Source organism: Aquarana catesbeiana, linkage group LG02, assembly GCF_042186555.1.
Source record: "Aquarana catesbeiana isolate 2022-GZ linkage group LG02, ASM4218655v1, whole genome shotgun sequence".
Lineage (NCBI taxonomy): Eukaryota > Metazoa > Chordata > Amphibia > Anura > Ranidae > Aquarana > Aquarana catesbeiana.
The window spans coordinates 341,558,777-341,630,865 of record NC_133325.1 but is presented as its reverse complement, the minus strand read 5'-3'; the positions used below and the strand labels follow the sequence as shown (position 1 = coordinate 341,630,865).

Sequence of the window (72,089 nt, the reverse complement as noted above, 5' to 3'; positions counted from 1 at the left end):
GCAAATTTCAGTGTTTTTGATTTGATTACATTATTGAATCTTTTTTATTATTATTATATTATTATTTGTTATAATTATTTATAGTTATTTATTATATTATAATTTTTTATTTCGTTTTTCAAACTTTATCATACCCAGGATGTCTACTAGACTCTTGTTTGGACAGATTTAAGTGAATTATTCCTAAGAATTACAGGCCTATAATATAAACCGCCAAATTTCTGTGCAAAATAATTTTACCGCTTTCAGCACCTAAAATCTGAAATAATCATACCGCCAGGGTGGTTAACTGACCTTTACCCATTAGTCTCAACATGAACTAGGGAATCTTCCTCCCAGAGCGCTTGAACGTAGCTCCCTGTTCAGGCACCAGAAGTGATAGGGACACCTCCTTCTCTTTCCTGCCACCCTCCCATTTTTTAATGATGATTTTACACTACTATTCGGTTTACATTGTATTCTCTCAATCACACTCAACTTATGCACTTTTGTAGAGATACTATAGCACAACTGGATTCAATAAAAAACAAAAGTATTTCTTTTGTTGCTTTAGAACAATACTGATGACTTCTAATGCCCTGTACACACGATAGGATTTTCCAATGGAAAATGTGTGATAGGACCTTGTTGTCGGAAATTCCGACCGTGTGTGGGCTCCATCACACATTCTCCATATGAATTTCCGACACACAAAGTTTGAGAGCTTGCTATAAAATTTTCCGGCAACAAATTCCGTTGTCGGAAATTCCGATCGTGTGCACACAAATCTGACACACAAAGCGCCACGCATGCTCAGAATAAATTAAGAAACTAAAGCTATTGGCTACTGCCCCGTTTATAGTCCCGACGTACGCGTTTTACGTCACCGCGTTCAGAACGATCGGATTTTCCGACAACTTTGTGTGACCGTGTGTATGCAAGACAAGTTTAAGCCAACATCCGTCGGAAAAAATCCATGGATTTTGTTGTCGGAATGTCCGATCAATGAATGACCGTGTGTTCAGGGCATAAATGTATTAACTTGAACACAACATTCAGCAGACCCCTAAAAGCTGTAACAAAATTATTAATTGGTTCCTATTCCATCTTCCTCCAGGACAGTAGAACTCCTATCCATATCATATCCATATCTCCTACCAATCACATGGTGGTCCTAGCTATGTCATCTACACCTGCATTACTATTTAGACTGTTTCTGCAAAGCGATTATTTGTATGTTTGTATGTAGTTAGGCTCAGTCATCACCTCCCGCCACTTCCTTCTAAAGCAGTCATGATTGGATGACGAAGCTGATATATTGCGCAATGAGCTTCTTTTTGTTCCTTTGAGCTACTTTTGGAGGAAAGGTGTTCATTTGTGGAGAAAGATAGAGATGAAAGTTTGCATGGAGACAAAGCCCTTTTAAAGGGCAAAGCGCATATTGACCTAATTCTCAATAAGTCAATATCTGAGGTAAGCAGCCTGCTTAAAAGGTGGAAGAAACACTCTGTGGTGGTGATTCATTTAGAATATTCACTGATGCACGTTTCAGTTTTTATAGACTCAAATTGCGGTGGAAGAAAAAGGAGGTGGACTATTAATATATATATCTATATATATCTAGATATATCTATATCTAGATATATATAGATATATATATTATATATATATACACACACACACACACACACACACACACACACACACACACACACACACACACACACACACACACACAGTGCCTTGAAAAAGTATTCATACCCCTTGAAATTTTCCACTTTGTCATGTTACAACCATAAACATAAATGTATTTTATTGGGATTTTATGTGATAAACCAACACAAGGTGGCACATAATTCTGAAGTAGATGGAAAATTATAAATGTTTTTCTATTTTTTTTCTACAAATAAATATCTAAAAAGTGTGGCGTGCATTTTTGTATTCAGCCCCCCAGAGTCAGTACTTTGTAGAACCACTTTTTGCTGCAATTACAGCTTGCATGTGTCTTTGGGTATGTCTCTACAAGCTTTGCACATCTAGAGAGTGAAAGTTTTGCCCATTATTCTTTGCAAAATAGCTCAAGCTCTGTCAGAATGGATGGAGAGCGTCTGTGAACAGTAATTTTTAAGTCATGCCACAGGTACTCAATTGGACTTAGGTCTGGACTTTGACTGGGCCATTCTAACATATCTTATATGCTTTGATCTAAACTATTCCATTGTATCTCTGGCTGTATGTTTAGGGTCCTTGTCCTGATGGAAGGTGACCTCCGCCCCAGTCTCAAGTCTTTTGCAGACTCTAACAGGTTTTCTTCTAAGATTGACCTGTATTTGGCTCCATCTATCTTCCCATCAACTCTGACCAGCTTCCCTGTCCCTGCTGGAGAAAAGCATCCCCACAACATGATGCGCCATCACCATGTTTTACGGTGGGGATGTTATGTTCAGGGTGATGTGTAGTGTTAGTTTTCCGCCACACATAGTGTTTTGCTTTTAGGCCAAAAAGTTCATTTTTGGTCTCATCTGACCAGAGCACCTTCTTCCACATGTTTGCTGTGTACCCCACATGGCTTCTCGCAAACTGCAAACAGGACTTCTTATAGCTTTCTTTCAACAATGGCTTTCTTCTTGCCACTCTTCCGTAATGGGCAGATTTGTGGAGTGCACGACTAATAGTTGTTTTGTGGACAGATTCTCCCATCTGAGCTGTGGATCTCTGCAGCTCCTCCAGAGTTACCATGGGCCTCTTGGCTGCTTCTCTGATTAATGCTCTCCTTGCCCGGCCTGTCAGTTTAGGTGGACGGCCAGGTCTTGGTAGGTTTGCAGTTGTGCCATACTCTTTCCATTTTCGGATGCTGGATTGAACAGTGCTCCGTGAGGTGTTCAAAGCTTGGGATATTTTTTAGAACCTAACCCTGCTTTAAACTTCTCCACAACTTTATCCCTGACCTGTGTGCTGTGTTCCTTGGCCTTCATGATGCTGTTTGTTAACTATGGTTCCCTAACAAACCTCTGAGGGCTTTACAGAACAACTGTATCTATACTAAGATTAAATTACACACAGGTGTACTTTATTTACTAATTATGTGACTTCTGAAGGCAATTGCTTCCTGTAGATTTTAGTTAAGGGGTATCAGAGTAAAAGGGGCTGAATACATATACACGTCACACTTTTCAGCTATTTATTTGTAAAATATTGGGAAAACCCTTTATAATTTTCCTTTCACTTCACAATCATGTGTCACTGTGTGTTGGTCTATCACATAAAATCCCAATAAAATACATTTATGTTTTTGGGTGTAACATGACAAAATGTAGAAAATTTCAAGGGGTATGTATACTTTTTCAAGGCACTGTATATCTATATATATATATATAGATATAGGTTATATATGTAGATAGATAGATAGATAGATAGATAGATAGATAGATAGATAGATAGATAGATAGATAGATAGATTTTGTTCACTATTAAAATTTAAATAAGGAACTTTGAATAAGGAACTTTGAAGCAAAATAAGGGTCAGTGCCCCTCTACAGCCTCACCATTGCCATCAATGCAGTCTGATCAATGCCCATCTGCAGCCTCACAAGTGCAATCAATGCAGCCTCATCCGTCCACATAAATGCAGCCTCACCATTGCCATCAATGCAGCAGCCTCACCATTGCCATCAATGCAGCAGCCTCACCATTGCCTTTGACGCAGCAGCCTCACCATTGCCATCAGTGCAGCCTGATCGATGCCCATCTGCAGCCTAGAGGGGACAGGGAGGGGGGCGGCACAAACGCCGACAGATTACATACAATGATAATCTCCTAATCTCCTAGACAGAACAGTGGTCCAATGGCAACCAGGGAGACGGGACTTCCTATTACAGAGGCCGCCAAGTAAACAGGAGATTCTCACTGTATGTAATCTGATGGCGATTGTCCCGCCCCCCTCCCCGTCCCCTCTGAGGCAGCTAAAATTGAAGTATCGGCGTATAACATGCACACGCTATTTGCACCCAACTTTCAGGATGAAAAAGTGCATGTTATATGCCAATAGATACAGTAATTATTCATGCATTTGAAAGTGATTTATATGCTATGTATTTGGTTTCGTTTTGTTTGATTGCGTGGAGTTTTGTTTCTTTTTATTGCGATTTTTGGTGTAGGAACACATGACAACAGCTGCAACAATCATTTATATTATTTAATACTTATTAAATTTGGTTTGGTTTGGATCACAATTTGCGCGGTAGCACGGGAGACTCTGGTATAGTAAAATGATCATTTCCACACCACAATTAAATTCCTTAAACATGACAGAGAAATATATCCTTCAATCATAGAACATGAACCCCTAATGCAATACTACGATGGGAGGATTGGGATTAAAAAAATACCATAAGCACCCCTTACAAGTCAAGTTGGTAATTGGAGAGTTCAGGCGTGAAACAGGTGCATATTACAGAGGCTGACAGCTAAAGAAAAATAGAAGCTGCTCAGAGAAATAAGCTGCAGAGTCCAGGTCAGCTTGCCACCTACCCTCTCCATAGGCACCAACATGCAGATTTGCTTGATATGCATTTGTTTATTTGTATGATTGTTAATAATTATCTGGTGTGCTCTGATTACCGATAATTATTGATTTCAGTCAGCCTAGAGATAAGAAGATCTCATGGAAAAAAAAAAAGAAGATCAAATGGCTGTCCCCATGTACAAATTATTACAAGCCTAAGGCACTGCCCCACATTGAAAGTTCAGATTAGCTTGTTTTCTTTCATGTGTATGAAAAAAAGGTGAAAACCTAAACTTTGATTTCAGTTTAACAAAGTAGTATTCCTTCTTTTGCTAATATACCAATTCAGTTCTCTGGAGAATTCAATGAGGCATGACTATACAATGACAGTAACAGCCCTGGCGAAGGACAGACCAAGACCTTCAGCAGAGGGATATCTCTTTGGTGTAACAGAGAGATATATGTATATAAAAAGATATACTGAGAGACAGAAACAGAGAGATATACTGCAAAATTGGTTTTGTGCAGAGGGAATTTTTGTTATATTAATAATTCTAAAAACTGCAGTTTAATAGAAAATAGAGTTCACAAATATTCCAGGACAGGTTATTTAAGACTAATACGATGTTAGTACACATACTTTGATAAAAACAGAAAATAAAAGATAATGAAACATCTGCACTAATAAAAAAATAAAAAATACAAGACAAAAAAAAAGATAGTATCTGATAGAAAACAAACAAAAGAAAGCTCTGTTGCTCTTCATTGATAACAATGAAATGTACAAATCTTTGCAGGAAACTGTAACGCCTATAAGGTGTAGTGTATATGGGGGTTTGTGCTTTGCTTCTGTCATTGTGTTTGTGAACCTGAATCTGCAATGCAGGGTATAAATGTTGAATTGAATTATATGGAGAAGTGTCAACTTGCATTAATTGCTTCTTTACCACACATTAATCTTATTCCTCCATACATGGCAAACACATAGTAAGCACATCTCAGGACACATCTGACTTGCTTTTGAGTTTTATGTCTGTGTACAAAAACACCATCACTATACAGAAGAAGTCGTGGTGCACATAGTCTAATAGCAACTGATTAGATCTCAGCGTGCAGGAAGGGGGTAACCTCTCCTCTCAGTGAGGCCGTCCTCACAGAAAGTGACCTGCTCATCCTCCCCTTTTGGCAGAACCATATGTATCCATATGTATTGGGTGGGTAGAGTGCAGTGGTGGATGCTGGTGTACATTAGGGCAGGAAGATGGGTAGGAGTTCACTAGTGGAACTGTGCCTGGTTCCCCCACATGGGCTTCCCCTGCTTTGAGTTTAAGGACACCTTATATGCAGCACAAGCCTAAGGGAATAGGGAATTGAAATGGTACTAGAAGACGTGGAGTTTTTGGACTGATACCAGAAGTGCATTCATTAATTCACCAATGTTTGGAAACTGCATTACTTTATTGCTGAGTAAAAAAAGAATTGGGCTTCTGGCTGGAGATGTTTTACTTCAAGGGGATACCTGAATACCTGAGGGGAAGTGGGCCCTTTATATAGTTAGGCCACAGGTGGCGAGACAAATGCAACTCGCAATATGCTACAGTGGGGAATGTGGACATGATCCTGAGTATAAGCCACACAGTGTAAACCTGGTCATATTGAGAGTTGGTAGAGGCTTGTGGAAAGATGTCTACCCTCCTGACGGTGAGTAGAGGATCCCACAAATAGAACACATAGTTCTCAGGTGACCTGAGGCCCCTTGTCACACAGGCCCCAGGTGCGCAGCGAGATCATCAGAACCAAAGACTGCAACCATGTGTGGAATACAAGGCCTTGTGAAGGAAGGTGTAAGTCCTGATCATACAAGGGGTCAGTGCTGGACTGAACCAGGGAATGATGATGTGGAGTTTTGAATCTATCATATGTACATGCAGTAGTAGACAACATGGGTCTGCGTGGGCTTTGGGGAAGTTACTGTACCAAGGCAACCCTTGGAAAGCTCTATACTCCTGTAAGCCCTAGCAGAGCAGCACATTTATGGGATATCTAGGGGGCAGTCTACAAGCTGCCAGAAGCCCTTTTTATATTCAATACAGGACTTAAATCTATTGTTCCACTATGGCAGAACACTGTCATCTGCTCAATAACTCCATGACACTTAAATAGAGTGTTACGGTCTGTAGATGACAGCTGGATCTTTCTGAACACAATTTCCGTTTATTATTAGTATGCTTTTATAATTGTGGTTTATGGTAACGTTAGACTTCCTCTTCTATGTTTCCCCTTTATTATTCACAGATTTGCTCTACTGGCTTGTGTTGTATAATAAACTGTGCACACAGTGTGAATTTTGAACCCCATCAATCCTCTGGACTCAAAAGTATTATGCTATATACCAGTGTTTCTTAAAACGTTTTTGTCTTGCCGCCCACCAAAAAGATCTAAAAATTATCATGGCACACCACTTCATTGTAGTTCGTAAATTTCTTAGCTTATTTATTTTGTTGAGCCACAAGATTTTTTGAAGTGTTCCTTTGGTTTGTCCTTTACAGCTGGATGTTTTATTTCCAAGTGTCTCTTCAATTTACTGAGAACAAGCATCTCGATTGACAAAACTGCGTTGCAGATCAGACAGAATGGCAATTGTTCATCTTCAGATCCCGAAACGATGAAACCATACTAGATGTAATCTTCTTTGTACTTTCGCTTGGTTCCTTGTATTTCATTTAACAGTTTCTCTTTCCAGACTTGATTAAGTATATCTTCATCACTAAACAATGAACAAACTTTATTTATAAGCATCAAAGTTGGAATGGAACGGTCTCTATTATTATAATATAATTAGAGCGATTTAGTTCTTCGGAGATCTCGCACAAGTCTTGTGTCATGAAAGGAACCAATGAATGACAGACTGACAGAGATTACATTTTTATATATGTTACTTTTTTAACTTTTGCGACATTGATTTTTTTAATTATTTCTTACAAGATCCAAAACATTTTTTTATAGGCAATACATATCTCTATACTATTCATATTTTCAGCTATCCAGAGATTATCAAGCCAAAATGTTGCCTGTATTTGGTGAAGCAAAGTCACTAGAAAATAATTGAATGGTTGTGCTCTCGCTTCTTATTTCATTATACAAGGTAAGTATAAGCTGAGGCACCTTTGCTGAGGTGCAGCAAACCAGAACAGAGTCCTGAGGAGTGTGATTTAATTGCAAGGAAACTACAAAATGCCTGTAGCCAGTAGCTTATACAGTGCTGAGAAGACAGATAGGGGTTGATTTACTAAAACTGGAGAGTGCAAAATCTGGTGCAGCTCTGCAAAGAAAGCAGCTTCCAAGTTTTTTTTGTCAAAGCGTTATTGAATCTGGTTAACATGCACAGCTGCACCAAATTTTGTACTCTCCAATTTTAGTAAATTGACCCCATGGAGGCTGATTTTCTTAAAGGATTTGAGATAGTTCATCCTATGCATTTTGTGAAGAATCTCTTCAATTATTCAATCATGGTAGATGAAATTCCGTGTTTACTTATTTTATCACCAGATGATTTGATAACTGAGGTGAATATTCACATCATTGATTTTGTGAACAAATTCTTTAGTAAATTAGCCCCATTTACTCCATTTTCAACTTTGTATACAGTATGTGACAGATGCGGTGTCAGCACTTGGTCACCCTTACCCACTTGTGAAAAATTTCTGCCCAAACTCACACCACGCTGTTACCGATACACAACAATGCCGTTCTCAGCCTCACCCTGCACTAAGATTTTTCAGTGAGAGCGATTGTCACTTGGTTTATATTTATCACACTACCGTCAGACAGGGTTCAGCCTATCAATCATTCACAACAGTAACGTTAACACTTAAAACAGACATCTGTAACACACAATGTCACCACAGACAGGTATATTCAGAGATTTACACTATAATACACTACACTATAATAGCTCTCTTCAAAGAGACAGGGGTTTTGTGTTAGTGCAATAGAGACAATCTTAACACAATCAGTATTTTTTGCTAGAAAATTACTTAGAACCCCCAAACATTATATCATTTTTTTAGCAGAGACCCTAGAGAATAAAATGGGAGTCATTGCAACATTTTATGTCACACTGTATCCGCGCAGCGGTCTTTCAAATGCAATTTTTTGGAAAAAAATACATTTTAATGAATTAAGAAAAAAAAAAGTAAAGTTAGCCCAATTTTTTTGTATAATGTGGAAGATGATGTTGCACCGAGTAAATAGATACCTAACATGCTTTAAAATTGCTCACACTCGTGGAATGGCAACAAACGACAGTACTTAAATATCTCCATAGGCGGCCTTTTAAAAAAATGTAACGGTTACCTGTTTAGAGTTACATAGGAGGTCTTGTGCGAATACTTTCGATTTTTGAAAACAGCGCCATGGGTTCCCGAGTAAACGGAAGTAATGTCATGACATAGCTTCTGGGTTATCATAGCGGAGACCCAATCAAAGCCGATTCCGGCTTTGTTCGGGTCTCCGGCCAGCCAGTGGATGTGCCAGCTGGTCGTTCGGGTCTCCCAGTGGGACAGGAGAGCCCAGGTGAGCGGCAGATGGCGGGAGGGGGCTACTTAGCCGCATCAGTTTTTATTACAAGAGAGCCAACCACCTGCTCTAAAAAACAGTTCCCGGGGAGATGCCTGTAGCTGCAGGCATCACCCCGGTACAACCACTTGAAACCAAATGACGTACATGTACGTGATTTGGCGGCAAGTGGTTAAAAGAAGGTAAAATGCAGCAGCAAAACCAAAAGGTTTTAACAATTAAAATACTTAACTGTCCTGGTTCTGTGCGTTCAGCAGAGTTCAATCAATGAGCATAACATAGGTCAGTGGCTCTTATAGATTTTAGCTGATGTTTCTTGTTTGATGTTAAAAGAGAGCTCAAGACTGCTAATTCAGCCCCTCTTTTCTGTTCCATGAGGAGGGTGTTGACAGAAACTATCTGACCAATCAAGAGGTCTGAGTGTAGCGGCCCTCTCACAGATACAGTTTTCTATAGCTATTAATATCTTTAAATACCTACAGGTGACCATCTGGTAACTTGTATATTATTGTCCAGCTTGAAATTACTTTTTGCACGAATACAAATATGATGGGTATTGAATGGATATTTCACCTAGGAGAGCTATTGGGCCTCCTAGGATGGTGGTGTTTTGGGCTTAAAAGGCTGCTATTTAACTGATACAGATAAATATGTCTTCATTCTGGTTGTACTATTATCAGGTCAGGAATTCTGAAATACACTGAAGTTTGGATTCTTTGCTATTAACAACCAGACGGAAATACATATTCGGCTGTTCTACAAGCTGAGCTTTTTACAACAGGTGATAAATCTAATACTTTTCGCAAAGAGGGACGTCATTTAAGCTTATAGTTACTCAAGCCTGAATGCTTAAAAGTTTTATGATAGCCACGGAAATGAGACGTGTATTGTGTTAGATTCTGCTAATCCTGTCAAAGTACTAATAAGGGCGTGTGGAATGTAGCTAAACATTTGTTAATTATACAAGATGCCTTCCTGGGATCATGTAAAGGGAATCACTGCTGTTATGTGTCTCCTACTGTTATACAATGTCATGGCTGCCCAGTGCACATTATCATCACACAGTATATTTGAAGCTTTTTACATAAAAGTTGACTCTGTCATTTAACGTATTATAAGAATAAAATGTTTTCCATACCATTGGAAGATAATGAAATATGTAATGTGTGAAAAAAGGCCTGGCCTTTCACAGCTAGTAACTGACTGTGCCACCTTTGCTGCCATAAGCAGAGTTTAAAGCAGGGTTTCTCAACCTTTTACCTTGGAGGAACCCTTGCTAAAAAGCTTGATATCCCAGGGAACCCCTGAGATAATTTTAACATCTACAGCTCAAAGAACACTGGTGTGATCAGCAAGCTGTTGATATAACAAAAATTATTTTTAGAAATAACATGAAATAATAGAATAAGTATTAAATCATACCTATTTAAAGTGAAACTTATGCTTGCTTTTTTCTGCACAAATGCTCAATTATGGATTGAACTTGGGATAAGCAGTGTACAGAGGGGCAGCAGGGTGAGGTACAGGTGGTCAATAGGGAAGAATACAAGGGTTTAGCTAGGCAGAGCCCAAGGGTTTTAGCAGGGAAGAGTACATGGGCATCAGCACAACAAAGTATAGGGGTCAACAGGGAAGAGTACAGGGGTCAGCAGGGCAGAGTACAGGGGGTCAGCACATTACATGGGAGCAGGGTACACAACATTGGAGCAGGTCACTTAGCATGGGAGTGGCGTACATTATGTTTGGGTGGGACACATTACCTGGGGGAAGGGCACATTACAGTAGCGGTGTCTTTCTCATGCAGAGCGACACAGGGAAGCAGCTGTGATGGTCCTGGTTGTGGCACGCTGTTCCCCACCAGTCCTCCTCTCTATCCCATTGTGAGGTCACATACAAACACCTGGGATAGACAGGAGCTGAGGCGGGGTCGTTGGGGTCGCAATGTCAGATATATCCCCCCGGGGACCTGTCATGGAACCCTGGGGTTCTACAGAACCCCAGTTGAAAAATCTTAAAGGACAAGTAAACTTTCCCCTCACTTCCTTGACTTCAGAAAAAAGCCCCACAGACTTCTATGCAGGACACTTAGGAAATGACACCATAGATGTCTTTGGAGGTCTACTGCATATGCACACACACTGGAAAGAGGAGGCTGGAAAAAAAAAATTAAAAGTCAGCAGCTACAAATACTGTAGCTGCTGACGTGTAATATATGGACACTTACCTATCCAGGGAGCCCTCTATGTCAGCACCCCAGCCGATTTTCGGATCAGCTGTCAGGTGCTGCCGCCGCCATTCGTCGTGACGGAAAACAACAGTGAAGCCTTTCCGGCTTCACAGTTGGTTCCCTATTGCACACACAGAAGCACGCTGCACTTTCTAACTGGCCTGGCGGTGGAGGAAGGAGGCGAACTTCTGAGGGACGGTGCCGAGGCGCTGTCTCCTGGAGGTGGGGAAGGGTACCTGTCAAAAACAGGTACCCGCCCCCCCCCCTGAAAGGTGCAAAATGTGGCACCGGAGGGGGGGGGGGGCAGTTAAGTGGAGGTTCCACTTTTGGGTGGAACTCCACTTTAGGTTATAATGTCTGATCTTGATACATAATATTAAGAACAAGCAGTAATCTGAAATAGTAGGGGGATAGCACAAGACACTTGATCTAGATAAGCAGAAAGTATAAATCCAGTCCTGAGTAGCTACTGTCAATCTGCATCCTTTATACTACATTTTACTATATTCTCTATGACAATTGCACTGAGCGCATAGGAGAAAGAGCACATGACAGGGTGGGCTGAAGAAAGGTTATGAATGGGAGGGGAATGGTTTAAGGATATGATGTTGGGAGCAAAGAGTAGGCGGTTATAACTTAGGGAAACCTAAAGGAGGAACAGACAGCGAGGTGAGCAATCTGACCCACCATCTTGACGGAAGTATGGTTATGGCTTTCCCAATCAGCGGGTAAGACCACCTGAGACTGTAACTCAAGATCTAGCGGACCAATGGACAACTAACCAGGTATACCCGGAAACGGATCCTCACAGCTGCAGGAGCAGTGTGACCACATGCAAACAGAGGTGTACCAGAGTCTCAGGGTCTAAGGAGCCACACGGTCTTCACCAGAGCCACTGGAGGTGTGGATGTTGTGCTGCGAGGCAGCTCCCAGGTTGCGGCTCTCTGGGACACCTGTGTGACCAAATAGAACTCTGGAAGGACACGGGTTACACACAGACACTATACTGACAGAGACACACACAGCAACAGGAAATGAAGGGATTTACTGACAGAAATCAAAAGGGATATAACTGCACAGCCAGAGGGAAACACTGTGAACAAAAACAGGATAAAAAAACACACAGAAAAAGGGAATACTCAGAAACAGCGAATGCCAGAGGAATGGGTGGGTCCAGCTTCAGCGTGGAGACATGTTGCTCAAACACTAAGCCACAGGTGCAAAGGCTTAATATCTAGTTGCAGGGTGGATTGACAGGAACCTGAGAAGCTGGAACAGGGGGTAAAACCCGGCGCCAGATCAATGCACATGGAACCATGACAATGACTATGTTTAGAACGGGTGGTTTAACCTTAATGGTCACAAATATGTATGACTATGTGGTGTTCATGAAGGATCTAATTACTAAGGTTTATTCCAAGTGAATAATGGTGTAAAATGACTGGGGTGTACCCACCGAGCTGGTGGTGAATGGCTGGTGGCCGCTACGGGTTTACAATGGAACATGACAGTGGGGGGCACTGTCAAGGATCAAGGTTTATTTGTTGTATTAGAATTCTTGTATGTTTTTGAAAAATTGGTATCTAAATTAAATTATTGTTATTATCTTGTTATTTAATAAAAGCTGTGGCCATAATACTCCAACAAAAATCTTATGTAACATATCGTGTTTAATTTATTTGCTTTTGATGTTTAATTTCACTATACACATAATGTATCATCTGACAATTTCCATCATAAATTACCTCTTTTTTTTTTTTTAAAACATGTACACTATAGGTATCAAGAAATCAGCTAAGCAGATGAATCATATTCAGTCTCTGAGTAAGAGAAAGATTAGTATGTGGCTAGGGATTTACATATTCTTTAGTGGGCAAGCGGTGAAATAAGCAAAAGAAACAGAATATAAATTTGATCCCAAGAGATTTTCTTCATTTTTTATTTAATTAAAGTAGAACTATCACCTCCAATTAATATGTACACTGTGATTCCTTGCACTGCAGCAGGAGTAAAATAAATTATACAGGGGGATGGCTAATAGGCAATATCACTACTCATTCACAAGCTTGTAGTTCACCAATCATCTGGTCACACCTAGTTCTTCCCACTGCTTTCTGGATTGACAGACTGCTTCTATTACTGAAACTGTCCTACTGTGAGGTTCAATTTCTGTGAAAGAGAATGTGCGACACCCCAATGAGTCAGAGAAGGTGAAAGAGTGTTTCAATTTATGAGGCTTATGCATACCATAGTAATTGAACTAGGTACTTGTTTAGACTGTCATACAGAAGCCTTTAGTTGTACTTTATCATAATAAAAAAAAAAAAAAAAAAACAGGTCCATACAATCGTGTCTAAATACCTTAATAGTATTGAACTGTGAGGAAAATGCTTTCTTGGTTTGTTGCTTCTCCCCTGATAGAAGACCAGTTTGTGGGCATTACTAATGTTGAGCTCAGACAGAGCTCAGTTGCCAACCCCCCCTCCTCTGTTCAGTGAGCATGCATAGGGGAGGGGGGTTCAGCTAGAGGGTTCCCGCCAAGTTCCCCTTTTCTACCTTCCTACCCTGCCATTGGCCATTAGAATGCAGGCAGCCATTCAGCACAGCATCATTGGTTGTTAGGATGTAGATGGACAGGTCCCACAGCATCACTGGTTGTTAAGGTGTAGGCAGCAAGGATGCCCACAACAATGAAACGCACAATGTTGTTTTCCTTGTTGTGCAATCAAGCAATCAAAAAAACCCTGTGTTCTAGCACCCAATGGCTCTGTGTGGTCTGGCAACCTGCATCTTAGCAGCAAATGACAGTTTGTGATCCAGCTTTCTGTGGTCTACAACTAGTTAAACTGTGAGGCCTGACTGCCTGTGTTCTAGCAGCTAATGATGCCTGCATCCTAGCAACCAATGATGCTGTGTGACCTGGCCACTTAGATCCTAGTAACTAATAATGCCGTGCAGTCTAACAGGCTGCATCCTAGCACCCAATAAGAACAGATGGGGAGAAATAGGGGAAAGGACATGCTCCCTTTCACTGCCCCTACCTAGTAACGGCACTTGTCTCCAGGAAGCACCTGATTCCTGAGACAAGTGCTGTCAATCACAGCTAATTAAACATCTGTCTCCTTTGCTAAATGCACGGTCAGACAGCAGTAGGATGACAGGGGGACAGGGGTACACTGTCAACCATGTTATTTCAGCAATACCACAACCTAAAAAGATAGGACATATGCTAAATGAATTTTGGAAGACAGGAGCAACAAATACAATATTGGGCTAAATTTCTTCTTTGAAAACGTTAACATGCAGAGGGTCTTTTACACGTATTATTAGGAAGAAAATGGGGAGTGGTGTGGAGGGTAATGGCCTGTACACATGATCGGAATTTTCGTCGCAAAAACCCTGGATGGTTTTTCCACCAAAATTCCGCTCAAGCTTGGCTTGCATACACATGGTCACACAAAAGTTCTCTGACCTTTCAACCACCAAGAACGCGGTGACGTACAACACGTACGACGGCACTAGAAAAGGGAAGTTCCATACAAAGTGATGATTCTGAGCATGCGTGGTTTTTTGCGCGTCGGAATTGCATACAGACGAACGGAATTTCTAATAGAAACCTTTTCCGACTGAAAAATAGAGAACCTGCTCGCAATCTTTTGCTGGCGGAAATTCCGCCAGCAAAAGTCCGTGGAGCATACACACGGTCGGAATTTCTGACCAAAAGCTCACATCGGACTTTTGCTGGCCGAACTTCCGATTGTGTGCACGGAGCATAAGGGTATTTCCTATCTGGGGCAGCCATCTATTAGGGTGTTTAGATTTTTAAAAAAGGCACTTTAGGACACATAAAATAGTGTATGCTAAACAAAAAAAATATTTTATCATGTAAATGAAGTAGTAAGCTCCCTGTAATTATCAGGGTTTTTTTCATCATATTCCATTTACCCTTAAACACATTTTCGGGAATATATATGTATATTCTTCACATTTACTGTACACCTTGTCTGGTATACCAAATGACATTAAAGGGACAAAATGTGGCTTTGAACACATATTACAGCACACACATCCCCTTAAATGGTAACTCCACTTTTGTGGGAAAAACATAAGCAATTAAAAAAAAATAATATAGCGTATAAAATTGTGACTTAAGTCATTTTGTAATTGAATGTTATTAAAAATTACCTTTCCTTTTCAATCTGCAGCTCTGTCATTTTTCAGTAAAATGTAATGCAATATGGCTACCTGGAGGTGTTCTGTACACAGAATGTGCACAGAACACTCCCTGAAAATGTAATTTCCTGCTTGTGTGATTGACTCACAGATTTTCCTAGAAGTCTGAACTAAGATACAAGTCAGATTTTTGGCATCCCTGCAACATGAGTTACTACCAAATAGAAATCACTTCTAAAGGTAAGCAGACCCTGCCACCTTGCTCATTAGTTGGTTAATAATTATAAAACCACTCCCATACAGATTCACTCTGAGCACGAACACGAGATTCACATGAATACAGACAAACAGCTATTTCTTCAGAATTTGAAAAGGGAGAAAAACCAGCACCAAAGACAATGATTGGGAATTAAGACACAATTCTATGTGTCAGAGACAATCAACAGACCGCAGCTGCTGTGATTTTGGAAAACCAAAACGTATAACAAAACAAAGAAAAGCAGCGTCTTAGGTCCCTCTACAAAAATACATGAAATATATGTGACATAATCTGAAAGATTAAATCAAATATGTAAACATCATAGGGAAAATATTAAAGAAAAAATAGTCCATAAAGTGATCCAAAAGGAAAACCCACCAGTGTCGCTACTGTAAATCTCAGTGACTCCCTTGTCGGAGGTGATTCTGTGCGTCAATGAACGTGCCACCCAGTGTAATCCTCCACTAATCACACTAAATTAACTCAACCGAGTTAATGGCTGGTGATATATTTTAAACCAGCAACTGCGCCTCTGAGCAATCTCCTGATTCAACCCACAACAATGCTTCACTGCAGGCTGTCCTCTCCGAATATCTCAGAGTATCTCATACAGGTCCCACATAGATATAAAATGGAAGAAGGAAGGCTCCCATAGTGTGATAACGTATTTTAAAAGACTTTATTAAAACAGAGATTTACAGTAGCGACACTGATGGGTTTTCATTTTGGATTACTTGAGGTGCCTGCTATGAAATGTAGAAATCATTCTATAAACTATTTCCTTGTCAAAAGAAGTTTATTGAGTATACAATGTTATAAAGATACATAAAGTAAGTTTACAATCTATAAATTATTTCATGCTCACAAGTCCACTTTAAGCACATGGTTTGAACCAAGTCACTCCAGTCAGAGATAACATAGAGGTAAGCAGTCTTTCCCCTACCCTATGTGGCAACACTAGGGAATGTTGTTTGTTGTGAGCCAAAAGGGAGAGAGTCAAATACTCCATACTCAATCTTTAGCAAACCTTAGACCTGAAAAATGAACAAACACATCTCAATAAAGCAGAGACAGGAGAGATCAGAGATGCACTGCAGCAGGTTGGCCCCCCTGGGTGAAACTACGTAACTGTACGTCGGTTCGCCTTTTGACCACTAGGGGGCGCCACACTGGAGCCGATGCGAGTGCCCGGTGGCCGCGATGACCGCCGGGCACCCGCGATCGCTCGTGACAGAGCGAGAACCGGGATCTCCTCAGAGGAGAGGAGACAGATCTTGTGTTCATACCAAGTATGAACACCGATCTCTCTCCTTCCCTAGTCAGTCTCATCTCCCCACAGTTAGAACACACGCTATCGAACACCGTTAACCCCTTGATCACCCCCTAGTGTTAACTCTTTCCCTGCCAGTGACATTTACTGTGCCTTGCAAAAGTATTCACCTCCTTGGCATTTTTCGTGTTTTGTTGCCTTACAACCTGGAATTAACATGGATTGTTTGAGGACTTGCATAATTTAATTTACAGAACATGCCCACAACTTTGAAGTTGTTTCTTTTTTTTGTGAAGCAAACAACAAATAGGACAAAATAACAGAAAAAGTCAATGTGCATAACTATTCACCCCCCTAAAGTCAATGCTTTGTAGAGCATCTTCTGCGGCTATCACAGTTCCGAGTCTCTTTAGATAAGTTTCTATGAGCTTGCCACATCTTACCACTGGGATTTTTGTCCATTCCTCCTTGCAAAACTGCTCCAGCTCCTTCAAGTTGGATGGTTTGCACTTGTGAACAGCAATCTTTAAGTCTGACCACAGATTTTCTATTGGATTGAGGTCTGGGCTTTGACTAGGCTATTCCAACACATTTATATGTTTCCCCTTAAACCACTCAAGTGTTGCTTTAGCAGTGTGTTTGGGCCTAGCCTCAAGTCACACAGAGTGGTACAGGTTTTGCTCAAGAATATCCCTGTATTTAGCACCATTCATCTTTCCCTCAACTCTGACCAGTTTCCCAGTCCCGACTGCTGAGAAACATCCCCACAGCATGATGCTGCCACCACCATGTTTCACTGTGGGGATGGTGTTCTTTGGGTGATGTGATGTGTTGGGTTTGCACCAGACATAGCATTTTCTTTGATGGCCAGAAAGTAAAATTTTAGTCTCCTCAGACCAGAGCACCTTCCTCCATACATTTTGGGTGTCTTCCACATGCCCTTTCCCAAACTCAAAACATGCTATTTTGTTTTTTGCTGAAAGTAATGGCTTTCTTCTGGCGACTCTGCCATAAAAAGCCCAACTCTATGGAGCGTACGGCTTATTGTCGTCCTATGTACAGATACTCCAGTCTCTGCTGTGGAACTCTGCAGCTCCTCCAGGGTTACCTTAGGTCTCTGTGCTGCCTCTCTGATTAATGCCCTCCTTGCCCGGTCCATGAGTTTTGGTGTGCGGCCGTCTCTTGGCAGGTTTGCTGTTGTGCCATGTTCTTTCTATTTGGTTATGATAGATTTGATGGTGCTCCTAGGGATCATCAAAGATTTGGATATTATTTTATAACCTAACCCTGACTTGTACTTCTCAACAACATTGTCCCTTACTTGTTTGGAGAGTTCCTTGGTCTTCATGGCAGTGTTTGTTTAGTGGTGCCTCTTGCTTAGGTGTTGCAGCCTCTGGGGCCTTTCAAAAAGGTGTGTTTATGTAATGACAGACTATGTGACACTTAGATTGCACACAGGTGGACATCATTTCACTAATTATGTGACTTCTGAAGGTAATTGGTTGCACCAGAGCTTTTTATGGGCTTCATAACAAAGGGGGTGAATACATAAGCACATGTCAATTATCAGTTTTTTATTTCTGAAAAATAGTTTTATGTCTATATTTTTCTAATTTTACTTCGCCCAACTTAGACTATTGTGTTCTGATCCATCACATATAATTCAAATTAAAAAAACATTTAACTAAAGGCTGTAATGTAACAAAATAGGTAAAAAGCCAAGGGGGTGAATACTTTTGTAAGGCACTGTATATAGTAATCAGTGCATTTTATAGCACTGATCGCTGTATATTTGTCAATGGTCCCAAAAATAGGTCAAAAGTGTTCAATTTGTCCACCGCAATATCGCAGTCCCGATAAAAATCGCAGATCACCGCCATTACTAGTAAAAAAAATAATAATAATAAAAATGCCATAAATTTATTCCCTATTTTGTAGATGCTATAACTTTTGCGCAAACCAATCAATATACGCTTATTGCGATTTTTTTTTCCAAAAATATGTAGAAGAATACATATCCGCCTAAACTGAGGAAATTTTTTTTTTTTAATTTGGGATATTTATTATAGTAAAAAGTAAATAATGTGTTTTTTCAAAATTGTCACTCTTCTTTTGTTTATAGCACAAAAAATAAAAACCGCAGAGGTGATCAAATACCACCAAAAGAAAGCTCTATTTGTGGGAAAAAAAGGACGTCAATTTTGTACAGCGTCGCACAACGGAGCTTTGTTTCATCTATGTGTATCACCTGAGGCCAGTCACTACACTGAGTATATGTATCGTTTACAACCACTTTAACCACTTGCTGCCCGCCCACCATCATATGATGGCGGGACGGTGTAGCTGTTATCCTGGGCCGCCGTCATATGACGTGTAGGCCTTCCAGGCCCCCCAGGGGGCGCACGCTTCACTCGGGTCCCGGTGCGCATGCCCGGTGGCCACGATGTCCGCCGGGCACCTGCGATTGCCCGGTAACTGAGCAGGACCATGGATCTGTGTGTGTAAACACACAGATCCACGTCCTGTCAGGTGGGAGGAGACCAATGGTGTGTTCCTTGTACAGAGAAACACCGATCGGTCTCCTCCCCTTGTGAGTCCCCTCCCCCTACAGTTACAATCACTCCCTAGGAACATAATTAACCCCTACAGCGCCCCCTCCTGGTTAACCCCTTCATTGCCAGTCACATTTATACAGTAATCAATGCATTTTTATAGCACGGATCGCTGTATAAATGTGAATCGTCCCAAAAATGTGTCAAAAGTGTTCGATGTGTCTGCCGCAATATCGCAGTCATGATAAAAATCACAGATCGCCGCCATTACTAGTAAAAAAATAAATAAAAATGCTATAAATCTATCCCCCTATTTTGTAGACGCTATAACTTTTGCACAAACCAATAAATATACGCTTATTGCAATATTTTTTTACCAAAAATATGTAGAACAATACGTATCGGCCTAAACTGAGGAAAAAATTTGTTTAAAAAAAAAAAAATTGGATATTTATTATGGCAAAAAGTAAAAAATATTGTGTTTTTTTTTGTTTGTCACTCTTGTATTGTTTATAGAGCAAGAAATAAAAAACGTAGAGGTGATCAAATACCACTAAACCTATTGGCCTGGGCAGGAAGGGGGTGAAAATGCCCTGTATGGAAGTGGTTAAAGGACATCAGATTACCACCAGTTTTCTTTAAAATATTAATATTTTTTAACTCGATGGATTGTTTTGGAGTCACCTCAGTTTGACCCATGATTAAATTTTAAGGCTGTATCCTCAATTGCACAGCATAGTAAAATAAGTGTGTATAAATCTTCTCTTTAAAATCGAAGTGTAAAACCCAAACTATTTATTTTTAATTCTGGATGAAGTGTTGAAGGGTTGGAGTCTCTGTGGGTTTTTTTTGTTATTCTGTCTGTGTCCCCACTGATGAGGTTTACCCTTCTGTTTGACCTGGTGACCATTTTTAAAAGTATAGGTGAGGAGGAGAAATGTGGAATTCTGCTTTTTCTTTAAGCGGACCTTGAAAGGTTTGAACAACTGATTTTTATCTTCCCAGTGAAACCTGAGCTTCAATTTGCACATGTGCGGTGCGAATTGAAGCTCGGGTTTCACAGGGAAGATAAAAATCAGTTGTTCAAAGGTTTCTCTGCGTTGTAGCTGCGGATCAGTGAGCAGGGAGAGGGGGAGGTGTAGGGAGCAGAAGGAGAAAATCCTTGTTCAGAACGCAATGCAACTGCGAATCAGATGCGTTCCCATAGTAGATAATGGGCTTGTAATTCGCACTGCAATGCCCAAAAAACGCACACGTGTAAGCCGCATCTAATTCGCATAGGTGTGAATGGGGGCTGAGTCATTTTTTTCAACTTTCCATCTATTAAATCTTCTGCCCTTGTTACTTTAACTTTGGATAGTAAAACATTTTTTTTCTTCCAGTAAATACCTTATACAGCCCACTTCATGTTTCTTGTCTAGTAAAAATCGTAGACTTATGACATCAAGCACAGCTCTCTCTCTCACTCCCGTGAGAGTTTGCCAGGAAGGGAGGGGGGATGAGTCATATAAGGGCCAATTAGAGCTGCAGAGCTGGAGGTGTGCCTCTGTGTGTCTGTGGAAATCCAGGAAGTGAACAGGCAACAGCTTCAGTTGCCCACAGTTAAAATGGCTGCAGACAGACTTAGTGGCGGGAGATTTCTGCAGCATATTTGGCAAGTAAAAAATCACAGTATATATAAAATAATATGCAAAGTGGTTGGAGGGAAGCTTCAGAATGGCAAAAATGTTTTTATTAAAAATTATGTGAGCAGACTGCAGTTCCTCTTTACATATATTTCATTTTATTTACAGTCTATTTTAACTCAAAAACAAAGTGGAAATCTATTTTAATAATTTCATGTTTTTCTACTTGAACAGGTAAGCTTGGAAAACAATATCACAAGTGGAAATATGAAGATGTCTATATATTGTACCCTTTGGCCTCCATCACGCGGCTGTTTAGCTGCATACAGAAGATTCCAGTGGCAAGAATCAGCAGATTCCTGCAGCTGGAATTACAGGTATATGCACCTGACTTCGCCCAAGCTCAGAAATCCATCCCTAACCGCAGGCAACCCTGTGGTGTGCGGCGACATGCGAAGAGCAGCCTGTCAATAGCTTATATTGGCTGAGTGACTTGCGCTATTCACATGCACCTGTCATTCCAGCCACAATATGATTCTTGCCACAGGCCTTTCCGGTCTTGGAGGCTTGTAGTTTGTTGTAGTCTTCTTGTAATAAGACATACTGTATAGTGTCATAAAGGTCTTTTTTAATTCTAAAATTTTATGCAAGGAAAAAAAATCCTTCTTTATTGAAACCAACTGTTCCTTCCTATATAGCTGGGTAGATCTTCGGGATTAAAGTGATTCTAAAGTCTCAAAGGTTTTTTAGCTTAACCACTTAAGGACCGGAAGGATTTGCCCCCTTAATGACCAGCACTGCGTTGCTTTAACTGACAACTGCGCGGCCGTGCGACATTGTACACAAACAAAATTGACGTCCTTTTTTTTCCACAAATAGAGCTTTCTTTTGGTGGTATTTGATCACCTCTGTGGTTTTTATTTTTTGCATTATAGACCAAAAAAAACGTGACAATTTTGAAAAAAAAACAATATTTTTTACTTTTTGCTATAATAAATATCCCCCAAAAAATAAAAAAAATAAAAATGTCTTCATCAGTTTAGGCCAATATGTATTCTTCCACATATTTTTTTTCAATAAGCGTATATTGATTGGTTTGCGCAAACGTTATAGCGTCTACAAAATAGGGGATAGATTTATGGCTTTTTTATTATGATTTTTTTTTTTTTTACTAGAGATGGCGGTGATCAACGATTTTTAGCAGGACTGCGACATTGTGGCCGACGTACACCTACGGCGATTCACGCAGCCGTGCCAACCTGCTGCCATGTAATGACGTAGGCTGGTCGGCAATCGGTTAATGCATTCTATGCAATATGTTAAAAAAAAACCTTCTGCAACCAGCCCCCCCCCCCCCCCCAGCCTCCCTGATACTTACCTGAGCCCGATCTTGATCCAGCAATGTGCACGAGAAAAGCAGCTCTCCCGGTTCTCTCTACTTATTGGCTTAGATACCGCAGCGGAAACCATTGGCTTCCGCTGTTGTCAATCACACCAGTAAGCCAATGCGAAAAGAGTGGGGGCTAGGCCAAGCTGTGTGTGTGAATGGACACACAGACTGCAATTCGGGAGTGAGCCTGCACAAGTGCCCCTATAGCAAGCAGCTTCCTATTGGGGCACTCAGAAGGGAGGAGGAGCTAGAAGCACCGTCACGGGACCCTTAAAGAAGAGGATCAGGTTTGCGCTGTGCAAAGCTATAGCAGATAAGTATCACGTTTGTTAGCTTTTTTACTTGATTTGATTGTAGCCATATTAGTGCAATTGTGACATAGAAAATTGAGTACTGTCCGTGATACTTTTTTTATTTGCACTAACATACAATTTTTCAGGACAAGCTTTCGGGGTATGTCCCCTTCTTCAAGGTCATTCTATAGCTCTCCCTCTGTCTTATCTCACTAACTCTGCTGCTATCTTTATTACCATTGATTTGTATGTGTTTGTTTTTGTTCTTTTTTCTCTCTCCTGTCCCTCAGAGATGTGTTTTTTTTGTTTTTGTTTTTTAACATTCTCCTTATTTTTTTAAAAAAGACATTTTTTTTATTTAGAATCACTTTAAGTTTCTGCCACTGTATAAACCCATATTTCTTAGCCAAAATGGCCCTACTAAATTTTGGGGCGCTTTTAAACCCCGCTAGCGGACGAATAAAGGGTTAATAGCGCTGCCACGGCCCTTTGCAGGCACTTCGGCAGCGCTGCCCACTGATTTCAATGGGCAGGGGCGTTTTAGGAGTGGTGTATACACTGCCCCTAAAGCGCCTCAAAGATGCAGCTTGGTCCCGCAAGCGCACCGCTCCAGTGTGAAAGCCGTCGGCTTTCACACTGGAGTGACAGGAGAAGTGTTTTACAGGCGCTTTGTGGGGCGCTATTTTTAGTGCTATAGCGCCTGTAAAGCGCCTCATTGTGAAAGTAGCCTAATTGTTTTCATTTCAGTTAACTGGTTGAAATGACTTACTGTTTTTTAAAGGTCCACTGTCTGAAAAAAAAACAAAAAAAAAACATGTCCCTCGTGCTGTTGGCTCCTGCATTACTTGAAATCTTCCTCCTCAGATCCCCCCTAACTATGCTGCCATAATCTTCCAGGGTGGTGGGGGTTATTAGAGCCAAGAGCAGGGCCATTTTATCTCATGGGCACCCCTGGACAGTGCCCAGGGGCCCCAAGTGCATCGGGGGTCCTATGATAATCTTGCAGTGGCTCTGCCACTATATACTGACAGGAGATGTGACAGCAGCGTCACTCACACTACTCCTGTCACCATCTCCCTGGTAGGGCCCCCAGGGCATTACATTGCCCTGGCCGAGAGAGACCTGTGACAGGAACACATCAAGAGTGCAGACAAGGCCTGCCCTTTCTGCCCACTACCTTCAATCATAAAGGGGGTACTATAGGTTCTGTGAAAGAGACATGGTCTATGAATGGAGGAGGAGGACCTTTCATTCATCTGCCTATTCTCCATTCATAGATCATTTTTCATTTCTTATTACTTTTAAAGCTCAATCAAGTAAATAAAAAATAAAAAAGTGACAGCGGATATTCTGATATGGATTACTGCACTTTGCATATTGCTCTTTGCCCTTCGTGCTTGATCTTGCCTTTCTTTTTTATCTCCCATATCTCTGTGAACTGGCTTTTAGGTATAAAATCACCTCTGTAAGAAGGCTTTCAACAAACCAGTGGATGCCAATAATCTTCTCTTGGCCAACACTTATGTCCTGTACACATGATCGGACTTTCCGACGGAATATGTGCGATCGGGGCTTGTTGTCGGAAATTCCGACCGTGTGTGGGCTCCATCGGACTTTTTCCATCGGAATTCCCTACACACAAAGTTTGAGAGCATGCTATAAAATTTTCTGACAACAAAATCCGATCCTTTAAATTCTGATCGTGTGTACACAAATCTGACGGACAAAGTGCCACGCATGCTCAGAATAAATTAAGAGACAAGAGCTATTGCCCCGTTCATAGTCCAAACGTACGCGTTTTACATCACAGCGTTCAGAACGATCGGATTTTCTGACAACTTTGTGCGACCGTGTGTATGCAAGACAAGTTTGAGCCAACAACAAAAAAACGATGGATTTTGTTGTGGGAATGTCAGATCAATGCCCTGTGTACAGGGCATTAGAGTGGATGTCAACATCTACAGATAATATTTTGGTAATTTTTATTTTTTAAAGATCGAGGTCTTTACAATGTTTTGTTTGCAACAACACACAATAGTTCAAGAGTTATTGGCACTGGTAACTTGACTGGCACCACAGTGAAAGAAGGTTAATGTAAGCAAGCCCACTAAATATAGAAATAATAATGTGTCTCGTAGGACCTGCTTCCAATGATTTTACTCATCCAGATATTTGTCATTTTTTCCTGCTGAGTGAAGATACCTGACTATACAGACACAACAATATTATATGTTGCAAAATCAGAAGACAGCACTGTTAGAACACAGTACGGTCAGTAAGTCAACACAAGAAAGCCAACACCAGCCACAATGGTATGGTTCAGTAGGGGCCAGTTCACACCAGAACGCAATGCGGGAAACCTATGTTTTGTGCACATTTCCAGCACTGCGTTCAAAACACACTGCAGTTGCGATCTGCAGCAGGTATCAATAATAAGTTAATGACACTCTAAGCACAGGTTGCAAACCCAGTGAGCAGCATGCGATCCGTTTGCAGTGAGGTTCCAAAAGTAGTGCATGCACTACTTTTGTGTGGTGCATTGTGATTTCAAAATGAATGGGCTGAAATTGCACCGCAAGGAACTGCATGTGACTCGCACAAGAACGCACAGCATGTTCCTGTACGAATCCCAAAGTAAACCAGCCCTAAGTTAAAACATGTCATCTGTCATATCAAATTTATTAGGTTATGTCACCACCTACACTCTTCTTATATAAAGCTACCTTTTGTTCTAAGATCAGTATGTTATGGTTATATGTTAATGTGGGAGTTTATGCTTGCTTGTTAGGGCTGGAAACCTTGGGCAACTGGCATCTTTAAGAGGAACTAGTGGGTGTAGTTGAATGTTATTTTCAAGAGCACGATTTATTGTGCCCACTTTTTAACATATACATGCTATACCCATTAAAAAAGAGAAACTGTAAAGGATCCATTTTAAAGAATAAGGTCCTTTAAGATGTCTGCTACTATATAAAACTTACATAGATTTACCTAAATAAAATGCAAAACAAAATTCCATACACTCTTCGCATAGAAAATAGGCTCAATAACACATGACATCGAGAATATACAAAATAGTATTGCATAGCAGTGTGTAACAAGATTACCCTAGGTGTCCTTTACAGTGGGTAAATGTCGCGTTGGAATTTTTTTTCTGCAGTCTTTACATTGAAATCTGGTTATAATGATTCCTAATATGATGTCTGTGGCTAGCAAGAGAACCTTCCAGTCTCGATTTTGGTTAATGACTGACTTGACACATGTACAACCTAGTACATAGTTTCTATTGTGGCCTTTATTCTCCTTTATGACTGACATGACTTTGAACTCATAATCTTTTGCATCAAATGTGTTAGAGAGATGGCAACAGAACCATATTGTAAAGTGGCTAATTATGCTTATGCTTAATAATAGCATGTAATGCCAAGCAGAAATTTCCAAAGCGAGCAAAGTCCTTTCTTGTATTAAGAGAGCATACCTCCCAACATTTTAGGATGGGAATGAGGGACACCTACTAGCAAACATATGTAGGCATAGTACATGCCCCCCTGCCACACCCCCTTAAAGGAGAATGAACCAAAAAAAAAATCTACAAGGGCTTTTTTTTACCACTTCTATTCCTTTATATTGGCTTTTAAAATTTACAAATATAGCCATTTAGAATTTGGATGAAAGGTTTAGCACTAGGAAACACTTTTTGAAAGATAAAAAGTGCATGTTATATACAACTGCAGTAAAACCTGGGATTGCGAGTAACGCGGTTTATGAGCATTTCGCAATACCAGCTATTTTTTTTTCTTAATTCTGACTCGACTTGCGAGCGTTGTCTCGCAAGATGAGCAGGATTCAAGCCTCTGGGTTGTGTAGTACCGCATGTGGCCAGAGGTGCGGGGGCGCCAGTGATGCTCGGAGACGCTCAGAGATGCTCGGAGACCACTCGGTTCCTGAGTGTCTCCGAATGTCTCCGGTGCCACCCCCCCCCACCTCTGGCCACATGTGATACTGCATACACTACCAGTGACACTGGAACAAATTATCTGAGTTTCCATTGATTCCTATGGGGAAACTCGCTTTGATATATGAGTGCTTTGGATTACAAGCATTCTACTGGAACGAATTATGCTCATGATCCAAGGTACTACCATATATGGATTAGACCAAAATGAGGGACAAATGAGGAGGAAAGAGGGACAAAGGGACATTGCTCCAAATCAGGGACAGTCCCTCGAAATCCGGGACAGTTGGGAGCTATGAGAGAGGTATGGACTCCAGAGAGAGAGATAATTTTACCCCTGTACAAATCATTAGTAAGACCTCATCTGGAATATGAAGTTCAGTTTTGGGCACCAGTTCTCAAAAGGAATATTGGGGAACTGGAGAAAGTGCAGGGCAACCAGTTGATAAGGGGCTTGTAGGAGCTAAGCTACGAGGAAAGATTAGAGGAACTGAATTTATTCTCTCTTGAGAAGAGATTAAGGGGGGATATGATCAACACGTATAAATACATAAGTGGTCCAAATAGTGAACTTGGTGTTGAATTATTCACTTTAAGATTATCACATAAAACAAGGGGGCATGCTTTATGTCTAGAGGAAAAGAGATTTAATTTCCAAATACAGAAAGGTTGCTTCACAGTAAGCTGTGAAAATGTTGAATATACTCCCTCAAGAGATGGTTCTGTCCAGTTTAGTAGATGACCTTAAAAAGGCCTGGATTCTTTCCTAAATATACATACTATAACTGTATACTAATACTTATAGGTAAAATTGATCCAGGGAATATCTGATTGCCTCTTGGGGGTCAGGAAGCAATTCTTTCCCCTGCTATAGCAAATTGGATTATGCTTTGCTGGGGCTTTTTGCCTTAAGCCTCACACACACGGTCTGATTGTTGGACGACCGAGCGTCTGATTTTTGTCAAAAGGGCATGTGCAGGATTTTGTCTAGCATACTAATGGAGACAGACTCTCTCGTGCCAGAAGAGTGGTCGAAAATGCCTTTAGCATCGTATCCAAACGTTTCAGGCTGTTTTTGACTCCCATCAACCTGGCACTCTACCTAAATCAACCATGTGGTCCCGTGCTGTTGCATCCTACACCATTTTTTAAGGAGGAATTCTACCAGCTACCTAGCCTCCCTGCCAAGTGACATGGACCCTGCAGTGCCAGGCCCAGCTGGAGAAGCTGCATCTTGCCCATCTGTAGGTGTGATGACGGCTATCTAAAATGCCCGTGCTGGCTTGCCCTCTCAAATTGCCCGTGATTTACAGGAGAAATACATGGACTATTTTGTGGGTAGAGGGGCAGTGTCTTGGCAGCAATTTCCAGCTGATCCTGTGTAATATTTTTTTGAGCTCTTAAACTCATAATTCAGTTGAACTACTGTTGTCTGTACTTCTTATATGTATAAATATCCCAAAGTATCCCAAATGGGATTTATTTTGGACACTTGCTCCAATAGTGAAAACATACCTTAAGTTCTACATGAGGTGACAATATCTTCTTCAGCTAACTATAATGGTGTGCTGGGGGTCTGCTACACACACACAATGTTTTTGTTCTTAACCACTTGCTTACAGGGCACTTAAACCTCCCTCCTATCCAGACCAATTTTCAGCTTTCAGCGCTGATGCACTTTGAATGACAATTACCCGGACATACAACACTGTACCCAAATGACATTTTTATCATTTTTTTCCCACAAATAGAGCTTTCTTTTGGTGGTATTTGATCACCTTTGTGTTTTTCATTTTTTGTTAAAAAAATGTTAAAAGACCGAATTAAAAAAATTTTTTTTTTTTTTATATTTTGTCGGTAATCTGATTTTTTTCTCCTCGCGCTGATCACAGGGCGCGTGCACAGGGGAGGCTGTCATATGACGGCCTCCCCGGAATTCAGGTCCGCGCTGTAGCCATCATCGGCTATAGCGCGGATGTCAAGTGGTTAAGGATCTAATGCATGAAGAACAAAAACATTATGCCTTTACAACTCCATTAATTTTGTGGCCCCAACTTTGCAAGAGTTGACAACATGTAAGAGCACATTGTAACTGTAACTACAACAACATTAGAAATTCACTGGTATTGAGCAATGAAATAATAAGCCACAATTTGTTTAGTATAAATCATTTTACTCAAAGCACATTCACATGTGCTTTTTAAGGTGCTTAAACAAACCTAACCAAATCTTGGTGTATAACAGATTCATTATTATCCCATCATAGAAGATGAGAATGTGCACTGCATTTTGACATTTCATCAATTGCTGCATCACGAATGTTAATTCTAGATTACGATAGGTAGTTTACAAGACCGAACGCTTCCGGCTCGTTCCTTGATTCCGAGCATGCGTGGTTGTACTTTTCGACTTTTGTGTGATGGATTTCTGTACTGACCATCTGAAAATCAGACGTTGAGTTCACATCAGACAAAAGTTTTATAGCCTGCACATCAAGCTTTTGTCTGATGTAAAAGTCAAATCGTCTGTCAAATGCACCGTACTAACGATCCGAAAATCCGCAGACAGCTCGTCTTCAGACTTTTTCCTTCTGATTTTCTTACTGAGTATATGAGCCTTTACTCTGGATCAACTGTGGATATAGGATCGTGGATATGGGATTGTCAACATTTTTTTTCTCTTATATTGGTTGAACTAGATGGACTTGTGTCTTTTTTCAACCAGACTATGTAACTATGTAAGTGGGGGTAAAAAAAATAGCAAGGCAAAATAGTGGAAAAGTAGGGAGGCTAGACTGTAAAACGGGAAGCAGCAAGATTTGATGGCACAGAAGGTAGACAGTGACAGTGGATTGAGAAAAAGAGAGTGAAAATGGGGGGTAGTGGAAGACAGTGAGCCTGGTTTGTGAATCAGTTTGAGGATGAGGCTGGATTGGATTGTAGAGGAGGAAATTATCTCAAGTGTAGAAAAAAGGGGTAAAGAGCCATGAGGTCAGGTTATAAAGGAGGATAGGAGTCTGCAGAACTTGTAGAAGAGCAGGGAAGAAGAGACTGTAAGACCAAATGAAAGATAAGGAAGAGAGAAGAGCCATGGATATCTAATTGTCATGCTTGAGAAAGGCTATGGGATACAGCCAAAAGCTTGTGAGATTAAATAAAAAATGCAAGAGCACAGAACAAATGTGTACAGCTCTGATGATTGCAAATATACTATATACAGTATATTTGCATTTCTGCAAATGGAGTTGGAGATTTGGTCAGGATCAGCGGTGTCCTCAATGCTGAGAAATACAGGCAGATACATATCCATGCCGTACCATCAGGGAAGCGCGTGATTGGCCGCAAATGTATTCTGCAGCAGAACAATGACCCCAACCATACATCCAATGTCATTAATAGAACTATCTTCAGCGTAAAGAAGAACAAGTCCAAGTCCAAGTGATGGTTTGGCCTCCACAGGGCCCTGATGTCAACATGAAGTCTGTCTGGGATTACATGAAGAGACAGAAGAATTTGAGGCTGCTTACACCCACAGAAGATCTGTGATTAGATGTTTGTAACAACCTACCTACAGGGTTCCTTCAAAAACTGTGTGCAAATGTACCTCAATAAATTGATGCTGGTTTGAAGCCAGAGGGTAGCCACACCAAATATTGATTTGATTAAGATATTTCTTCTGTTCGCTCACTTTGCATTTTGTAAATTGATAAAAATAAACAATTAAAATATACAGTATATTTTTGAAAGCATTCTTTACAGCATTTCTTCACACCTACCTAAAACTTTTGTACAGCAATATTTAAATATACAGTATATGCAGTGTAAGATTGGGGTGATTAGACTCAAGTGGCGCATGCGTTTTCAAGAAGTTGCGCCAGTCCAGAACTGCATATTTAAGGGCATGGCAGCCCACTTATATTTAAAGTAACGGAAAAATTTCACAAAAGACAGCAATTTTCCACGCATGGATTTCACCATAAGAGCCGATTCACACTGGGACGACATGTCAGGCGACTGACAAGTCGCGTTCCGTTCTGTATAATGGAACCGTTCTAATAGGAGCGACTCAAGCCGCTCCGGCTTAGAAAGAGGTTCCTGTGCTACTTTGGGGGCGACTTGAGGCGACTTGCATTGACCTCTATATAGAAGATGTTTTGCAAGTCGCCGCTGCTGTCATGTGTAGGTCGCCTGAGGCAGTCGCGCTGCAAATCGTGCTGCCTCAGTGTGAACCGGCTTTTACTGTAATTTGTACAATGTTTCAGCCTCCACACGGCTGCTTCAGGCCTTAAGCCTAGGCCTTAGGTCTGCTCCTCAGACCAACACAAAGGTTTCCTTCCAGTCAAGATTTCCCATAGTTTACTCATGATCAGATTCTTGCTGATCTGTCGTGGACCACATCTGCCTCCTGTAGATATGCACGCTCTGGCTGCCCCTCTGTCTCCTAGAAAGGATGGGAGTCCTCTTGACTCCCATGCACAGATGTCCTGTCTGTTGGGTGGAGCTCTGAGGTCGAATATGAACCCAGCCCACACCTGAGCGATCAGTGTGCCTGCCTTTCTAAAAATCTGGCTTAAACTGCTAAAATAAACAGTGGCATGGGCTGGCCTCTCTACAGTATATATATATATATATATACTGCTCAAAAAAAAATAAAGGAACACTTTGAAAATACATCAGATCTCAATGGTGAAAAATATCATGATGGATATTTATACTCGTGTAGTGCTACCCCCGGAGCAGCCGCTTAAGTATGTTTGGTCTGCCTCTCAACCCTAAGAACAGTCTCAGCCCCTCTGGCCACCTGACAATAGTGTAAGTGCAAGGACCAATGAAAACACACACATTATGATAAAACACAGAATTGTCTTTACTGCAATATTTCTGTGGAAAAGGGCAACAAACAATAACAGTATATATAATCAGGTAATGCAACTGGAGAGCAATAACTGAGGTCAAGAGCAATATAGCTCAACACTGTATTCAGGTTGCTTTTAGGGGATTCCAAACCTGAGAATAACCCGAAGAGCAGAGGCTCTAAATGGCAAATAAATCACAATATGGCACTCTGTACCAGATTGGCTGTCACTACTTAAATTTGTCTTTATAAGTACTCAGTAGTTTGTATGGCCTCCACGTGCTTGTATGCATGACAGATGGTGTCCTGGGGTATTTTCTCCCAGATCTGGACCAGGGCATCACTGAGCTCCTGGACAGACTGAGGTGCAACCTGGTGGCGTTGGATGGACCAAAACATAATGTCCCCAGAGGTGTTCTATTGAATTTAGGTCTGGCGAGCATGGGGGCCATTCAATAGTTTCAATTCCTTCATCCTCCAAGAACTGGCTGCATACTCTCGCCACATGAGGCCGGGCATTGTCTTGCACCAGGAGGAACCCAAGACCCACTGCACCAGTGTAGGGTCTAACAATGGGTTCAAGGATTTTATCCCGATACCTAATGGCAGTCAGGGTGCTATTGTCTAGCCTGTAGAGGTCTGTGCATCCCTCCATGGATATGCCTCCCCAGACCATCACTGACCCACCACCAAACTGGTCATGCTAAATGATGTTACAGGCAGCATAACGTTCTCAACAGCTTCTCCAGACTCTTTCACGTCTGTCGCATTTGTTCAGAGTGAACCTGCTTTCATCTGTGAAAAGCACAGGGTGCAAGTGGTGGACCTGCCAATTCTGGTGTTCAATAGCAAATGCTAATCGAGCTTCATGGTGCCAGGCAGTGAGCACAGGGCCCAGTAGAGGACATCGGGCCCTCAGGCCACCCTCATGAAGTCTGTTTTTGATTATTTGGTCAGAAACATGCACACCAGTGGCCTGCTGGAGGTAATTTTGTAGGGCTCTGGCAGTGCTCACCCTGTTCCTCCTTGCACAAAGGAGCAGATACTGGTTCTGCTGATGGGTTAAGGACCTTCTACGGCCTTGTCCAGCTCTCCTAGAGTAACTGGCTGTCTCCTGTTGATGTGCCATCCTGGAGGAGTTGGACTGTCTGTGCAAATTCTATAGGGTCCAGGTAGCGCCTCATGCTACCAGTAGTGACACTGACCCTAGCCAAATGCAAAACTAGTGAAAAACAGTCAGAAAAGATGAGTAGGGAAAAAATTTCAGCGGCTTGCACCTGTAAAACCATTCCTGTTTTGGAGGTTGTCTCATTGTTGCCCATTCAGTGCACCTGTTAATTTCATTAACCAAAGCAGCTGAAACTGATTAACAACCCCCTCTGCTACTTAAAGGATCGGATCAATTTCCCAGGAGTTTATTTGACTTGATGCTATACTCTGATTAAAAAGTGTTTCTTTAATTTTTTTGAGCAGTCTATACATACAGTATCTCACAAAAGTGAGTACACCCCTCACATTTTTGAAAATATTTTATTCTATCTTTTTATGTGACAACACTAAAGAACTTACACTTTGCTACAATGTACAGTAGTAAGTGTACAGCTTGTATAACAGTGTAAATTTGCTGTCCCCTCAAAATAACTCAAGGCACAGCCATTAATGTCTTAACCACTGGCAACAAAAGTGAGTACACCCCTAAGTAAAAATGTCTAAATTGGGCCCAATTAGCCATTTTCCCTTCTCAGTGTCATGTGACTCGTTAGTGTTACAAGGTCTCAGGTGTGAATGGGGAGCAGTTGTGTTAAATTTGGTGTTATCGCTCTCACTCTCTCATACTGGTCACTGGAAGTTCAACATGGCACCTCATGGCAAAGAACTCTCTTAGGATCTGAAAAAAGAATTGTTGCTCTACATAAATATGGCCTATGCTATAAGAAGATTGCCAAGACCCTGAAACTGAGCTGCAGCACGGTGGCCAAGACCACACAGTGGTTTAACAGGACAGGTTCCACTCAGAACAGGCCTCGCCATGGTCGACCAAAGAAGTTGAGTGCACATGCTCAGCGTCATATCCAGAGGTTGACTTTGGGGACATCGATCTTTTGGATTTCTGCCCACCGGATCTACATTTATGTGCTCATTACCCCTGCAGGGGTTGGGCGCTCCGGTGAGTGGGGGCACAAGAGGGGGTTCCACAACAGACGGTTTACACCAACCACAGCAGACCTATTTGGAATCGCTTGGATACACATTAGATTTTTTGCACAAGGATTTTTTACACATAGGACAATTTCTGGATATATGTATTAACTTTTGTATTTTCTGTCTGCACGGATAACCATCACATATTTTTTAAACCATTTTTTATCAATATTTTTCATTTTCTCACCAGTGTTTCACTTTTTGTACGATCACGATTTAAATCTTACATACACACATTTGCACAACACAATTTGGATTGTTTACTATTCATTGTTTTTTAGGGTGCTTTTATACATTTTTCATCTGCAACTATTTTTATTTTTTATTTCTAATTTTATTATGAATAGTCCTCATGTTTACTAGTGTTTTCAGCCATACTTATGATAATTTTCACCATTTAAAAAATGTTTTTTGGGGTGATTTGGATATATGATATTCATATTTATGTGATCACACGTAATTAATTTATTAGTTTCTTTTTATTATATATATTACTTTTTCACAGAGATTTGTTATACACACATTCCTTTGTAGTGAGATAAGGTATCATGATTTAAATAGTGAACAGCGCCAATCCCCCTTTCATAGTTTATATCACTTGGACTTCACTTAGGTGGTTTCCTTTTTTGGGGGGGCTGCAGTTCACATTGGTGTCTGTCCTAAGCGCGGAATAGTAGTTTACAAAGACAAGTGTATCTTGCCTACAGTCAAGCATGGTGGTGGGAGTGTCATGATCTGGGGCTGCATGAGTGCTGCCAGCACTGGGGAGCTACAGTTCTTTAAGGAAACCATGAATGCCAACATGTACTGTGACATACTGAAGCAGAGCATGATCCCCTCTCTTCGGAGACTGGGCCTCAGGGCAGTATAACGACCCAAAACACACCTCCAAGACGACCACTGCCTTGCTAAAGAAGCTGAGGGTAAAGGTGATGGACTGGCCAAGCATGTCTCCAGACCTGAACCCTATTGAGCATCCTCAAACGGAAGGTGGAGGAGCGCAAGGTCTCTAACATCCACCAGCTCCATGATGTCATCGTGGAGGAGTGGAAGAGAACTCCAGTGGCAACCTGTGAAGCTCTGGTGAGCTTCATGTCTAAGAGGGTTAAGACAGTGCTGGAAAATAATGGTGGCCACACAAAATATTGACACTTTGGGCCCAATTTGGACATTTTCACTCACTTTTGTTGCCATCGGTTTAGACATTAATGGCTCTGTGTTGAGTTATTTTGAGGGGACAGCAAATGTACACTGTTATACAAGCTGTACACTCACTACTTTACATTGTAGCAAAGTGTAATTTCTTCAGTGTTGTCACATGAAAAGATAAAATAAAATATTTACAAAAATGTGAGGGGTGCATATATATATATTATATATATATAATTTTTTTCTGACTGATATGCAGTCTCTGGCCACTTTATTAGGTACACCTTGCTAGCACCGGGTTGGACCCCCTTTTGCCTTCAGAACTGCCTTAATTCTTTGTGGCATAGATTCAACAAGGTTTTGGAAACAATCCTCAGATATTTTGGTCCATATTGACATGATAGCATTTGAAAACGCAGTTGCTGCAGATTTGCCAGCTGCACATCCATAATGTGAATCTCCTATTCCACCAAATCCCAAAGGTGCTCTATTGGACTGAGATCTGGTGACTCTGGGGGCCACTGAAGTACAGTGAGCTCATTGTCATGTTCAAGAAACCAATTTGAGATGATTTGAGCTTTGTGACATGGTGCATTATCCTGCTGGAAGTACCCATCACAAGATGGATACACTGTAGTCATAAAGGGATGGACATGGTCAGTCAGCAACAATACTCAGGTAGGCCGTGGCATTTAAAGGATGCGCAATTGGTACTAAGGGGCCCAAAGTCTACCAAGAAAATACCCCCCACACCATTACACCACCACCAACCTGAACCATTGATACAAGGCAGGATGGATCCATGCTTTCATGTGGTTTACCCCAAATTCTGACCCTACCATCTCAGTGTTGCAGCTGAAATTGAGACTCATCAGACCAGACAACATTTTTCCAATCTTCTATTGTCCAAATTTAGTGAGCTTGTGCAAATTGTAGCCTCAGTTTCCTGTTCTTAGCTGACAGGAGTAGCAACCGGTGCGGTCTTTTGCGGTTGTAGCCCATCTGCTTCAAGGTTTGATGTGTTGTGCATTCAGAGATGGTATTCTGCATACCTTGGTTGCAACAAGTGGTTATTTGAGTTACTGAAGACTTCCTCTGCCAGTTGCTAGACTATTAATCATGAAACCTACCTCTCCCTACCATTCTGCAAGCAATGAAATTACTGTATATGTAGTGATATGATTACATTATAAGCTGCCAACTGTGGTAGTGAGGTCAGCAGTGTCTGATTTTATGCTGCGCCACCAGCATCCAGGCCTAAAATACACATAGACAAAAGCCCAGGGGTTTAATTTCCCCCCCCCCTCGCCCCACGCCACCTGGCCCAGTATGCTCTGGAGTGGATGTTGGTGTTTAATGGTCTGGTGTGGGTGGTCTAGAGTAATGGAGATTGGGGCGTGGTACAGGTTCAGGGCATGAGATCTGGTCATTTCTTGGTTGTTGGTCATAGTTTGAGGACTTAGTGTGGGTGGCTGGGATCTCAGAGGTAGTATTTGGGTCGTTAAGAAGCAGAACAGGTAAAGTCTGCACACTTTACGGTAAGCAGGGATTAAATGGTTCTTAGATTTAATGAAATACTTAAACCTGTTAATAATATAGTTTTTGGATGATTGGATATCACACAACTTCAAAACAACATTATAAAGAAGGCTACACAGGAACAAAGAAATAATTTGACATGTATAACTTTATTATCTTTTTTTTTTTACATAGCCATATAGTCAATAATTCTAAATAAATCGAATACGTTGTCCACAAGACATACTATAAAGAACCTAAATATAGCACATGAAACATGTGAGGATAATGGGATTATAGTGGTGCCAAAAACCAAAATAAAGAAAAATAGTAAAATTTACACATTTTTAATTGGTTCATAGTAAAAACATAGTAATAAAAAGGCACATAATCAAAATATGGTCACTATCTGGCCGTCAGCATCAAGGAGTGGAGACAGAAAGCCATGTGGCCACAGAGAGCATATAAAGACCAAGATAATGTGCATAAAAGAGAAGAGAAGGACTGAGGGTGGGTAACACAGCGGAACACCAATATCCATACAGGGATTGTGTGGAGGTGTAGATGTGTCTACACAACCCTCGAGTCTCCAGCCAACATAGCACATGCTTTTAAATGACATATCAAAAATATTCAATACTAGCCTTGTATTTTAATACAATGAATAGAATAAAGCGAAAAGAAAAACATTGGGTTCTTATGTCTATCTTTCTATCACACTATTCATCCATTCTAAATATATGTCAGTGCATATAAGCTTAATCATTATAGGTTAAACAGAAAAAAGTATCTTTATTTCCCAAAATCTAAACTCTATCATATTGGTTCTATACACTTTACAGACATTACATATTAATCATTTAGTAACTTACATCTGTAATATAATCCCTTCATTGTAGGTACGTTTATCAATTCTGATTAACACAGATTAACTTAATAATAAAGGATTTATTTCATCTGATAAAAAAAATATATTTTTTTTATATATTTCTTTACAACCTACTGGTAATAAAAAATAACACAATATTGCTTAAGGCAACTATTAAAGAAAACACGACATGAAAGGTGCATGGAACTTTTTGTAGCTCCTATATCAGTTATACTGTATGTGTTGATGGTTGTTGAGAGAATTCTTTAAGAAGTAGTAGTAGAAGAAGAAGAAAGCAAATGCTCCCAATCCACTAATATAAAGAAAAATATATAGAAAAGAAGTTTTCTTATTGTCACAAGTTGTATTAAGGTGGCTATACAATAGCCAACACTATTATATGGTTTCACAGAAACCAACTTTAATTTGCCCTTCACTAGGACAAAACTATGTACATAAGTAAAGACCGCCTGACTGGCGAGAGTATGGAAGTGGATTTTGCGGGAGCTTAATAAGATGGTGAACGCTGCTGCATGGATTTCCCTTTGAGAACACGTCTAATCTGTAAAAGGAGAATTAAAAAAAATATATATATATATATTAGTATACGATGATTAAAAATTTTCAGCAGTTAATAAATTGCAAAGGATTTTAGAAAATACAAATATAAGGCAGAACAAAAAAGTCAAGTATAGTTTGGATGCTGAGGAGCAACAAAAAAAAAAAAAAAAAACAACGGGAGCACACAGAGCACATTGGAAACTTAGCTTCCCATGTAAATAACATATAATGCAGGAAAGTCTTACCATTTCCCCCACAGGTCCATCAGATACAAGATGTACTGGCTGCTCATTTTCTAGGTTTCGAGCACTTGGATCAGCCCCTTTTCTCATCAAAAGCTTTACTGCTCCAACATGAGCTCTTCTGTGTTGCAAACTTGCAGCAATATGCAATGCGGTGTTTCCATTGTAGGCCTAAGAAAGCAATCAAAAAATGTTTTTTTTTCTTTCTAATGCAATAAATGCACAAATGCTTACAATAAAATGCTATCCCTGCGATCCATCTGGCTGCAGCTACACGGCCACTTATTTTGGAAAAAAAATTAAAATAATGTGTTCTTACACAAAGGCTTTTGTCATTTTAATATGCAATAAAGGCTTACCAGTCAAAGTGAATCTGACCCTAAAAACAATGTGTAAAATAGTGTTCCCAGCAAAGAAGAACTTCTCCCACTACCTGTGCCCCACATCTCCACTGTAGTCAACAAAAACTGCTGGCTGAATAATCAGATTGTACACTTCCAGATGTGTTGAATTCCTGGTCCCCCCGTGTTCTAAGGTTCCGTTTTGCAGCCCCTATATCACTACTGTGTCCTGTAGTGACACCACCAAGAGGAACCCATGTTTATCTGGGGATAAGGACATTGACACTTCTGGAAGTGTTGAAAATGTAAAGATTTTTCAGCCTACATTTTCTCTCCACCGCCGTGGAGATTGGTATCACAGGCAATGTGAGAGGCAAGTATTATTTATTATTAAGTTCTCTTTGCTTGAAACACTTTATTCTTCATACTAATTTTAATGACAGCATCATTTTACTCAGTACAACATAGAGCAAAGAGCACTTTGAAGTGCATAACACCATACCCCTTGTTAATGTGTACTCTCAGAAACACCTACTAGTGCTACTTTGTTCCTGTAACATCCTGCACCCATTAGCAAAGTAATTCATGAAAACAAGCCACAGAAGTACTAATAACCAATTTAGAACAGTGGGCTAACTTACCTTTGCATTGATGAAGTTTAGACAATTTGGCATTTCTAAAAAGATAGACATCAGTTCAAGGTTTGCCTCTTCACAGGCTAAGTGCAGGGCAGAGCGTCCACTTTTGCGATCCTGTACGGTAAAAGGCATAGGTGAGTGTGCATTCCAAGATTTTGTTTCCATGACAAATGCATTAAACGTTGTGTCTAGCATGCAATGGTTACTTCCTTAAAGCAAATCTGTGCCCAAACCTCAGATACACCAATTGTTACCCTCATTGTAATGATTGGAGTAAGTGCCCCGAAGATAGATTTGTAAAGGTCAAAATCTTTTCCTCTTGGGGCTCTGAACAGTTCTGTTACATGATATTTAAGCAGGCTCAAAAGAAAAGTTTGCAGTGTGACAGATGAGAGGGGGAAAGAGCAGAGATAGAAGGTATAGTGGACAAAGCAATTTGAATGCAAGTTTCTCTGGCTTTGAAAATTCCAAACTGAATTGCTGCTTGGTAAATACATGTAATTCGTTTTGATGTCCATAGTGGCCACAGGTTCACACTAAAGATTAAAAAAAAAAAAAAAAAAAACACAATAAAAAATAAAACTTTGTACAATGCAGCAAGGTGACTTACTTTTGCTTCAACAGAAGCGCCCATCTGCAGCAATGCCTTAACAGTGTCAACCATTGCCTTGTTCTTTAGCAGCAGTTCCTCTGTTGCAGGAGAACAGTTTTGTTGATACAGCTGCAGTTGCTGAACGATTGCATTGTGTGCAACTACTGCACAGTGTAGAGGAGTCAAACCTATAAAACATAGGACATGAGTTAAAGTTCATGTATGGTCTATATAGTCAGCCAACAATAAAAGTTGAAAGCCAAGGGAAATGGCCACATGCTGGTATAAGATAACATTGCATGTAGTCATTCTTAAAGTAAGTAAACATTTAAAAACATGTCAACATTTATTTAACCATTTGCATGTCTCACATTTTTGGATTAGACATTAAAGACACTTTGGGGGTGATTTACTAAAATGGAGAGTGCAGAATGTGGTGCAGCAGTGCATGGTAGCCAATCACCCTCCAAGTTTTATTACCAAAGCTTAATTGAACAAGCTCAAGTTAGAAGCCGATTGGGTTCTATGCACAGGTGCACCAGATTTTGCACTTGCCGGTTTTAGTAAATCAACCCCAGAATGTCCCATGGTGTGTGGCTTTTTCTTTTAGCAGGATATTGGGAAAATGCATAATGTAGCTTTACTATCCCTGCCTGGTACTGTTTAGATTTAGAGTACTTTAACAGTGTCCCTTGTGTATACTGTTTTCATATTCTAGATCCTAGAGCATCTAATGTAGAAAATAAAATAACAGAGGAACAGACAGATGTAGAAATTATACTTGCACCTACCATCATAATTGGTTATGTCCACATCAATATATTGATTGGTTGCTAGAATGCCTTTTTGAATTGCCTGAAAAAAAACAGAAAAATAAACTGCTTTAGCAGATGGATAATATGCATACTTAGTAAGAAAGATTTAAGCACATGAAATCCCAAAAGCAAAAAAAATAGAGGATATTAAATGTTTTCCTGTTTGTACATGTGAAAGGAAACACTGCTTATCGTTGCTTATATCTCACCTGAAGAACTTGTGAGTACCCTTTTGCAGCACAGACGTGAAGTGGAGTTCTTCCCCAGTAATCTGTAGTGTTGAGTTGGGCCCCAAGGCTAATCAAGTCTTGTACTATCAGATGGTGATTGGCAGCTACAGCTACCTGAAGAGCACTCTAAAATGTTTGAAAGACAAAAGCTTTTAAAAGATTGGAAAATACATAAAACGATAAGCTTGATGTAGATAGTCTTTGCAATCAGTTTTTTTCTTAACGATTGCTATGTATTATAGTTTGTAATCATATGTTTGAGTGATTTTCCATTCTAGTTGGGTTGATTTACTAAAACTGAAGAGTGTAAAATATGGTGCCCCTCTGCATAGAACCTGGCTTCCAGGTTTTATTGTCAAAACTTAATTGAAGAAGCTGAAGTTAAAAGCTGATTGGCTACTATACACAGCTGCACCAGAGTTTTCACTCTCCAGTTTTTGTAAATCAACCCCAAAGGTTAATTAATCGAAAGTAACAGCACATAGGGTATTGCCGATTAGACACATTTCTAGTGTCTAATTTTCAAATACCAATATTCAAAACAGTAAAAAATATGGAAGAGCATGTCTTCAAAATGTTAATATATATGCATAGAAAAGTGTCAATATACGCATATAAACATTTCTTTAATATAAAAAAGCACAAAGTATGTGCTACACTTTATATAAATGGATAAAACTGCTACATCTTTTCGAATCCACCTAATCGTATGGCGGGTGGGGTGCAGTTATCAAAATACTACAATCTCCAGACAAAAAAGCTCTTTCTGGTGAATGTACTACACTTTTCCTTTATCCTGGCACTTGCCTTACAAATACAAGGAAATTAGAATGTGAAAAAAATTATAGATAATTCAAGATAAGATAATAAAAGCAAGAACATGCAATGTAACACGCAACGCCCTGTTGCTTGGACTTTGTCATTTTGTCAGCAATAAAATGTTGCCATGACATGTGTATATGATCATGGTTTCTTATTAACTTTTCAGGCTGTCACATTTTTACCAGAAAGAGGAACTACATATTCCAATGTGAAATGACCTGTATCATTTAAACAAAGATCAGGCAATAGATCAATAAAATAAACATTGCTTTAATGCTTACCTGGTTGTTACGCTCCTTAACATCCAGCATATTAAGGGCTGCCATCTTGCAAGCCAGGACATAAGACAGAGCTCGTTTTCCTTGTGCGACTGCTATGTGAAGGTACCTATGGTACACAGGGATATAGAATTAAGTCACTTACACCATCTCTACAAATTAACTCTTTATAAAACATATAATTTACAACAACAAAAAAATAACAGGCTTCAAATTCACTTACGTGTCACCATCTGCATCTTTGGTGAGAAGTTGCTCATTGGAAACATTGACAAATTTATTTTCCTCTTGCTCAATCTGCCAGTGGAAGAAGGATTTACCAATCTGCGTTGGGCTTGACCTGTGTACATCAATCTGGCACAAAGGTGGGGACACACTTGAAGACCGAGCCATGTGATGATCTACAAATTGGTTACAAGGTAGGTTTTGTGGTGGGCTATACTTCCCAGTTGGCATACTTGGCTCTGTAGAGATGTTTGGAGATGTCATCTCAGGTGGGGATTCGATAAGAGACAGGTAGCTCTCGATGGCACAACTCTGGAGCACATCATTTGAACACATGGCTTCTGGATAATTCTGGATAGGGCTGTAGTTATACTCTGAAGGACGCTGTGGAGGAATTTCTTGAACTTGGGGACAACCAAACTGGTACTGGTCATTCTTGTGCTGTGGAGAGCAGCTGCTGAATGCCTGATTGGCCGGAGGTGGTGAATAGGTTTGAGCTACAGGCGCCTCCTGATAGAATTGTTCTGGGGTATTCATCCAGTTTACTAGCACTGTGTTCAGGGAAACTGGATTGGACTTATGTTTTAGGTTCATTATACTCTGGAGCGGATCCACATTTGATTCTGTACCACTCTCACTCTTCGGAGGTTCGTCCATATTGTCACAGGACTTTGGGGTACTTGGTGGTGTCTAGAGGAAACATTAATAAGTTAGGCAACTTTTCTTGTAAAAGAAAAAAAAGTTAGGCAACTGAGACACTATTGCAAACAGTGTATTGTTGTTTTAGATGGGCATGCATTTACCAGGAAAGAGCTGGATTGGAAGGGGCAAGGTTTCTTTGCATCTGGTGCATCCGACATGTATTCAATAGGCCGCTTTTTGTTTATTATAGTCTTCAGTTCTGAGGAAAAAAAAAAATCATGGCTTTTACACCCAGGGAGACTGACATGGTAAAGTAAACATGCACTGAGTGAAATAATATAGGTAGGTTATCATAGCAGACGTCTTCTGAAAATGCTAAGCTTTCACACAGAACTTAAGACTTCAATACAGTCTGTGCAAATGAGCTCACTTGCTGCATGATTGTTCCAGATCATTAGCTCAAAACATACTTAAACCAGAGGCAGCCAATAAACTAATAAAATTTCTATAAGCAGATTAGCAATAGCAGCCTGCATAGCTTTCTCAGTACAATACAGGCTTCCTTTAACAGTGATATTCTACATGGTTTTTAATGTATTATTCTACACTTTCTCATAAAGTATGCACTGAAATTAATCTATAAATACATTTTTTATATATATAATATATATGTTGTATAGGTAAAATATACCTACCAGTGTAATAATCACAGCTTTGATGTTGCTATAAAGGAAAAAAAAATATTTTAACTAAACATCATGAAATGACATTGCATTGTAACCATGAGTTACTACACAGTGAGATTATGTTAAGGCATCAAACGTTACAAATAGTTATTTCTTTGTTATTGTTCGTTTTATAAAGCACAAACATAATCAGCAGCACTGTATTTACAATCATTAGGGAGAAGGCCAGGCCCGTCTCTCTGCACAGTAAGGGCTCGATCACATGGATTGGTAAAAGCAGGCAGTTAAGCCATGGTTTTACCACCCCTGACTGCCCAGCTAAACATGCAGCCGCTCAGGGCTGTACACATGCCATGGCCTTGAAGCTTGGTGCCGCAACCGCACTGCAATCTATACGGTTGCGGCGCAGTGGGTGGGCACTTTGTGGGTTAAACCAGGCTGTGAGGAGCCAGCAAATTACCTTCTCACCACCTGTCAAAAGCCCTTTGAAAAGCAATCCACTGCAGATAGCTTTTCAGAGGGGTGGCAGTACAGCCACATGTGTAAATGAAACCTAACTCAAGTGTAAATTGTTGTCTCATTTATGAACCTTTATATGAAAATAAACCCATACCTGTAAATCCAATGAGCCATTGCAAACTTTATTTCTAAGCTGATTAAGCAGTTCTCTCACAGGATTTCTAACTCGGACTCCTTGGAAGTTCCCTTTTGAATGGCGTCCTGTCCCACTGCTTCTGCTAGCTAGAGAGAAAAGAAAGATAGCTGTCAGACATCTAAATGTAACAGAACCATGCTTAAATCCATAGACAAAACGCACACGGGATGATGAGCTTTAATCAGTAATAGAAGTATAAAAAGCAGCGATGAGCATATATACATGGTGACCGATAAGATGCCGATTGCAATTATCATGACTGCAACAAGCAGCTGAGAGTTCATATGTCATTTTTTTTTTTTAACCAGCTGATTAATGATCATTTATAGCTCTGTATAATGCACATGCACGGGTGTGCATTGTGAAGGGCACTTTTTACTTTTGTAGTACACTGACATGCATCACAATGCATCAAAAATGCAGACATGTGGTATTTTTATATAGTGCACACCATTGTACATGTATGGTGTGAACAGGGCAAACAATTGTTTTCTATCCGTCCATACACTGAGCGCACGTTGCTGCATGATTATCAATGCCACTCAATGCAGGGGTGAACAAGCCCTTACATTCTAGGCAGGGTCAGACTATTGCCTGAAATAATCCAAACTGTTTTCATTCCCTGACAGTTTATCTACATGTCAGGGTAGTTTTAGAGGCAGTCATTTTATTATTTGTGCCATGTTAATAAAAGTTCAAATTGATTTTCTTTTGCAGTGGAACCAATCAACAATCCACATACAACGGATGAAACCAGAAAAATTGAATAAGCGCCTACCGCAGCACCTGATATAAAACTGAACAAACATAAAACAACCAACACAAAAGCGAGAGATTTACTAAAACTGGAGCACACAAAATCTGGTGCAGCTCTGCATAGAAACCAATCAGCTTCCATGTTTTATTGTCAAAGCTTAAATGAACAAGCTGAAGCTAGAGGCTGATGGGTTACTATGCACAGCTTCACCAGATTCTGTGTGCTCAAATTATAGTAAAGCTGGCCATAGACAGAGCGAAGTTTCCTTCCTGCAAGAAATTTGCTTGATTCCCCCATCAACACAGACAGTGATGATGGGGGAATCCCTCCCACCGAGCCATTGTGTTCCCACCAGGAAAAGACAGCGATTATTGCTAGCGGCTAATACAGCCGCTAGCAATAATCACATGTAAAATCCAGCAGGCTGGTTGTACCTAAGTTGACTGATCGCAAGAAAAGGGGAAAGAGCTCAGCACGTTACTATTTAATTGTACAATCTCGATTAGATCTACCAACAACTATTGTAGTGTAAGTAGTGGCTGTGGTTTTTTTGTTTTGGGAAATTACATTTATATGTTAAATTAAATGTACATAGTTAGTAAGGTTGAATAAAGACACCAGTCCATCCAGTTCAACCTGAGTATCATCGGTCCCTACCCTCAAGAAGCCCACAATCCAAGGTCCCCAAATTACATTCATATACTAGGGCCACTTTTTTTTAATATTTTTTTTTTTTTTGGACAGAAGCCAACTAACCTACCAGCATGTCTTTGGAGTGTGGGAGGAAACCGGAGTACCCGGAGGAAACCCACCAGGCACAGGGAGAACATTCAAACTCCAGGCATGTAGTGTCGTGGTTGGGATTCGAACCAGCGACCCTTTTTACTGCTAGGAGAGAGTGCTACCCACTACACCACTGTGCCACCCCAATGTTAAAAGCAAACAAAACTTTGAAGTACTTTCGAATGACATTGGTCATGTCGGAATTGTTAAATGTACTGATGGGATTTTTTTTTGTATAATCACTCATTTGAAAATCTACCAGTGTATGGCCAGGTTTAGTCTAAAGCTGGCGATAGACGGTTTAATCTTCAGCAGAAATCGGCCAAGAGTCGAACCATGTATGGGCAGGCTGAATGTGCCGAACGATCAACCTGGGTACAGCCAGCCTACTGGATCTTTTATTATAGCTGCTAGCAGTAAGTGTTGTGTCCTCCTGGCACCGATGGCTTACCGCGTTACTCCCCCCCCCACACAACGGCTCAGTGGGAGCAGATGGAGTATTGTAGGGGGGAATCTGTGTTGTTGGGGGAATCATGAGAAAATCGCTCCTGTCGAAGGAATAAGCACTCTTTATTCAATAAGTGCATAGGTAGGAGCAGCAAGCGAGTCATATGGCAAAAATCTATCATCACATACCGCAAACTCCCACACCACCAGTCCATCGGAATAATTAAATAAGTAACAATGGTTTCACGCAGTGGCAGGTAGACATAATGTCGAAGGCAAAACCAGTTTAGCAGCATAGCTTCACTTTACTTTGACCTTGCTCTGACGTAAAAGAAAAATCCTGGCAAACGAAACTTCCTTCTGCTTTAACAGACAACGCGGCAACAATGTTTTTAACTGTTTGCTTGCCAAATGGGAGTTACAAAAGTACCATTTTCATAGACAAAAAGACAAAATGTACTATATCGGAATCCCTAAACATAGGAAATAAAATCCAGAGGTTCAAATCCCCCCTACACATTACTGGGTATTCCAAGCCACTAAAGTTTCCGTTTTCTAGGTGAACATTCTCTACACCTATAATAAATAAAATCCTGGGAATCAGGGCAGTGATTGGTAACAGAACCATAAACAGCAGTAATCTAGCAAAGCAATTGTATTTAAACCAATTGTATTTAAAAAAAAAAAACTTTTACTTGCTATTTACTAAACAGCATCTGTATATTGTACGGTGTTCTATTGTAGATGACATTACTCAATAAGAAACAATTGTTGTTATTATTCCCAAAGCTTTGGACATTTTTGAGCTGGGCTTACCTTTCTTGACTTGGGGCCAAGAAGCACTTAGACTGCTTTCACTGTCAGATTCCGGGGAGCCCGGAGCGGAGGATATGGAGTGAGTTGGGGACGATGCCACATCGGAGGTCGGAGATTGGGAGCCACCATAGAAATAGGTCAGGTTCATGGGGCTGTTCATCATATAGTCTTGTTCTAGGAAGTCGCGTGTGTCCTCGATCACCTGCTCCACGATCATGACTGCTTGTATTATTAGCTAACTGCTAACTAGTGTCCGGAGTGTTTTTCTGTATTAAAGGGCTGCTAATAAGCAGCTTCTCAGTAAGTTCTTTGACAATGACTGTGGGGAAATTCCACCTAGTTTATGTATGACAGATATCAGCACCTCACCCCCACCTTCCGGAAACTAACCAATAAGCGTTAAGCGTCACCAGCGCGCATTGGCTGCTGCTGTGTAGTCAGCGAGGGGGGGGGGGGGGAGGAGTAGCTGGGGCGTGATTTACTGGAATCACAGAATAGAAAAATTGCGAAATCTCGCCCAGTTGTCAATGTGACATGCTTCTGAAAGCCATGACAAGGAAGGCGTGTACGTGTTATGTTTGTCGTGACTGCTAAAGTCTGCAGTGGAAGAGCTGGGGGAACTGTCACAGGAGACATGGTTCTGTGTACTCTGTAACGGAAGGAAAGGGAGGGAGGGGGGAGCACAGAGAAGGAGACACACATATGACTAATAGGGAGAAGAGCAGGATTACTAAAAAAAAAAAAAAAAACACAGACTGATCCTGAGCAAAGTCCTCTGTGTGGACATCAATCACCAGAAAATCCAGAGGTTCAAATCCCCTCTACACAATACTGGGTATTCCAAGACAATAAAGCTTCAGTTTTCTAGGTGAACATTCTTACCTATAATAAATAAAATCCTGGGAATCAGGCCAGTGATTGGTAACAGAACCGTTCACTTTTGCACTTTCAAAAAAACCTTGAGGCTGGGTTCACGCTAGCGCGAATTGGATGTAGGGTTGTATGTCAGGAGACTGTGATCAGATTTCTATGGAGGCGGTTCACACATTCTGTGCGACTTCTGGTCAGTTTCAGGTCCGAATTCAGCCAAAAATTCAGACTGAAATCAGACCTGAAATGGTGAATGGAGACACACCGTCCCCCTGCTGTGAGCCACTCCACGCTTAAGGGCACTTTCACACTGGTAGCGCCCTGGCATCGGCGCTAAAAAGCGCTGCTATTTTTAGCGGCGCTTTACAGTCGTTTTTGCAGTGCTTTTTGGGCGCTAACGGACGAAAAAGGGTTAAAAGTGCCCGCAAAGTTGCACTTTGCTGTCGCTTCGGCAGCGCTGTCCATTAATTTCAATGGGCAGGGGCACTTTAGGAGGGGTGTATACACTGCTCCTACGGCCCCTCAAAGATGCGGCTTGCAGGACTTTTTTTAGCGTCCTGCCAGCACACCGCTCCAGTGTGAAAGCACTCAGGCTTTCACACTGGAGTGAGAGGAGAGGCTCTTTACAGGCGCTTTGCAGGCGCTATTTTTAGCGATAGAGCGCCTGTAAAGCGCCTCTGTGTGAAATGGGTCTAAAGGTTTGTACACACAATCCAAATATCGTACGAAAACGGTCGTCCAAAGAAGGATCGTACGATATTCGGATCGTGTGTACACTACTTTCGACAGCCGATCACGACCGTTCATCCGATATTATTTGATCGGACATACACGATAATTTTCCTCGTATGATTCCAGATCGTATGATTTTCGTTTAGTCAGTATAATTGTCGTTCGAAAATACAATATAAATACATTACAACACATGACATCACTTCCGATTTTTTTTGTCTGTCATACGAGAATTTGTGACTTTTTAGCTATTCAATCTCTACTTGCGACTATTTAAGCGAGAACAGCCGAACGATATTCGGAAAGTGTGTACGAGGCATTAGTGTGAACCCAGCCTAAATGTTGCATTCACACTATAGCATTTCCTGAACGCACGCAAAATCAGGTCACACATATGTGTGTTTTTGCGCTACAATGCCTAACAAATGCAAAGTAGCCCATGCATCTTTTATGGCTTTGTGCTTTGCGCATTTTTTAACTGTGCATTTTGCAGCATTTGACGCTCAATTTTTCTGCATGCGAAAAAAAACACGCCTGTTTTACTTTTACAATGAATGGCACCATATAGATGGCATGTGTTTCTGTGCATTCACAAAACACTATAGTGTCAATGCAGCCTTAAGCCAGCCATAGACAGCTCAAATCTCAGCCATTTCAGCATGGACCGCCTAAGATTCGTACCATTGTGATCTGCGGTTGGTTAGTGTGCCACTTAGGCTTGCTTGTCAATGTGGGGGGGTGATGTGGATGGTTCTGCATCCACTGCAGGAGTGCCGGTGAGGGAGCCCATCCCAGCTCCTGTAGTCACTGAAGGAAAGGAAGAAAGGATCCCTTGTGCCACACATCTACAGAGTTGTGTGATGGTGATAAGAGAGACAACTTCAGCCTGGGCTCCTGCCAGGCCACACCTCCAATGCGTTTCGCTCCGCCCCCCAGAGCTTAGTCATGGGGAAGATTCATATTATGTATGGGCCAGCTGATTATTCGATCGTTAAACTTGGGTATAACCAACAAGTCGGATTTTTAATGCCCGCCGGCAGAACACAATAGCTCTGGGGTATGGATTTAGTCAGTATTGATGGGCAAATCGAGCAATTTTATGCAACCCACAGTTGCAGAAAAGAAAATCTCACCATCTATGGCCACCTTAAGTATTAGGAAATTACTATTTCTTACGTAACACATTACCTTATGACCACGCCAAAAATGGCATTATGACATTAAAGACACCCTGTCACTACCTCAAAGTAAGTACATGATGGAAAATTGTAATAAACCAGCCACTGACGGGTAAAGTGAATAACTTGGATTATCTCGTTACAATGCCATCTGAAAGTGGGTGAGATATATTAGGCAGCAAGTGAACATTCTGTCTCTGAAGTTGATGTGTTTAAAGCACATAATTAGGGCAAGCGTAAGGATTTGAGCAACTTTGGCAAGGGCTAAATTTTAATAGCTAGACAACTGGGTCCCTTTAGATTGTAAGCTCCATGAGCAGAGCCCTCCTATTTCTTCTGTATTGAACTGTATTGTAATTGTACTGTTCCCCTTTATATTGTAAAGTGCTGCGTAAACTGTTGGCGCTATATAAATCTTTTATTATAATAATAATAATGATGATAATAATAATAATAAAAATATATATATATTGTATAATAATAATAAAAAAAAAAAAATCTCTAAAACTGCAGCTCTTGTAGGATATTTCCAGTCTGCAGTGGTCAGGACCTACCAAAAGAGGTCAGAGAAGGGAAAACCAGTGAACCGGTAATGAGGTCACGGATGGTCAAGACTCAGTAATGTGTATGGGGAGTGAAGGCTGGCCCGTGTAGTCCGATCCAATAGAAGAGCTACTGTAGCTTAAAAATTTCTGAAAAAGTTAATGCTGGTTCTGACAGAATGGTGTCAGAAAACACAGCGCATCGCAGTTTGTTATGTATGAGGCTGCTTAACTGCAGACCGTTCAGGCTGCCCATGCTGACCCATGCCTACAGTCAAAAGCACCTACAATGGGCAAGTGAGCATCAGAGCTGGACCACAGAGCAATGAAAGAAGGTGGCCTGGTTTGAAATTCAAGAATGGTTTGAGAAACACAGCAACATGTTTGAGGTGTTGACTTGGCCTCCAAATTCTCTAGATCTCAGTTCAATTGAGCATCTGTGGGATGTGCTAGAAAAACAAGTCCAATTCCTGGAGCCCCTACCTTACAGGACTTAAAGGATCTACTACTGACAGCTTGGTGCCAAATACCACAGCATACCTTCAGAGGTCTAGTGGACTCCATGCCTCCATGGGTTATGGTGGGAGGTCATAATGTTATGGCTAATCAGTGCATTAAATCCAAAACCTAAAATCAAATATATTGAAGCTTACCAATCCTTAGATGCAATGGCTGCATTCGTTTTTTTTTAAAGCTTTGTTTTCTTTATTTTTACCTGGTGATCCAGCCAGAAACAAATCCTAATGCCTGAACCTAGTTATGCAATTTTGGCATGTTTGCAAAACTGTACATATTATCGCAACTACTTAGTGTATCCAGGTGAATTACACCTTGTTTTTTCAGGACAATTTGGACCTTCATGCATTCAGATGTGTCCAGGCTGAGACACACATCTCTATTGGAGGGGCTGTGGGAAAATTAAAGCAGAGTTCCACTCAAAAATGTAACCATTGTCAATCAAATCCAGTGACACGGGAGCGGGGCGGCGGGGCTGAGTCCTGTTTGTGCCAATGCCCCCATGAAAAGCGGCTTTCCGTGGAGGCACTCGATGAAAGGGAGGAGCCAGGAACGCCGGCGGGGCACCCCAGAAGAGGAGGAACAGGGCTGCTCTGTGCAAAACCCTTGCACAGAGCAGGTAAGTCTAACATGTTTGTTATTTTTATTAGAAAAAAACGAATCTTTACAACCCCTTTAATAGCACCAAAAGGCTAAAGCCCTGCTATTGAATTTACTGTACCACTGCTGCCTGGCAAAAAGTTTTCTGAATATGAACATTTCTGGTGGCAAATTATCCAGTGAGTCAATTATGGCAGAAAAACCCTTATGCCGCGTACACACGATCGCACATTCTGACAACAAAATCCATTTTTTTTCCCCAACGGATGTTGGCTCAAACTTGTCTTGCATACACACGGTCACACAAATCTTGTCGGAAATTCCGAACGTCAAGAACGTGGTGACGAACGACGAGCCAAGAAAATTGAAGTTCAATAGCCAGTGCGGCTCTTCTGTTTGATTCCGAGCATGCGTGGAATTTTGTGCGTCGGAATTGTGTACACACGATCTGAAATTTCCGACAACGGATTCTGTTGTCAGAAAATTTGAGATCCAGATCTCAAATTTTGTTTGTCGGAATTTTCTTTTCATGTGAAAAATGTCCGATGAAGCCTACACACAGTCAGAATTTCCGACAACAAGCTCCCATCGAACATTTGTTGTCGGAAAATCCGACCATGTGTACGCGGCATAAGGCTGGGTTCACACATATGCGAACACAAACATCGCATGTGATTTGCACCGCATTGCTGTGCCGATCACATGCGATATCTGTGCAGTGCAATACAGTTGTATGGCTGAACTCGCATTGGATTTGCACAAAAAAGGTGCAGGAACCTTTTTTTTTTCACCTGTCCGAATTTACAGTTCGCACTGCGATCCGATCTGGGGGTGTCATTAACTTTGTATTGACACCCGCAGCGGTTCACAGAGGGCAATGTGAGCTGCCTGCAGGGGAGATGCGATGCAGGAACCGTACTGGAATCGTGCTGGTTCCCACATTGCAGTATCCTACTTTGTGAGAAATAATAAGTGAGAAATAATGTAAAACTCAGTGTCAATCTATATAACGCTTGCATAGTGGTAAGTGAATTTCCAGAGTCGAACAATAGGCACTCTTTAGGTTAAATGAAGTTTTGTAACTTCCAGAAGACAGGGAAGGAAATGGCATATAATTTGTAATGACATCATATATTACAGAGGAACTTAAAAAGCCCCAAATAAATGTATGCTTGCCTTTACATGTAGCTCTTGGCAGTCAATGCATCATTTCTCCTATACATGCCACTACAATATTTTTATTGAATGGTTGAATTAGCCACTTCACCTGTGGAAGATTTATGCTCAGGCCATTTTTTGCCTTTTGGCACTACTTTTTTGTTTTTTGCGTTACTTTAAACGGACAATTGTGCAGTTATGCAACGCTGTACATAAATTAAATTTATATAATTTTTTTCACACAAATAGAGCTTTCTTTTGGTGGTATATGATCACCACTGGGTTTTTAATTTTCTATTGTATAAACAAAAAAAAAAAAAGACAGAAATTTTTTTTTATATATATATATATATATATATATACTGTATTTATTGGCGTATAACACTCACTTTTTCACCCTGAAAACCAGACGCAAATAGCGTGTGCGTGTTATACGCCGATACTTCAATTTTAGCTGCCTCTGAGGGGACAGGGAGGAGGACGTGACGAGCGCCGTCAAATTACATACAGTGAGAATCTCCTGTTTACTTGGCACCTTCTGTAATAGGAAGTCCCTTCTCCTGGGCCCCCATGGGACCACTGTTCTGTCTATCTTAGGAGATTCTCACTGTATGTAATCTGTCTGAGCTCGTCCCGCCCCCCTCCCTGTCCCCTCTAGGCTGCAGATGGGCATCAATCAGGCTGCACTGATGGCAATGTTGAGGCTGCTGCATTGAAGGCAATGGTGAGGCTGCTGCATTGATGGCAATGGTGAGGCTGCTGCATTGATGGCAATGGTGAGGCTGCTGCATTGATGGCAATGGTGAGGCTGCATTGATGTTGACTGATGAGGCTGTATTGATGGCACTTGTGAGGCTGCAGATGGGCATTGATTGGGCTGCATTGATGGCAACAGTGAGGCTGCAGATGGGCACTGACCCTTATTTTGCTTCAAAGTTCCTTATTTAAAATTTAAGTTTTTTCCTGAAACTTCCCTCTTAAAATGAATGTGCGTGTTATACGCCTGTGCGTGTTATATGCCGATAAATACGGGTGTGTATATATATATATATTTTTTTTTTTTTATTAGATATTTAATAGCAGAAAGTAAAAAAATTATATTTTTTGGCAACTTGCTGTGAAAGAAAAAAGGTGCCAACCATGGCCCCCGAATGGCACGGGATTTTGCCGCGATTTTACTGTGCTTATAGTGCGCTTTTCAAAGGTCATGTGACTCAAAAACCACATCAAATACGTAACAGGTGCCTTTTCGATGCATTTCAATGGGGAGGTGTGTTTGATTTTTAACACCGCAATGGAAGCAAAATTGACCAGTGTGAAGACATATATAGAATTTAACGGGATGCATTTTTCTTGAGCTTGTCTTGCACTAAAGGTGCCAATAATGGCCGACAATAAATTCATATTCATTTAAATTCATAATATTAATTAAAAAGTCAAATATAATACAATTATATATAAAAATATATTTTTATTATATAAATTTTTGGTAAAAAAAAAATCCCAATAAGCGTATATTGATTGGTTTTTGCAAACGTTATAGAGTCTACAAACTATAGTATGTATGCTGGAATTTTTATTTTTGTTTTATACTAGAAATGGCAGCAATCAGTGACTTATAGCAAGACTGTGATATTGTGGCAGACAATCAGACACTAACTGACACTTTTGACACTTTGTGGGAACCAGTGACATGAATACAGTGATCAATGATAATAATATGCACTGTCACTGTACGAATGACACTGGCTGGGAAGGGGTTAAACATCTAGGGAGATCAAAGGGTTAACTGTGTGCGCCGCTTTTACTCAGTGAAGTAATGGATTTTATTCCATGCTTTGCAGGGACACAAAATCCATCCCTTCCCCTCTGTCAGAACGGAGATCTTCTTTGTTTACATAGACAGAGCTCCAGGCTGTTATCCACTGCCTGATAATCGGCGGGTGCCGGGGAACATCAAGTGCCCGAAACTCGCAGATCGGCTTCTGCTGTGAGTAATCACAGCAGAAGAGGCACACCCTCTAGGCAGAAGTGCAGAATTGCGTATATACAGTATATGTGTATATGTGTGTATATATATATATATATATTACAGTATCTCACAAAAGTGAGTACACATTTTTGTAAATGTTTTATTCTATCTTTTCATGTGACAACACTGAAGAAATTACACTTTACTACAATGTAAAGTAGTGAGTGTACAGCTTGTATAACAGTGTAAATTTGCTGTCCCCTCAAAATAACGCAACACACAGCCATTAATGTCTAAACTGCTAGCAACAAAAGTGAGTACACCCCTACGTGAAAATGTCCAAATTGGGCCCAAAGTGTCAACATTGTGTGTGGCCACCATTATTTTCCAGCACTGCCTTAACCCTCTTGGGCATGGAGTTCACCAGAGCTTCACAGGTTGCCCCTGGAGTCCTTTTCCACTCCTTCATGACAACATCACCGATCTGGTGGATGGTAGAGACCTTGCGCTTCTCCACTTACCATTTGAGGATGCCCCACAGATTCTCAATAGGGTTTAGGTCTGGAGACATGCTTGGCCAGTGTTGAGTTATTTTGAGGGGACAGCAAATTTACACTGTTATACAAGCTGTACACTCACTACTTTACATTGTACCAAAGTGTCATTTCTTCAGTGTTGTCACATGAAAATATATAATAAAATATTTACAAAAATGTGAGGGCAGTACCCACTTTTGTGAGATACTGTATATATTATGTGGCAGTGGGACCCTGTGCTACCTGGAAGATTGCTGGTTTATGCCAGATTTTGGAGAGACAGGAACGCTGATTGCACAGCTGGGTGCTGGGCTATTTAGTTGTGACCTGACTATGGCTCAGGGCCCCACCCAACAGACAGGAGGTCTGTGCATGGGAGTCATGTGGACTTTCATTTCTCTGCAGGAGTCAGAGGCTGCATGGGGGCAGCTAGAGCGTGCATGTCTGCAGGAGGCAGATGTAGTCTGTGACAGAGCATCAAGGAGCTGATTGTGAGTAAGCTATAAGAGAGCTTCACTCTAAGGACTTTTTTGGTCTGAGGAGCAGACCTAAGGTCTAAGCTGGAAGCCTGAAGCAGCCGTGTGGCAAGAGAGTAAGCCAGGAGGCTGAAATATTCTGATTGTGCAAGATACAGTAATGGTGGTACCCAGGGCTTTTTTTCTCAAGCAATAGGTGCTGAAACTCAACCACGACCCCCCAAAACCCCTCCACCCACACACACCCTCGAAATCACATCAAATAGTGGGTGTGGTCAGTCAAATTTTATGAGCAGTAGGAGGGTCTTAAATACCAGGATTGCATTACATACAGAGTGTAGAGTTCAGGAGGGTTACACACAGAGTGCAGAGCTGTCACTTGTAAACACAGAAACCAGACTTCTGTGTTTACAAGTAATTGTGCTGAGCAGACCTCCCCCAAGGGTCTGAGCCAGAGGAGGTGGAACTGAGTTCCACCAAGTTCCCCCTGAAAAAAAGCCCTGGTGGTACCCCCTTCGTGGGCTACTGATGTCTTTTGTGACCTTTTCCATTCTTCTAAATAAAAGCGGGCTACCAGGCTCTTAAAAATACCGTTGTGTGTGTGTGTGTGATTCTGCACAGGAGGGCCGCCCTGTAGCAGTAAATCTGCTATAGGGCGGTCCTTAACTGGTTAATGTGATTTTGCCCTACATTCTACAAACAGAAAAAGAGCCCAGGTTGGTAGGTAAGTTTAGCACACTATGAGGCTATAACCATATGGAACAGCATAGTGTTTTTTGTAAAGGTGAACTTACCCTTTAAACCAATCTCAATCTTTTTGCTGGCACAGTAGCATTAAAGTAAATAATCCCATGCTGTTCACCCAGCAACATAACATAATATACCGTATACACACACACTAAACAAAGCAACGTTTCATCCTCTTCCTCAAATCAGTACAAAAACGGCTAAACAACTATTATAGTACATACCTTATTGTTTAGTCTTCTAATGCCTACTTGTGGCTCAAAGTGACACTACAAATGTTCTACATACAGTACGAATATTGGCCTTTTAACGCCTACCTGTGGCCAAAAGCAACACTGCATCTCTTTATATACATTTAAAAACCTGGAAAAACAGATATTGTTTCCACATACGCGGTTAGTTTGTGCACACAAAAGAAAGATAAAATCAGTGATGTGGTGATAAATTAATCCGGCAATAGATGGTATTAAGATGCTTGAAATTTTAGACAGATAAGAAACAGCTGAAAAAGATATTTGCATCGCTAAAGGTCATGGAAATGAGGAAGTAGCACACAGAAATAGAAAGCTCATAAAATATTCCTATACCTTACTTGTTTGTCTACATTGACCTAATACCAACAGACCTAACCTTACATTTTAGTTAAAAAAACAAAAAACAAAATTTTTAACATTTTAAGAAAATTTCACTGCCAGGTCCTGCATTCCACTTTTAAGCCTCGTACACACGGTACGATTGTTGGCCAACCGGGCGTCTGATTTTTCAAAAGGGGCGCGTGCCAGGATCTTGTCTTGCATACTAACGGCACACAATTGTCGTGCCACAAACACGAACATAGTGACGTACTACAAGGGAATTCAGCTCTTGAACGCCACCCTTTGGGCCCCTTCTGCTAATTTCGTGTTTGGTGAGCATTGATTCCGAGCATGCGTGTTTGTACTTTCAACTTTTGTATGACGGATTTGTGTACTGACCATACAAAAATCTGATGTCAAACCACTGTCCGCAGAAAATTTACTAGCCTGCCATCCATTTGTTGGCTGAAAATTGGACAACAATTGTCAAAAAGAGTGTACTAATGGGAAGATTTTAGGACAACAGTCTGTCAACAGACAGTCCTCTGCCAGCAATCGTACCGTTTGTACGAGGCTTTAAACTCAGGTGACCAGACATTTTTTGCAATTTTTCCATTGTTTTTATAATTCTTCACTCACAGCTTTCAGAGTTTAATAACCATTTCAACACTGGGCCAATTCTGACACTTCTCACATATATGTAAAAATCCACATTTTTTGCTGGAAAATTACATAGAACCCCTAACGATTTTATATATATATATATATATATATATATATATATATATATATATATATTTTTTTTTTTTTTTAGTAGAGGCCTTATAGAATACAATGTTGGGTATTGCAATTTTTTATACCACACAGTATTTGCGCAGTAGTTTTTCACACAGAATTAAAAAAAAATTTTTTTGTTTAATGACTTATTGCACATAAACACTTGATAAACATTAGATAATACCCTATAAAGGGGAGGATCCAGGAGTGCCACTGGGGCACCCCAGAAGAGGAGGATTGGGGCGGCTCTGTGCAAAACCCTAGCACAGAGCAGATAAGTATAACATGTTTGTTATTTTTTTTTTTTTTTTTTAAAGCGAACCTTTACAAACACTTTAAGTAAGGAAATTTGAAAATATTTTTGTACAAAGCAAAGGAAAACCACTGAAGACAAAAAAAAGTACAAATCTAAAAAGTGCATTAAAATGTAAAGAAATCTGAAAAAGACCTTCCTGCCCTTTACCATATGCAAAGCAATAAAGAAGGAAGTCAGCTGCCATTCACAACTGAGCATTTTGTAGTGTGTTTCCCTTCACCTGACCAAGCTCAACATGCAAAATCCCGTTGTTTCTAATTGGGCCTACTTACATTTCAATGCTCAGGCGCATATTTCGTTCTACGCCCTATGCTCAGAGAAGTACACAACCTATCAGGGAGTACTGACCTAGGTAATGAATAGTCTCATTTCATTTCTCAATGCATACCTCCCAACTCTTTGAGATGGAATGAGGGACCCCTATCAGCAAAAGTATGCAGGCAAAGGACACACCCCTTGGCACGCCCCCTTAAAGGAGAATTGTACAAAAAACAAGATTGGTTAAACCCACAAGTGCTTTTTTTTACCACTACTATTCCTTTATATTGGCTTTTGGAATTTAAAAATGCAGCAATTTAGAAATCAGATGAAAGGTTTAGCGCTGGAAAACACTTTTTGATCGATAAAAAGTGCATTTTATATACAACTATATATATCAGACCAAAATGAGGGACAAATGAGGAGGAATGAGGGACAGAGGGACAAATCAGGGACAGTCCCTCGAAATCAGGGACAGTTGGGAGCTGTACTCCATGGAACAGCCTAATCAATCCCATGTCATACATCATCGCAGTGCACTGCACGGGTCCTGCATCTACAGCCTTTATAGATGTATAATAATGTATCTACTGTTCTGAACTGAACTCAGGCTCTCTCTACTGCTAGGGCCAGTGCTATCCACTAAGCCAACATGCATTATCTGTGTTATCGGGTTATTATCCTCCCATGTTTACCGAAGGGAAGGCGCATTATCACAGGACTGGAAGACATCTGTTTCGTATTATTGTTTTTGTACTAGTGGGCACACTTTTACTCTGACAGCATTTACTTGTTATAGATGTAATTGAATGATATTATCACAGTGTTTTTTTTTTTTTTGCCACTCATCTTGCTAAGAGCAGCAGCAAAAAACTGAACTAAAGACACATTCACATCAGGTGCAGGAGGCTATTCCAGCACAGTCCCAACGCAAAACAAGGCAAAATTCTTTACCTCCTACATGGTCGTTTTTCACTACCACGTTGCGGTGGTGTGCTGAAGAAAAAAATCTGTAAAGCAGCACTTTTTACCAAACACAGAGCAGTGCAAGGAAATCCACCACCTTGCACTGTGCAGAAGCCAATAGAGCTAATTAAATGTCCCAGTTTGGCATTTTAATAAAGTTTGATTAAAAAAAATTGAACAGTGCATTGTGCCGTGATGGGCACATCAACACTGCTGTCATCCAATGCACTCCAACCACTGCATTGTAATGCAGCGGCTGGTGTACCATAAGAGAACAATTTCTACTCCTTTTTTAAATACACGGCACTAACTGACCATGACCATGCATTGTGCAGAGCCTGAATTCACTCTCCCGGGATCCGCTGCCACTATGGTTGCCACCTCATCCCTTTAAACCCGAACACATATTAATTACACAGGTTCTGTGGCTGATAAAGGTGGTAATTAAACTCACTTGGTGCCTTATCTGCATTTAATTAGCCTCAGAACCTGTGTAATTCATATGTGTTATGCCACGTACACACGAGCAGACTTTTCAGCATCAATGGTCTGACTGTCTTTCCAACGGACTTTCGACTGAGTTACGACGGACTTTCGAGCGACCGAACTTGCCCACACAAGAACGGACTAAAGTCCGTTCGAAAGTCCGTTGGTTTGAACGTGATGACGTACTAAGGGACTAGAATAAGGAAGTTCATAGCCAGTAGCCAATAGCTGCCCTTGCGTCCTTTTTTGTCCCTCGGACTAGCATACAGATGAATGGATTTTTCGACCGGACTCGAGTCCGTCGGAAAGATTTGAAACATGTTCCAAATCAAAAGTCCGTCTGATTTTCAACAGAAAAAGTCCGCTGAAGGTCAGATGAAGCCCACACATGGTCGGATTGTCCGACGGATTCGTTCCGTCGGACCAGTCCGGTAGAAAAGTCCGGTCGTGTGTACACGGCTTTAAGGTTTAAAGGGATGAGGTGGCAACTCTAGCTGCCACTATATAAGGCGGCCAAATAAAATTATTAAGAAGATCTGGCTATATGAGATTTTATGCTCCGGGGGTTGCAAAAAGCACCTACACACACATGGACATATGCATTGGGAGTATTTGTCTGTGCGTGGCGATCACCGCTTACAGTCCCATTTTCCAATTCATAGCAATGGGTTGCTGTATTAGGCAGGTTCGTGTTTCAGCAGAGTCATTACACAGGCTCTGCATGCTGTATGTCCCCTTCACAACCGTGTACATGAAACCTAAGTATATAAAGACAGCACATTACACGGATATCAATATATGGGATCCAGAAAGGCTGCAGTAGAAACTAATTTGGTGTGTTTGTCAAAAAAAAATAAAAGATCATCGCATGTACAGGTGAATAACAAAACATTACATCAGAACGCCAGCACCGGACAAAGAAAAAAAAAACACTAGGCTTGGATTTATTTTATTTTATTTTTTTACCACTATGTATTTTCCAGTTTCATTTCTAAAGCAAAGCAGTAAAAAACGAAAAAAAAAAAAACACAAGGTAGTCTTCAAGATTCCTAAAATCCCCTGCAGCTTGGCCTGTAAGTGTTTGGGAAGTCCAGTAAAATGTAAATATCCACAAAAAAAGTTTTTCCCACACTAGAATAAAGGCTGACCACAGTGTCATGACATCTTACTCTTACGTAGAACTGAATATTTACAGTTTAGTTGCTTCCATGTACACTAGGTGGCCCTCTAATTTGTTCTTTTATACATTTCCTCAAGCAGACTATAATTGTACATTTACCAAGAACTGTGTAGTTAATATATGGTCCTACTTAACAGCAGGCATGTGTATTCACATCCCCTAAAAGCACCCGTGTCAATAAAATAAAATATGTAAAATGAAGTCCTCCTCCCTGCTCACAATTCTAGTCTCAGCTACAGTATAATAAAGAAAAAACGACTGATACATTTTCAGAATCTGAGACCTGAAATCCTACGAATTTCACAATTCCTACGTGTAACTCTCTGGATCCTGCTGTCAGCCGTACGTCACTCAGGCTCGGTTCACACATGGGCGGCACGACTTGCAGGTCGCCTCAGCGAGGCGACCTGCAAACGACTGCCGGGGCGACTTGCGAGACGACTTCTGCATAGAAGTCTATGCAAGTCGCCCCAAGTCGCCCCCAAAGTAATACAGGAACCTTTTTCTAAGTCGGAGCGACTTGCGTCGCTCCGATTAGAACGGTTCCATAGCACAGAACGGGAGGCGACTTGTCAGGCGACTAGGTCGCCTGACAAGTCGCCCCAGTGTGAACCGAGCCTAAAGAACACGGTTGTGACATAAGGGCCAGTGGATTGAACCAGTGGTGAAACAGGAATTCAATGCTCTTGGATGTGTTGAATACCAGCAGGAGCCATAGTTCTGTACAGAGCAAAGATAGGAGTCACCACCCACCAGAAAGTTTAGTGCTCCACTTCTTCTACAGGGTGCTGCTGGTTTGATCCCCTTTGCTAGTGACAGGGTTGCTTAAAGTAGAACTATAAGCAATTTTTTTTTCATTTTGGATAGACTAAGGGAGGGTTATAACCCCTATAAGGTTCATTTGTGCTCTCATTGTCCAATTATAGAGATTTCCCTTCACTTCCTGTCCCAGAGCCAAAACAGGAAGTAAGAGGAAATCCCTGCAAATTAAGGGAATCTCTAGGGGACACCCAGGTTACCAGAACTACTCTCCCCATTGGAAGATTTACCCTCTATTACTTTTCTGGGGACAACCCAAAATGTGGGATTTTCTTTTACTTTTAATGATAATGCTAAACAGGAAAAATAGAGAGGGGGGAATCCCCTCAATGGGGAACATAGACAGCAATAAAAATCTGACAGGGGATCTAATCTCTCTCCACTCTATCCAAAACCAAAAAAAAAAAAAGTTTTGCCTGGTCTCTGCAGTCTGTGCACCTCCAACTCTCAGCACATCTCTGGGGAGGTGGCGATCGGCAACTCTATGGTGTCCACGGGCGGCGGGATCTCCCTGGGGCTTGTAGTTCTCTTCCCGAGTGTCAGTATATACAGGGGAGAGGGGAGGGGCCTCTGACCCGGGCATGTATCAGTTTCACTCTTCAGTGTACAAGTGAGTCGCTCTGCTTGTACACTCTTGCTGATACATGCCAGGTCAGAGGTCCCTCCCCTTTCCATTGTATACACTGACACTCGGGAAGAGAACTAAAAGCCCCGCTGTCCGTGGACACCATAGAGCTGCCGATCGCTGCCTCCCACCTCCCCAGAGATGTGCTGGGGATTGGAGGTGCACAGACTGCGGAGACCAGCCAGGTACAGGGGAACCTCTGAAAGGCGGGAAGCGGCTCTCTGGGGACCCTGATGTAAGGGGGGCTTTCTAGGGACACTGATGTAAGAGGGGGGCCCTCTGGGAACACTAATGTAAGGGGGGGCTCTCTGGGGACACTAATGTAAGGGGGGCTCTCTGGGGACACTGATGTAAGGGGGGCTCTCTGGGGACACTGATGTAAGGGGGGGCTCTGGGGACCCTAATGTAAGTAGGGAGGCTCTCTTGGGACCATGATGTAAGGGGGGGCTCTCTGGGGACCCTGATGTAAAGTGGAGGCTCTCTGGGGACACTGATGTAAGGGGGCTCTCTGGGGACACTGATGCAATAGGGGGCTCTCTGGGGACTCTTATGTAGGGAGGAGCTCTCTGGGGACCCTGATGTAAAGGGGGGTTTTGTGGAAACACTAAAGTAAGGGGGGCTCTCTGGGGACGCTGATGTAAGGGGGAGCCTCTCTGGGAACACTAATGTAAGGGTGAGGCTCTCTGGGGACACTAATGTAAGGGGGGCTCTCTGGGGGCACTAGTGTAAGGGGGCTCTCTGGACACACTAGTGTAAGGGGGGCTCTCTGGGGACACTAATGTAAGGGGGGGCTCTCTGGGGACACTGATGTAAGGGGGGCTCTCTGGGGACACTGATGTAAGGGGACTCTCTGGGGACACTGATGTAAGGGGGGCTCTCTGGGACACTGATGTAAGGGGGGCTCTCTGGGGAGACTAATGTAAGGGGGCTCTCTGGGGACACTAATGTAAGGGGGGGGGCTCTCTGGGGACACTGATATAAGGGGGGCTCTCTGGGGACACTGATGTAAGGGGGGGCTCTCTGGGGACACTGATGTAAGGGGGGCTCTCTGGGGAGACTAATGTAAGGGGGCTCTCTGGGGACACTAATGTAAGGGGGTCTCTCTGGGGACACTGGTGTAAGGGGGGCTCTCTGGGGACACTGATGTAAGGGGGCTCTCTGGGGACACTAATGTAAGGGGGGGCTCTCTGGGGACACTGATGTAAGGGAGGCTCTCTGGGGACACTGATGTAAGAGGGGGCTCTCTGGGGACACTGATGTAAGGGGGGCTCTCTGGGGACACTGATGTAAGGGGGGCTCTCTGGGGACACTGATGTAAGGGGGGTTCTCTGGGACACTGACGTAAGGGGGGCTCTCTGGGGAGACTAATGTAAGGGGGCTCTCTGGGGACACTAATGTAAGGGGGGGGGCTCTCTGGGGACACTGATATAAGGGGGGCTCTCTGGGGACACTGATGTAAGGGGGGGATCTCTGGGGACACTGATGTAAGGGGGGCTCTCTGGGGACACTGATGTAAGGGGGGCTCTCTGGGGACACTGATGTGAGGGGGGCTCTCTGGGGACACTGATGTGAGGGGGGCTCTCTGGGGACACTGATGTAAAGGGGCCCTCTGGGGACACTGATGTAAGGAGGGGCTCTCTGGGGACACTAATGTAAGAGGGGGCCTCTCTGAGAACACTACTGTAAGGGGGGCTCTCTGGGGACACTGATGTAAGGGGGGGGGCTCTCTGGGGACACTAATGTAAGGAGGGGTCCCTGGGACACTGATGTGAGGGAAGGGCTCTCTGGGGACACTAATGTAAGGGGGGCTCTCTGGGGGCACTAGTGTAAGGGGGCTCTCTGGACACACTAGTGTAAGGGGGGCTCTCTGGGGACACTAATGTAAGGGGGGGCTCTCTGGGGACACTGATGTAAGGGGGGCTCTCTGGGGACACTGATGTAAGGGGACTCTCTGGGGACACTGATGTAAGGGGGGCTCTCTGGGACACTGACGTAAGGGGGGCTCTCTGGGGAGACTAATGTAAGGGGGGGGGGCTCTCTGGGGACACTGATATAAGGGGGGCTCTCTGGGGACACTGATGTAAGGGGGGGCTCTCTGGGGACACTGATGTAAGGGGGGCTCTCTGGGGACACTAATGTAAGGGGGTCTCTCTGGGGACACTGGTGTAAGGGGGGCTCTCTGGGGACACTGATGTAAGGGGGGCTCTCTGGGGACACTGATGTAAGGGGGGGCTCTCTGGGGAGACTAATGTAAGGGGGCTCTCTGGGGACACTAATGTAAGGGGGGGGCTCTCTGGGGACACTGATGTAAGGGAGGCTCTCTGGGGACACTGATTTAAGAGGGGGCTCTCTGGGGACACTGATGTAAGGGGGGCTCTCTGGGGACACTGATGTAAGGGGGGCTCTCTGGGGACACTGATGTAAGGGGGGTTCTCTGGGACACTGACGTAAGGGGGGCTCTCTGGGGAGACTAATGTAAGGGGGCTCTCTGGGGACACTAATGTAAGGGGGGGGGCTCTCTGGGGACACTGATATAAGGGGGGCTCTCTGGGGACACTGATGTAAGGGGGGGCTCTCTGGGGACACTGATGTAAGGGGGGCTCTCTGGGGACACTGATGTAAGGGGGCTCTCTGGGGACACTGATGTGAGGGGGGCTCTCTGGGGACACTGATGTGAGGGGGGCTCTCTGGGGACACTGATGTAAAGGGGCCCTCTGGGGACACTAATGTAAGGAGGGGCTCTCTGGGGACACTAATGTAAGAGGGGGCCTCTCTGGGAACACTACTGTAAGGGGGGCTCTCTGGGGACACTGATGTAAGGGGGGGGCTCTCTGGGGACACTAATGTAAGGAGGGGTCCCTGGGACACTGATGTGAGGGAAGGGCTCTCTGGGGACACTGATGTAAGGGAGGGGCTCTCTGGAGACACTGATCTAAAGGGGGCTCTCTGTGGACATTGATCTAAGGGGGGTTCTCTGGAGACACTAATGTAAGGGGGGCTCTCTGGGGACACTAATGTAAGGGGGCACTCTCTGGGGACACTAATGTAAGGGGGGCTCTCTGGGGACACTGATGTAAGGGGGCTCTCTGGGGACACTGATGTAAGGGGGGCTCTCTGGGGACACTGATGTAAGGAAGGGGCTTTCTGGGGCCCCCTTATGTAAGGAAGGGGCTCTCTGGGGACCCTGATGTAATGAGGGGGGCTCTGGGGACCCTAATGTAAGTAGGGAGGCTCTCTGGGGACCCTGATGTAAGGAGGGGCTCTCTGGGGACCCTGATGTAAGGAGGGGCTCTCTGGGGACCCTGATGTAAGGAGGGGCTCTCTGGGGACCCTGATGTAAAGGGGAGGCTCTCTTGGGACCATGATGTAAGGGGGGGGCTCTCTGGGGACCCTGATGTAAAGTGGAGGCTCTCTGGGGACACTGATGTAAGGGGGGCTCTTTGGGGACAATGATGTCATGGGGGGGCTCTCTGGGGACCCTGATGTAGGGAGGAGCTCTCTGGGGACCCTGATGTAAGGGGGGGTTTGTGGAAACACTAAAGTAAGGGGGGCTCTCTGGGGACACTGATGTAAGAGGGGGCCCTCTGGGGACACTAATGTAAGGGGGGGCTCTCTGGGGACCCCGATGTAAGGGGGGGCCTCTCTGGGACCACTAATGTAAGGGGGGCTCTTTGGGGACACTGATATAAAGAGGGGCTCTCTGGGGACACTGATATAAGGGGGGGCTCTCTGGGGACACTGATGTAAGGGGGCTCTCTGGGGACACTGATGTAATGAGGGGGGCTCTGGGGACCCTAATGTAATGAGGGGGAGCTCTGGGGACACTGATGTGAGGGGGGGCTCTCTGGGGACACTGTTGTGAGGGGGGCTCTCTGGGGACACCGATGTGAGGGGGGGCTCTCTGGGGACACCGATGTGAGGGGGGGCTCTCTGGGGACACTAATGTAAGGGGGGGCTCTCTGGGGACACTAATGTAAGGGGGGCTCTCTGGGGACACTAATGTAAGGGAGGGGCTCTCTGGGGACACTGATGTAAGGAAGGCACTCTGGGGACACTGATGTAAGGAAGGCACTCTGGGGACACTGATGTAAAGGGGACTCTCTCTGGGGACACTAATGTAAGGGGGTCTCTCTGGGGACACTGATATAAGGGGGGCTCTCTGGGGAGACTGATGTGAGGGGGGGGCTCTCTGGGGACACTGATGTGAGGGGGGCTCTCTGGGGACACTGATGTGAGGGGGGCTTTCTGGGGACACCGATGTGAGGGGGGGCTCTCTGGGGACACCGATGTGAGGGGGGGCTCTCTGGGGACACTAATGTAAGGGGGGGCTCTCTGGGGACACTAATGTAAGGGAGGGCTCTCTGGGGACACTAATGTAAGGGAGGGGCTCTCTGGGGACACTGATGTAAGGAAGGCACTCTGGGGACACTGATGTAAAGGGGACTCTCTCTGGGAACACTAATGTAAGGGGGTCTCTCTGGGGACACTGATATAAAGAGGGGCTCTCTGGGGACACTGATATAAGGGGGGCTCTCTGGGGACACTGATGTGAGGGGGGGGCTCTCTGGGGACACTGATGTGAGGGGGGCTCTCTGGGGACACTGATGTGAGGGGGGCTCTCTGGGGACACCGATGTGAGGGGGCTCTCTGGGGACACTGATGTAAGGGGGGCTCTCTGGGGACATTGATGTGAGGGGGGCTCTCTGGGGACACTAATGTAAGGGGTGGGTTCTCTGGGGACACTAATGTAAGGGAGGGGCTCTCTGGGGACACTGATGTAAGAGGGGCTCTCTGGTGACACTGATGTAAGGAAGGCACTCTGGATACACTCATTTAAACGGGAGGCTCTATAGGGACACTAATGTAAGGGGGTCTCTCTGGGGACACTGATATAAAGAGGGGCTCTCTGGGGACACTGATATAAGGGAGGGCTCTCTGGGGACACCGATGTGAGGGGGGGCTCTCTGGGGACACTGATGTAATGAGGGGGGCTCTGGGGACCCTAATGTAATGAGGGGGGCTCTGGGGACACTGATGTGAGGGGGGGCTCTCTGGGGACACTGATGTGGGGGGGGCTCTCTGGGGACACCGATGTGAGGGGGGGCTCCCTGGGGACACCGATGTGAGGCGGGGCTCTCTGGGGACACCGATGTGAGGGGGGGCTCTCTGGGGACACTAATGTAAGGGGGGGCTCTCTGGGGACACTAATGTAAGGGAGGGGCTCTCTGGGGACACTGATGTAAGGAAGGCACTCTGGGGACACTGATGTAAGGAAGGCACTCTCTGGGGACACTAATGTAAGGGGGGTCTTTCTGAAGACACTGATATAAAGAGGGGCTCTGGGGACATTGATATAAGGGGGGCTCTCTGGGGACACTGATGTGAGGGGGGCTCTCTGGGGACACTGATGTGAGGGGGGGCTCTCTGGGGACACTGATGTGAGGGGGGCTCTCTGGGGACACTGATGTGAGGGGGGCTCTCTGGGGACACTGATGTGAGGGGGGCTCTCTGGGGACACTGATGTGAGGGGGGCTCTCTGGGGACACCGATGTGAGGGGGGCTCTCTGGGGACACCGATGTGAGGGTGGCTCTCTGGGGACACTAATGTAAGGGGGGGCTCTCTGGGGACACTAATGTAAGGGAGGGGCTCTCTGGGGACACTGATGTAAGAGGGGCTCTCTGGGGACACTGATGTAAGGAAGGCACTCTGGCGACACTGATTTAAAGGGGAGGCTCTCTAGGGACACTAATGTAAGGGGGGTCTCTCTAGGGACACTGATATAAAGAGGGGCTCTCTGGGGACACCGATGTAAGGGGGGGCTCTCTGGGGACACCGATGTGAGGGGGGGGCTCTCTGGGGACACCGATGTAAGGTGGGGCTCTCTGGGGACACTGATGTAAGGGGGGCTCTCTGGGGACATTGATGTGAGGGGGGACTCTCTGGTGTCACTGATGTAAGGGTGCTCTCTGGGGACACTGATGTAATGAGGGGGGCTCAGGGGACCCTAATGTAATGAGTGGGGCTCTGGGGACACTGATGTGGGGGGCTCTCTGGGGACACTGATGTGAGGGGGGCTCTCTGGGCACACCGATGTGAGGGGGGCTCTCTGGGGACACTGATGTGAGGGGGGCTCTCTGGGGACACTGATGTAAGGAAGGGGCTCTCTGGGGCCCCTGAAGTAATGAGGGGGCTCTGGGGACCCTAATGTAAGGGGGGCTCTCTGGAGACACTGATGTGATGGGGGCTCTCTGCGGACACTGATGTAAGGGGGCTCTCTGGGGACCATGATGTAAGGGGGGGCCCTCTGGGGACCCTGATGTAAAGTGGACGCTCGCTGGGGACACTGATGTAAGGGGGCTCTCTAGGGACACTGATGTAATGGGGTCTCTCTGGAGACCCTGATGTCAGAGGAGGCTCTCTTGGGACCCTGATGTAAGGAGGGGCTCTCTGGGGACCCTGATGTAAGGAAGGGGCTCTCTGGGGACCCTGATGTAATGAGGGGGGCTCTGGGGACCCTAATGTAAGTAGGGAGGCTCTCTGGGGACCCTGATGTAAAGGGGAGGCTCTCTTGGGACCATGATGTAAGGGGGAGGCTCTCTGGGGACCCTGATGTAAGGAGGGGCTCTCTGGAGACCCTGATGTGAGGGGGGGGGTCTCTGCGGACACTGATGTGAGGGGGGCTCTCTGGGGACACTGATGTAAGGAAGGAGCTCTCTGGGGCCCCTGATGTAATGAGGGGGGGCTCTGGGGACCCTAATGTTAGGGGGGCTCTCTGGGGACACTGATGTGAGGGGGGGCTCTCTGGGGACACTGATGTAAGGGGGGCTCTCTGGGGACATTGATGTGAGGGGGGCTCTCTGGGGACACTGATGTAAGCGTCCTCTCTGGGGACACTGATGTAATGAGGGGGGGGCTCTGGGGACCCTAGTGTAATGAGGGGGGCTCTGGGGACACTGATGTGAGGGGGGGCTCTCTGGGGACACTGATGTCTATGGTCTGCAACCTTTTACATAGTTCTCATTTTTTGTTTTCCTGTCAGATTTATATCCCGAACTTGCATTGATTCACTGTATCCTTAACTAAACAGGAAGATGTATGGTGATAACCTGATACGTTGTATCTGAGAAGCTTTGCCATAATAAAAGAATATAAAAAAAAAAAGAATATATCTGTTATGGATTAAAGATTTAGAGAAAAAGTGATTATTCCTTCTCATTGTTTTCCACATGTAACCATTCAAAAGACAAAGAGATACCTAGGATATAAGCAGGTAGATATGTCCATATGAACTACTATTTAGCTTTTTAGCACACTCAATTGTATCTAATAAAGAATTCTTGTTTTAAAGTGATTGTAAAGGCTTGTTTAAAAAAAATAAAATAATAATAAACATGTTGTACTTATCCCCTCTGTGCAGTAGTTTTGCACAGAGCAGCCCAGATCCACCTCTTCTCGGGTCCATCTTCGCTGATCCTAGCCCCTCTCTCCTTTGAGTGCCCCTCAGCCAGCATTTGCTACAAGGGGCACCCAAGCTAAGTCAGAGCTCAGTGTATCCATTCAGACATGGAGCCCCTACCTGGCCCCTGCCCCCTCTCTCCCCTGATTGGCTGACTGACTTTGAAAGCTTTGGGAGCAAATGGCGTCGCTGCACTGTATCAGCCAATCAGGAGTGTCCTGAAAGGCTGAATGGATCTTGGACATCACTGGAGACAGAAGGGGCTCGGGTAGGTAATTAGGGGGGTGCTGGGGGGCTGCTACACACAGAAGGTTTTTTATCTTAATGCATACAATGCATTAAGATAAAAAACCTTCTGCCTTTACAACTCCTTTAAGTGGTAATTCATTAATTCAGTATCTCATAGCAACCAAATCAGAATTCACTCTGATAAATTTGGATCAGCACAAGATTCTAATTGGTTGCTGAGCCCTTTGCTGCCCGCCCACCATCAAATGATGGCAGGGTGGTGCAGCTCTCATTCTCGCGTGCCCGAGGGGGTGCGCAACGCGGCAATCGCAGCCACGCCGTGCTGCTAGGACACTGCGCAACCCCGATCTCTGTAAAGAGCTGTGGCCGTGGCTCTTTAACCATGTGATCGGCTGTGTCCAATCACAGCTGGTCACATGTAAACACGGAGATGCCAGTAATCTGCGCTCCTCGCCTCACACTGACAGAGTATGAGGAGAGATCATCAGTGCCCTGATTACAATAAAGCCCCCACAGTGGCAGCAATGAATGCCCACCAGTGCCAGCAATGAGTGCCCATTAGTGATGACAGTCAGTGCTGGTTATCACTGCTGCCCATCAATGCCCATCACTAATGCCCATCACTGCTGCCCATAAATGCCACCCATCAATGCCAATCAGTGCCCATCAGTGCTGCCTATCAATGCCACCTATCTGTGCCCACCAGTGCCCCTAACAGTGCCCACCAGTGCCTCCCATCAGTGCCCACCAGTGCCACCCATCAGTGCCACCTATCAGTGCCCATAAGTGCAGCATATTCGTCCCTCCCCATCAGTGCAGCCTATTGGTGGCCATCAGTGCCACCTCATCAACACCCATCAATGAAGGAGGAAAATTACTTATTTACAAAATTTACTGACAAAAACTGTTTGTTTTTTTCAAAATTTTGGGTCTTTTTTTTTTTTTTTTTAGGGAAAAATAAAAAACCCAGAAGTGATTAAATACCACCAAAAGAAAGCTCTATTTGTGTGAAGAAAATAAAAAAAATTTCACATGGTTACAGTGTAGCATGACCGCGCAATTGTCATTCTAAGTTCGACAGCGCTGAAAGCTGAAAAATGGCCTGGGCAGGAAAAGGGTGAAAGTGCCCTGTTTTGAGATGGTTAAGGTTATTATATTTAGGAATTGACATTTAAAGTATAGGAATTCATTTTTAAAATAAGGCCAAACAATGTTCATACCAAAGAACAATGTACATTGTATGGTTACTATTGGAAATGCCAATATACAGTGTATGGTTACCATTGGAGATACCTACACTATATTACCAAAAGTATTGGGACACCCGCCTTCCGTAGGGTTCAATATTGAGTTGGCCCACCCTTTGCAGCTATAACAGCTTCAACTCTTCCGGGAAGGCTGTCCACAAGGTTTAGGAGTGTGTCTATGGTATTGTTTAACCATGCTTCCAGAAGCGCATTTGTGAGGTCAGGCACTGTGTGGACAAGAAGGCCTGGCTCGCAATCTCCACTCAAATTCATCCCAAAGCTGTTCTATTGGGTTGAGGTCAGGACTTTGTGCAGGCCAGTCAAGTTCCTCCACCCCAAACTCACTCATTCATGTCTTTTGGTGGAGGGGGGTTATGGTGTGGGGTTGTCTTTCAGGGGTTGGGCCTGGCCCCTTAGTTCCAGCGAAGGGAACTCTTAAGGTGTCAGCATACCAAGACATTTTTGACAATTTCATGCTCCCAACTTTGTGGGAACAGTGTGGGGATGGCCCCTTCCTGTTCTAACATGACTGCGCACCAGCGCACAAAGCAAGGTCCATAAAGACATGGATGAGTGTGGTCCATAAAGACTTGGGGTGGAGGAACTTGACTGGTCTGCACAGAGTCCTGACCTCAACCCGATAGAACACCTTATAGACTAAGATAAAAGTTCATGTGCGTGTAAAGGCAGGCATCTCAATACTTTTGGTAATATAGTGTATGTATATTGTATGGTTACCATCGGAAATACTTATGTACATTGTATGGTTACTATTGGAAATGCCAATATACAGCGTATGGTTACCATAGAAAATACCAATGTATATTGTATGATTACCATTGGAAAATGCCGATATACAGTGTATGGTTACCATTGGAAAT

General features: G+C 42.8%; 1 protein-coding gene across 1 annotated transcript; it reads right to left on the bottom strand.

Annotated features, from left to right (window-relative positions):
- Positions 1-36,679: 36,679 nt before the first annotated feature.
- Positions 36,680-47,278, bottom strand: NFKBIZ (NFKB inhibitor zeta). Its single transcript, XM_073614953.1, has 12 exons — positions 46,927-47,278; positions 44,082-44,209; positions 43,478-43,505; positions 42,944-43,041; positions 42,139-42,830; positions 41,919-42,024; positions 40,795-40,941; positions 40,562-40,625; positions 39,789-39,958; positions 39,182-39,292; positions 38,203-38,370; positions 36,680-37,958 (listed from the first exon to the last, which is right to left on the bottom strand). Exons 1-12 carry the CDS (start codon positions 47,141-47,143, stop codon positions 37,905-37,907), a joined length of 1,983 nt encoding a protein of 660 aa, XP_073471054.1. The 5' UTR covers positions 47,144-47,278; the 3' UTR covers positions 36,680-37,904.
- Positions 47,279-72,089: the final 24,811 nt, after the last annotated feature.

Coding starts and splice junctions, on each gene's coding strand:
- NFKBIZ (XM_073614953.1), bottom strand. CDS start 47,143: ATGATCGTGGAGCAGGTGATCGAGGACACACGCGACTTCCTAGAACAA. Junction 43,506..44,081: donor ATGGCTCATTGGATTTACAG/GTATGGGTTTAT, acceptor TTTCCTTTATAG/CAACATCAAAGCTGTGATTA. Junction 38,371..39,181: donor TAAACTTCATCAATGCAAAG/GTAAGTTAGCCC, acceptor TTGCTTTCTTAG/GCCTACAATGGAAACACCGC.